General features: G+C 42.8%; 1 protein-coding gene across 1 annotated transcript; it reads right to left on the bottom strand.

The window, feature by feature from the left end:
• Positions 1-30,812: 30,812 nt before the first annotated feature.
• On the bottom strand, positions 30,813-69,490 carry LOC147431996 (uncharacterized). The gene is made up of 8 exons (XM_086491819.1): positions 67,504-69,490; positions 67,353-67,419; positions 67,191-67,253; positions 66,937-67,097; positions 66,786-66,861; positions 66,638-66,694; positions 31,620-31,730; positions 30,813-31,525 (listed from the first exon to the last, which is right to left on the bottom strand). The coding sequence occupies exons 1-8, from the start codon at positions 68,991-68,993 to the stop codon at positions 31,196-31,198; spliced, it is 2,355 nt and encodes a 784-aa protein (XP_086347945.1). The 5' UTR covers positions 68,994-69,490; the 3' UTR covers positions 30,813-31,195.
• Between the last annotated feature and the right edge of the window lie 2,599 nt (positions 69,491-72,089).

Genomic DNA, 72,089 nt, shown 5'->3' with positions numbered 1-72,089 from the left:
CCTAAAGGGTTGTGTAGGTTCATCAATTGGAAGCATCTTGTAGATGTAGCCATCGTCTTCTATGCACTCTCGAACTCCATTGAAATCTATCACAACTTTATGTTAATGAGGAGGGCTATCACATATATTGATATATTCTTTTCCAAACTCATCAACATAGATGATTTTTTAATCCCGAGTTCTACCAACCAATGACAAGTTTGAAGTGAACCCTATCAACGAGTCTATATATGAAGGGGATCGGGGAGCACCACAAACGGAGAGTGAGAGAGAGAGAAGGAGACACACACATAATGTGGGTGGGGAGACTGTGAAGTGGCAGCTCCCCCTATACAGTATACTCACTATAAGTATAGGGTAACAGTGGGCGGGCGCCCATGATCTGGGCGACCGATCAAGGCACATAGGCCTTAACCCCAACAACCTCCCACTTAAAGGCCAATGTGCCTTTAAGCAAGATCTACTAGTGTACAACTAATAGAAGGTGAGATATTCTCTCAACCTATGCCCACTGACTCTCGATGAGCTAGTGCATCCGGCTCTACTGATAGACAAACATACCGCTGCGGAAGCCACACAGAGCTAGCTCCAAGCTCTGCAAATAGTCTACAAGAGCTCATGCACTCCTGCAAGTATCGGTCCAATACCTGCAAACCTCCCCTATGCTCTATGCCAAGATCAGTCATCGAACAACTAATCAACCCTGCTGCAAATGCTCCCACTTCAGCTGCTATGTTGGGCCTCGAGATCAGCATCTCGTACATGAGGACACCGAACGTTGATGCAACCCTGGCAACCTCTGCCACCTCCAACTCAGAGCTCAACTCATGGCAATCCTGTCCCCTATCATAGAGACCATGGCACTCTGACTCCAAGCTCTGGAGTGACTCCTCGTGCCCACCACATATCACATGTGTACCAAGAGTATCCATCTGTCCTGAATCTATATCAAGCTCTGGCATAAGCATATCAAGAAATGACTCCACAATAGCCGACATCTCAGCATCCATGTGAGTCATCTCTGTCATCACCTCTGATGACTCATCCTGCTGTGACTCACTAGAGCTGTCCCGCTCTACCTGTGCATCCGTAGACGCAACCTGCACAACAAGGTCACTACTCTGCACTCCATGCAAAGCATCCTGCAACCCACAAGCAAAAGAGACTCGCCTGCTCTCTCGCTCTCTACCTGGTTGCATGATCACAGAGACAACAACGTCTCTCTCGTGATCCACATGCAATGGGTACTCTGTACCACTCCTGGCACCTCTCGCAATCACTAGCGAACCCAAATGCATCACAAAATCTCGCTCTCGTAGCGAAATCTGACATCCACTATCCCGTAACTGTCTGACTGAGATCAAATCCCGTCTCAAATCTGGCACATAACGCAGGGTAAATCTCATACCACTAGGCAAGCACAAACATACGTCTCCTGCACCCTCAATGTCATACACAGCACCATCAGCCATGTGCACACAACCAAGTCTCCCACTAGAAAACGTGCTAAACCACTCACGATGCGACGTGACATGGAAAGTAGCATCTGAATCTAGTAACCAATGTGAAGACAATGTGCAATCCGATATGCAATCCGTAGACATAAGATCGTCTGAAGACAAGCTAGATGTAAATGTGACATCGCCATCACAAGCATACTCAGTAGCCACTGTACTGATCTCACTAGCATCTGTCGTGCCCAAATTTGCATCACGCATCTGTCGCCTCCGTTGTCTCAAACGCCTGAAACATCGATGCCTAATGTGCCCTCTATGTCCACAATGCCAACATGTCAAGTCTCTATGCCATCGAGACTTGCGTGTGGGACCAATCTCTCCCATGGACATAGAAGTGGGACTAGACTCTCCTGTAGACATGGATGTCGCGTACATAGCATGTAAACTCTGCCATAAAGCATGAGTTGTAGTCTCTCTCGAGACCTGCCAGTCAACAGACTCAACCAGATGCAAACGAATCGTAGACATTGCTAACTCATCAAGATCCTGCCAATTATCATCACGCATAGACTTGGGCTTCGCCGATAAACCACACAAGGGTTTATCCTGCCCCAAATCCGCCAATGCAACAAGCATATGCTCCTTCCAAGCAACAAAATCAGCACCATCAAACTGTGTCAGACCATAACGTTGGAAGTCAAATGAAAAATCAGCCATAATGCTCTCAAAAGAGCAACCAACAATGAGTAGCAAATGTCAACCAAATCAGCCCTAAACTGGCTCGAATCGCATCAACAAAAGTCTGCACCAAAACAGTCCCAAAATTCAGCTCTTAAACAGCTGCATAAACAAGTCACAAACGTGTCCGAGATCAGCCTACAACTGAGCCATACATGGACACCTGCAAAGAGGAAACAATGGCTGAAAATTCAGCACCCAAATAAGCCCTCAAACCTGCCTATAAACTTGTAAACCTATAGCTGAAACCTACTGAAAAACCTCAAGCCATTAGTGCTCGAATCGGCACAAGCATACATCACAATACTCACTCCTGTGAGTGTGCCAAGATAACTGTATGCCTGTCAAACCCGTGAGCTAATCACCAAGCCCACAATGTGCGGTATCGATGCATACACACGCACAAATCTCCCACCTGCAGAGAACACCGCACGCAAATGTTTAGTGCAACCCGCAATCTCTACCTAGATCGCATAAATGATACGCATAAAACTCCTAGGAAAATTTCGCCAGAGTTTTGTCAGTAAAATGGCCACAAAACCAGTAACCAAACTGACTACACGCTCAAAACCATGAGCAACCAAAGCGCATCAAATCACACTCCAAATGCATGCACCAATCTCCACACTTTGCATACATCATTGCAAACACCTGCAAATCTAGTACACAAATATATGATCTACCTGTGACTGCCAAAAAACATGCTCGAGGCATACATTGCCGAGCTCAAAATGTAATCACATTAGTCTCCCTGAGCATCAAACCACATAAGGCATACATCATATCCTCCCACCTGTGAGGAAACTTGCAGCAAATATCACTCTCACATCTGAGAGCAAACCATGTGTGGAATCTTCGACACACAATAAACAACTGCTGCTGCAAAAAATTCAGCGTTCAGAATTTAAAAATTTTGATATGATGAGCGCGTCCGGAGCATGCCAAAACCCCAAGGTAGACTCCTGGATCACATGTATCCGAGTCCGGGTGTGAAAGCTATGCCAAAAACCTCCGTTTCGACCAAAAAACGCAGCATAAACTGTTAAAAGAGGGCTGAAAAATGCAGCTCCTCAACCGTAGCTCGAATGAGGTTTCTGATGGCTCGAATGGCTTCAAAAGGGGGGTAAAATGCCAGGACACATGGTGGAAACGCTCTCGGAAAGCTGAATTTGCCGATGCCAAAGTCGAAACCCTATTTGCACTCTTGAAAGTGCGCACGCGCGAACGCGATTTCGGGAATGAAATTGGCTCTCCGCTGTCGTCGTGACTGTGCACACACGCGCTCCCTCCGCACCTACGCTCTGATACCAATTGAAGGGGATCGGGGAGCACCACAAACGGAGAGTGAGAGAGAGAGAAGGAGACACACACACGATGTGGGTGGGGAGACTGTGAAGTGGCAGCTCCCCCTATACAGTATACTCACTATAAGTATAGGGTAACAGTGGGCGGGCGCCCATGATCTGGGCGACCGATCAAGGCACATAGGCCTTAACCCCAACAATATAGAGGGTAACTTTTGATGATCTTACTTTAACAGTCTTCAAGCCCAATATCATCCACTTTGCTCCTATTTTGGAGTTTGTTGACTTAGTTTGTACTCCACTTGTATTCTTGTTGATGAATGAAATGAAAATATTTTCACAAGATTTTGGAAGTATATTCCTCGTTTAGCCCAATTCACATGGACAATGTGCTTTCTCATCCGTGGCCTTCCAAGAAAAGCTTGATCTGCTAGTTTTCCTACACGCAACACATAAAATTTGTGCAACATAATATAATCATTAACATTGATGAGTGATGAGCATTAGTGATCCAAATACATAAGTGATTTCACCTGAAAAGTCTTGACATTTGGTTTTCTTTGGTTTTACAATTGGTTCTTCCAAAGCTTCCCGTGTCTCAAAGTTAATGAGATTCAATGCACTTCCTCCTTACACATAAGCATTGAAGATGAGCTTCCTTGTACCTAGCCTACTTGAATGTATGGATGTATATTTGGTTCATCATTTGAGTTTTGATCCTCATGATATTTTACCAATGGTGATTAGTTTCATTCATAGTTGCTACCATTAAAGGCATTATGCTATATTCTTCTTCTTAGCTTTTTCGTTTCTTGGGAGTGTCAAAAAAATTGCCCCCTTCATTTCCATTCAACATTTGTGTCCATTTAGTCTCAATTGTTTTTACAAGTGAAATAATCTCAATGGGTATGACTTCATTTTCTTCTTCATTACAAAATTTGGTTTGTGTACATTTGTTGACACATACATTCAGGGTAGAAAATATATCCATATATTCAATAGCTCAAATAAGTGCTCCAAAAATGGTTCAGGATAATCTATCACATCCAAGAATAATCTATCACATCCTTTCAAGAATGAAATCTTCCATCCTAAGCTATTGTGGTCTAAAGAAACATACATCTACATGGGTAAATCATCTTTGAGACATGATGGTAACTTGGTATTACTAGAGGCCAAAAACTCTATATCCAAAACCTCTACCAAATTTCTTTTACGTCCCTATAGGAATGGTCTACTAAAATCACTCTTGTTATAGCCCTAGTTTGCCTAAGATATATAGCAATATAGCCCCAATCTTGAATCATCTACAGCTGTCTCGTGAAAGGTCTCCCCAATATGATTTCATAAGTAGATTTGGTCCCAAAATCTATGTTGGAAAAAGCTCGAGGGCTTCACTTTATATAGACCCTCTATATCACGTGCATGCAAAGCCTATTTCAACATGTCCATCTACAAGTTGCAATTTCATGCGCGTCTTTCTAATTGTTGGCTTTTTCCAAGTTTCCCAAAAAAATATTGATGGCAATTACTATTCTTGCTCCACTGTCCAATATAGCATATGGAGATTCAACTATGGCATACTCAATAAGCAGAGTGGTATTGCCTTCGTCTACTTCATGATATTTTGCCATTTTGATCATGGGAACAGATTTAACTATTGTCCCTAAAGAATTTTCTTGGGTTAGTTGCTTGAGATGTTCTTTTATTAACCTTTTAGCACCCCGCGCCCATATTTTCCAAGCTATCTTTCAAATAAAGGTGTGGTGTAAATTTCAACAAGTATCCCATAGTGATAAGGCACTTGATTGGAGTGGAATGAATAGAATGTAAATTTGTCACATCAAGGGTCTCCTTCATTGTGTGTACCTTGGTGGTTTTGTAAATTATTGATTCTTCTTCATGGTCTCCCAATTATGAGGGCAATATTTTTAGGGTATTATCCTTTAAATCCTTAGAGTATTCTGTGAACAGAGCCAACATAATTTGCTAAAGGCCCAAGCCTAGAAATTGCACATCAAGGATGGATACAAAGTAGTAAAGATTGGAGTTACATATTTTTCCAAAAAAATGGCCAAGTATTGTAAAGTCCCAATTCGTTTCAAGCATTGTAGTAATTAGGATGTGATATCGGCTCAATGAAAATTCCAACAAAGAGATGTCAATTAGTGTGCCTAGGTAACAGATACAACAAACGTGGAGCCCTAAAAGCCTTGGACACTCAGAAATTTCACATTTTAACCCTAGTTATATAAGGTAGTGTGTAAATAAAATTAGGGCTCTAAACCTCATTTATTGAGAGCACCTCTAGTGAGAGTCTCCATCCTCCACCCCAGTTGCTTCTATGAGTATTGACAATAGAGTATGTTAGTGTCGGGTTGCTCTAAATGTTTGTCACGGCGATCTGTTAACATTAAGACCGTTGTCAAGGATTCAATCCTATAATGAATTGAGTGACCTTAAGCGTGTTCACTTTGTCCAAAAATCCACCTTAAAACCATTCCACTTTTCACTAGCAACATAGTGGCAGAATGAGGTTTTTTCACTTAGTAGGACATAGGGGTCAGGGAGACTCTAGCATTTGTCATTTAGTAGCAACGAGTGTTGTAATTGAGTGATTTTAAAGCATTGCAATCTTCAATTTTTTTTGTTGCTTTTGGAGTGTTATACACACCACCACCACTAGCCATATTTTCACATTTTTTTCCTTTTATTATATGTTGTCATTTTCAATTAGCTGGAGTAGGTTAAGTAGTTGAAAATCTATCACTTTGAGTCAAGAAACCATATTTGGGTCAAAAATACCACGACTCTTTAAAATCCAAAGAATTGCTAATAAATAGGGCAAGCAATGCCCATAACCATTTGAAATACAATGAAGCGTTAGAAGATTTTGGAGGTTATTTGGAGGGCCTTCTAAAAAATAAATTTCTCTCTCTAGAAAATTTTCTTAAAATGTTTTTGCACTTAATTAGTACGTCTAAAGGGACAATTGAATACTCTATAAAGTGAACCTAAATTTTTGGTGGTCCTTGAGAATGGTCACCTTTTGATTAAAAGCGAGAGTCGTTTTCATGCAGTAGGCGCCGCTCATTCAATATGGCTTTTGTCATCATTGAAATGAAAAAAAAAATCACAAAATTGTTGACTAGTGTCAAAATTTGAAGATTTTGACACCACCAATGCATCCGATATGTCCAAAAATTTAAAAATCGAATGTCTACTTGCCATGTTCTAACACTTGGAGAGGGAGAAAATACCAAAAATCTCTAAAAAGGGGTTTTTTCCAAATGATGCCTGAGGGGCAATCCATTTTTTTGTGGAATGGCCTATGCGCACCTTTAGGCAAAATTTTTCCTAACGGCATACAAAGGCCATTCCACAACAAATGTACTGTTTCTCACATGCCGTTTGACAAAAACCCATATATACACACATATATATATATATACACACACACATACACTATATCTATATATATATATATATATATATATTAGGTCACTATGACGAACGTCTATAGCATAGCTAGCTGGCACTAACATAATGTCAATACTCAGGGAAGTGACTTGGATGGTGCACGGAGACTCTTTGAGGTTGTTAATCCTCAAGAAGTGAACCTAACAAGAAAACATGACAACTTAGCAAGCCAATCACCACTCAATGGTCAAAAAAATTATATATATATTTAGTGGGTCACTGTGACACGTCTGTAGCATAGCTAGCTGGCACTAACATAATGCCCATACTCAGGGAAGTGACTCGGATGGGGCACAAAGACTCTTTGAGGTTGCCAATCCTCAAGAAGTGCACCTAACAAGCAAAGATGAAAACTCAACAAGCCAATCACCACTCAATGATCGAAAAATATATATATGTCCTTTCTCATCGCTCTACTTCATCATGCCATTTCACTCACTAAACAGACTTGGATCATCATGGAACTTTAAGGGAAGCTTCATTAGGCCTAAAGGGAGTCAAGACAAGTCTATTGGGTCTCATTGCATTCTGACAAGGTACATGAATCGTGATCCATCATGATCCAAGTCATGAAAACTGTGACAAAAATATCCAAACTATCTAGAAAGGTCACCCTATGGTCTAGGAACACTTTCTTAAGGTCAAAACGTCAAAAGATAGTGATTAGAGTACACAAATCTGAAGATTAAGCTCACTAACGTGTAGTTACAAACCACAACAGAACTGAGAATTCTTACAATAGATTGAAAGAGCAAAGAAAGAGGAACATAATGCAAGTTTTGGAATCAAAAATTAATTATCCAATCATTAGTTATATTGATTACAAATCAAAGCTGAGAAGCATCTTGAGCATACATAGAGTAAATCTCTTTCTTCTCCAAGAGATAACCCTCCTTTCACATTAAATTTATTGACTTGTATACATAGGGCTTTCTAAATGGCCAATGGCTGGTTCACATGGGCCTTTACAGATATCATGACATAATTACACCTCAAAGAATTGACTTGCCACTCTAGAATGAAGATTGCACATAGTGTAGCTACACTAGCTCAGAAAATAATAGAATACAAATGTGGTGCCCAGCTAAGTGTCCAATCAAATGGACGCCCGTATACTTTATCCACCAACATTCCCCCCTTTCTATTTCATGTTGTCCCTTGACATGACCATGTGCAATGTGGTCATTAGGATTGTCTTCAGCTTTGTCTTTAAGGTTGGTCTTTAGCTTTGAAACCACTTTGTGGTTGATGATGCTCCCCCCTTCCTTAAGTGACTCATATGTGATGTGTTTTGTTTGATATGGAGATGGGCTTCAATTGTTGATGAAATTTTACAATTTGTTTCATAGTCTTCTTTTTGTTGCTATTGCTGGCCACGAAGATGTCCTTTGATGTGCCAATATCTGTGGGAAATGAGCTTCTATGTCGTTGACTTGATAATGGACTTTGATTTTGGTTCCACTGCAAATTGAGTTGTCTTCAATAGTTTTCCAACTTTGAAGCACTGTGTGAGCTACTTATGATTGTTGTTGAGAGCTCTATTGCTAAACTTGTTATTGTGTGGCCATTGTACTTGTACTCCCATCTTCAGCTTGCCATTGTTTTGATGGAGCATTGTTGTTGCCCTTTAAGGTAAGAGTTGCTCTTGATACGCATGCGGAGACCTGCAATTGTTGCTCTGATTCTAGATGATTGATATGGATAGCCATTTCCTTATTTTATTGATGTTGTAGAAGGAATGTATACAAGAGCCTGGTGTGTTCTAGATTAGGGTCTTAAACCTGGATGACTAAAGGGAAAAAATCTAGTGGAAAAAAATTACCTTTGGTATACTCTCTTATTGGATTTGAGCCATTGAACTTGAAGTACCTTTTCATGCAATGTGATTACTTGGAAAAAACAAAGGAAGAGTGCCTACTTGAAATTATGGGACACTCTATATGCATATGAGAAACTTGCCAAACAAAAGCATGTAGAGTGAAAAATTGAGTTGATGGGTGCTTCAAGGAACAAATGTAGCATATGTGACATCAATGCATGTCACAATAGCTTCCACCTTTCCAAAAAGTGTTTTTGATAAAGAAGCTTCACCAATCATACCTCACTGTGCTCAGTGCGTGAGTATCTTTTGGACTTCTTCTTTCTCTTCACTAGACTTAAAATACATAGACTTTAACTCTTATGATCACCTATACTAGCATGAGTGACACAACGTAATATGCTCAACTCTTCCAGCTTGAGCAGTATCTAGAAAATCTAGGACTCTTAGACCACAAAGAATATTACCATATTTGGAACTAATACCTCGCTCATTTTGTGGCTTAGTTGTCCAACTCTGACTTTTACGCCATGTATTTTTATTGGCAACTTAGACGTACCCGCTCAAGGCCAAAAACCCAATCCCATGCCTCTTTCATTGTTTTGGTCTTTGGATGCCACCAAATTTTTTAGTAGGTTAGCATACTTTGGGTCCTCTTGATTTTTTTGTCATATGTTGATAGTGCTTTGAATAACAGGTTCCACGATTTAAGTAGGGACCGATGGGGCCTCTCTTTATCTCCCATGAGAAGTGGTTTTATATTTTGTGGGTTCTCTATGATTGAGTTTCCAACAACAATTTTGGAACCCACATTGTCTTTGATCCCCCCTGTAGCTGTCTTTTGCATGATCTCTTCTTTGGGGTGGTAAAGCCCAATGTGCCGCACCTAAGTGTTGGGCAGCCGGAGACTAACCAAGCACTAACTCTGACCATTCATTCTACATAAAACAATAAGGACTCATAATCCCAACACTATTGTGTTTGGAGTCCACCAAAACCTGTGTCTGGCATCTCTTCTTCTCTCTTCTCCATTGCTACACACACACACACACGCACTCTCTTGCACGTGCACTTCAGCTGGTATAAGAGCTCAGGGATTGGGAGCACCATTAGAGCTCAACGGGGAAGCATACAAAGAAGAAGCAAAAACTACCGCACATTTTTGTAGATCTGTTTTGACATATCAAAACATCTTCATTCAAGCCAATTCACGAGACTCTTGACCAATTTTTTGTCCTCTTCAATTTTTCAAAAGAAAATCTTCACCAATTTTGAGATACGTCACTCAGGCTACCTATAGGTCGTGAAGTACAAGCTGTAGATTTTTATAGATCTATTTTGACCTGTAAAAACGGCTCATTTCATGTCCATCCCCAATATTCCCAACTGTTTTCACGTGGTCTACAACTTTGCAGAAGGAACTGGAATTGGAGCTGATCTCTTTAGATAGCTGATTCCAGTGTTAGAATTTACAGCTACTGGTGATTCATTAGTTCAATCAGTAGAAGAGAAGGAGAAGATAGAAACTGAACTGGAACAGTTACATGAACCAAAATACATCTGTTGAGGAGAGAGACAAATTGAATGACTGGAATTAGTGTTCAGATTCAGATTCAGATTCAGTGGTTACAAAGTATATCTGACTGAAGTACACTCGACTACTGTATTAGGGATTACAGAGTAAGATTACAAGTGAGGATAATGTATCTCGGGAACAGCTTCAGAACTACAACCACACAGCTAAGAGTAAGGAGTCAAAAGATAAATAGCCCAAAAGTACAACCAACACAATTACAATGTAATGGGTCCTATTTATAGCCCCTTGAAGTTACTGCAGTAACCACCATGGTAATTACTGACTGGTACGTTGTTCGGCTTTCAGGAGTCGGTTCCCACCTAGTGAGACTGCCTCCGCCATCTACATCCTTCCCTCCTTTCTTGAATTTTGGTAAGACTCCAAAATTTTTGAAAAAATCCACCGTCTTATCCTTTTGGAAATATAGCTTTATGCCATATTTCATGCTTGTTGAGTGCTTGACACCCCTATGATTGTAATTCCAAGGGTGTCTAGCCAAAGAGATACCAAAACCTGATTGAGAAAATCCACCGTCTGATTTTGAGAACGGGTGGAAATTCCTCCATCGAATTCTGAGATGGAACTACCCAGTATCCTTCCACTCAAGCCGCTTCCTTTTGCTCTTAGGTCTTGATGGTGTCTCAAAAGTCCCGGTGCCAATATTGTCCTTCTGAATGAGTCTGTAAATGGCCTCCTGCTCAAGATGATCCTGCCTCTCTGTGGTCATTTCAACTTCATAAGGCGTGAGGGGATGATAAGTTTTGGTGTCAGGAGCATAGACGTGCGTCTGCCTTTTGTTAGACAAGTCCTGGCCAATTTGTGACAATGAGAAGCGGTATGGATCCATCCTTCTAGAAGAGGCTGATTTGTTTTGATCCTAGCTTCAAAGAGAATCTCAACCATCTCTTTGTACTGTGGTCCTAGGCCTGGTTTAGTCGTAATGTCCTTTTCAGGAACTTTAGACTCAATAGTGAGTTGCAGCAGCTCGTTTGTGATCTTAGTGAGGCCTCTAATCTGGATTTTCCATTGTCCCATACACAGCTTGATCCTCTACACCTCATCTCTTAATTCTTGGAAATCGTTTAATTGAAGAGCATCATTGAATAGTGTTTTCCAGGTTTTCCAGTTGATCGCTACCAATCCTGAAGATCATCAGTAATCTTAAAGTATGTGAGCTGATCCATTGGTTCTGTATGTTGAGGATATAGTGCTGGAAAAAACCTCGGCATCTCCGCTTCTCTTGCTGGTAAAGCATACAGGAGAACTGAGGAATCAGGTACAAACTCTAGAAAATTAAGGACAGCCTAGTTCTCCTACTACATCATCTTTCAAGTAACTTTAACCAGCTGAAATAATCTCTAAAGAGCAGTTTCCTATTCTCCTACTGTCATTTGAGTTTGAGGTCCCTTGTTGGTGGTAGTCTGGTCTTCAAGAATAGCTTGCACCCTCTGATCCAGAACTCCCCTATCAATCTGCATTTGCACTAAGACCTCTTTTAACTGACTTCTGACATCTTTCATACATTTATATGTCGACTTATTCCCCAACAGGAGCTTTAATTCCATGGCTAGGGAATGACAATCTGCAGTAGAATGCCACTGCCAATGTTGATTAACTACTTTCTCATCAGCAGTTAGTATCCATTCAGGCACTCTCTCTAGCATTTGTATTGTACTAGGATGCTCAGTCGATTGGTACACCTCTTGATCATGGAAAGCAGCTGATTTCCAATGTTGAACCATTTCCCTAGCACCAACATATAGTCGTGGAAATCGCTCCAGATAAGTGATAAGATCATCATCCTCCATATACATCCTGGTTATGGGAGCCTGCTTATACTTCTGCCAAACTTCTTTGGGTCTCAGTTCCTTTCTCCAACTTCTAGTGTTATTCGTCTGAATCTAGATTCTGCCACCCACTGGCCCCTTGTATTGTCAGAGTCTGATTAGCATAGTCGTGTACAGCCTGTGCCATTCACAGCCATGGGCGTCCCAGTAGCATCCCATACGCTCCTTGCACATCCAGTACTAGGAAACTACCTTTGAACTTTTATTTTCCCACTCTTATCTGCATACTCTCTATCATTCCAGTTGCCTGCACCACTTGATGATCCGCCATTCGAACTTTGAAAGGTGCTGGTTTCAGGTTAGTAATTCCCATCCTTTGTTGAAGATGTGCTCCCAGAACATTTACCCCTGCTCCTCCATCTAGTATGACACACGATAGTGGTTCCCACTGTTTCCAAACTTTTTAATCCACCTGAATCATCGACACTTCATCATCTCTGACAGCTGTCAAGTCGACTGATCTGGCCTCCACCTCAGCCTTCATTCGTTGTCTGATGAATTTTGCTGCTTCAGGAAAAGTTCTTCTAATATCCTCTAACTCCATAGTCAGTTTCTAAATTCTGTCACAAATCTTGACATGAATTTCCTCTTTCTCATGATCAGAGTTGTTTTCAGAACTTGAAGAACTGGTAGTATCTTCACAATACCGTTCCTTTATTTTAGTGCTTTAAGCTCCTTCATCAGCTCCCAACTATTCCATCAACCCTTGTACTGCAACCAACATGGTCTCAGGTATCTCAGGCTTTGACTGATTTGGTTGTGATGTCTCAGAAAACTGGGTAGGTATCTTATGAATGACCCGGGCGTCAGAACTCTTTGGCTGCTATGGCAGCTTCTTGGCTAAATCCTTTGTGATTTTCGCCGCTAGTTCTCTCTGCTCCTGCCATTCATCAACCACCTTTTCTTTACCCTTGGCCTTCCATACCTCTCTCTGCTGAGCCCATTTACTACCTTCAGGAGTGACTGGTTTTGCTGGATTTTTTGGAATGTCCTCAATCATTACCCCTTTACTTCGTGTAACTGCTCGTACAAGAACTGGTTCTGGAACCTTTGCCTCAATATTCACAGTCACAGGTGTTTCTGGACATTGAGCTATGAAATGCCCATACTTACCACAAGTATAGCAATTCAGGCTTAGATTCTGAAAATTACCACAACCTTGGTCCCGCCTAGTACCCGCTTGTTATCTACCGCGCCCTGTACTAGTACCACTGATACTTGTTTTCTCTTCTTGAGAAGCACTGGTAGTTTCCACTCTTACTGGTTCAGCATTGGTAAATGCCACCACTGATAAATCTTTTCCCTTATTGAAATAATGAATTCGAAAACAGAGTTGTTCCATAGATGGACATAGGCTTTGCAATAAGTACACTGAGGGAATTCGTTTGAAACATGGTCCTTAGATTCACACTTTGAACACCAGGTTTCCATTCTTATTACTGCTTGTCTGGTCTGGATAATTTCAGAAATTTACCGGGCCATCTCTTCAATCTTCCTAGACCAAGATCCCTTCTTAATCTTGTCTTTGGTCCTTTCAGAACTACTAGAGGCTCTATTGGACACAGAATTTTTAGTAGAAGTACTGCTACTATTGGACCTCCTCTTCTTATGACTCTTTTCCTTCTTAGCTTGTTGTTCTAGCTTCAAGGCTCGCTGCACCAAATCATTGAATTTCTTTGTTGGTGCTGGCACCTCCTATTCCCTAAGCTTCTTACTGCGAAAACCATTCAAAAACCATGCTTGCAGCCACTTTTCCGATGGTGGCTCCTATAGTTGTCTAGTCAGTTCCTTGATTTTCTCAACATAACTTCTGACTGACAATTTCTTTGCTTTATCTTATCCAGCTCACAGAGTATATCCTCATCCCCTCTATTTTCTGAATATTCCAATCGAAAATATTTAGGCAGTTTATTATATGATCTGAGTTGACAAGCCGGGTAATGGTAGTACCATTTCCTTGCTACCTCCTTTAATGTTTGCGGAAAGTATTCACCCCAGTCATCTTCATCAATATTTTTTAACTCAGCATACTGCTCAAAGGCTTGGATATGAACATCCGGGTCATCCTTATTTCCCCCTTTGAGCACGGGAAAAGAAATTTTCAATGAGGATGTGTAATCATGTCTATCAGCATCATTTCTTCCTCTTCTCACCTTGGGATCCTGGCTCCTTTTTTAAGCTTTCTTATAATGGTCTGTGTCTGCATCCCAATTAATTTCTACCTCCGTCTCAGTTGTTGTTTCCTCCCTGGCTTTTCTATTGGAACTATGGCAACTTTCTTTACTGTCTTTGGCTCCTTCCGCCCCTTGTGTGATCCGAGGACTCTTGGCCTTGCATTCTTCCTTTCAGCCCTTCTTCTTCTAGACTGACTAGAATGCTGAGGGTCCTTTGCCTCATCAGCATGACTGTGCTCCTCCTGAGCCTCAGTGTTAGTTACTTGTTCATCCTTGGAATCAGAATCTCTTTCTGACTCCTCAGGGATAGGGTCAACGTAGTAGGATGGTTTTCGGCCACAGCTGGGTTTGGGTGCCATCACTGCATCTGAAAACTCAAACTGGGAGGGGAGTTTTTTGGTCAACAAGCAATAGCTCTAGCCACCGTGATCGCCAAAATGGAATTGGAGCTGATCTCTTAGATAGCTGATTCCAGTGTTAGAATTTACAGTTACTGGTGATTCATTAGTTCAATCAGTAGAACTGAAGGAGAAGATAGAAACTGAACTGGAACAATTACATGAACTAAAATACATCTGCTGAGGAGAGAGACAAACTGAATGATTGGAATTAGTGTTCATATTTAGATTCAAAGTTTAGAAAGAATGGATACAAAGTATATCTGACTAAAGTACACTCGACTACTGTATTAGGGATTATAGAGTAAGATTACAAGTGAGGATAATGTAGCTCGGGAACAGCTTTAGGACTACAACCACACAACTAAGAGTAAGAAGTCAAAAGATAAACAACCCAAAAGTACAGCCGACCCGATTACAATGTAATGAGTCCTATTTATAGCCCCTTGAAGTTATTGTGGTAACCACCATGGTAATTACGGATTGGTCCGATGTTCAGCTTTCAGGAGCCAGTTCCCACCTAGTGAGACTGCCCCTGCCAGTGAGACTGCCTCCACCATCTACAGGAAGTTTCTGCAAATTTTGCACAGTTTGAGAGATATTTAGTTCAGACAGCGGGGTGCTCTACCTTCATTGGTTCTTTTGCATATAGGTTTTTGTTGCAAACTCTTTCTGCAATCTCTGTCACATGCATATTTGATGCAAGATCTTGAGGGTCTGTTGAATCAAACAAACCTCCACAGCGGTTACAGAAAAGGGTTTCTGCGGTTGATGTAAGATCTTATGTGGTTTATGTATTGTGATGGAAATATGCAAAGCCTATTGTTGAGGGTTGTGGTAAGGTTTTATTGAACTGGGGATTCTCAAATGTGGAGATCCTTTCAGTGATACACGCTTTGGAGCGAGCCCCCGACATCCCCATAGTTTTGGCATCGACATAGGATGTATGTTTATGCGGTTAGTGCAATATTGGTGTGCATCTACTGACCCATCATTCTTGGCATTTCTATCATCTTTATGCGTATATGTTTGATAGTGTTCAGTTGGTCAGAGACACTCTTCTAGAGTTGGAGATACTGACAGTGAGAGTTCTTTGAGATTTTATCTTGCCAATTTAGCCACTTTGATCAGCGTTTTAGTCATTGTACACATTTGTTTTGGGTTCAAAAGTCAGTTTTGCAGGGGAGACTATGCCAAAAAAAAATTATGTTTTCTATCATCTTCTTTAGTGAAGCAAATCTATCACTTTTGTTCCTTGTCAAGTGATGGCTTCATCATCGGAGAACTCTTTGTTCAACATTGAGAAGTTAGATGGCACTAACTTTCCATTTTGGAAGGAACAAATTTACAATGTCTTAGTACAGAAGAAGCAGATCCCCAAGTGTTTCTTTGCCGCATCGCCGATTAGGACATATGTCTCAAAAGGGAAGGAAAATCTTGTTTCGTTTTGGTTATGTTCCTGGCTTCAATTTCTCAGACTTTTTAGTTTGTGAGCATTGTTTTTTTGGTAAACATACACAGTCAACACACAAAAGGGGAAGCACTCAAAAAAGTGAGCCAATAGAGTTAGTGCATAGTGATGTGTGTGGACCTATGCTTAATGTATCCATGGGAGGTTCATTGTACGTTGTTACATTCATTGATAACTTCTCAAGGAAAGTGTGTGGGTATATCCTCTCAGGAAGAAGGATGGAGTTCTTTCAAAATTTTGGAATTTTGTGGCATTAGTGGACAATCAATCTGGCAAAAAAGTCAAGTGCTTAAGGTGACTCAGACAATGGTGGTGACTATGTCACTAAAGCATTTGAGAATTTTTGTGATTCCAAAGGCATCAAAAGAGAGTTGACTGCTCCATACAACCCTCCACAAAATGGTTTTGCTGAGAGGATGAATCGTACCATACAAGAGAAGTTATGTAGCATGTTGTTTAATGCAGAGTTTCCTAATGGAATTTGGACGGAAGCATTAGCAACTACTATCCATATTATTAATAGATCTCCTAACAAGGCTTTAGATGAGAAGGTACCTGAAGAGCTTTGGTCTGGGAAGCCACCTTCTTACAAGCATCTTAGAGTCTTTGGATGTGAAGCGTATTTCCATGTTCCAAAGGAATTTCGAAGGAAGTTGGATCCTAAGTCAAAGGAATGCATATTTCTTAGTTATGGCAATTCTGGCCAGATGGCATTTTGGTTATGGGATCCTAAAGCTAAAAAGATAGTTCGCAGCAATGACGTATACTTCAATGAAGAAAAGATGCATAAGAAGCCTGTGCATACAGTGGAGGTCAGGAGAGTTATCTTCCAAGAAGATGGAGTCGTCCACAATAGGGCTAAAGTGCCTAATGTCAGACAATAAGGATAGAATCCTCCTATACTACAAGATGTTGCTGAGAGACAACCGGTTCAAGCAGTTATTAGAAGGTCTACAAGAGTTTCAAGGCCTCCCGATAGATTTACTCCCTCATTGGACTACATTATGTTGACAGATTGCGGAGAGCCTTCGTGCTATAAGGAAGCCATGTCAATGGATGCCAAGGCAAAGTGGGAGAAAGCTATGCAATCAGAAATGGACTTGTCGCATAAGAATCAAACTTGGAAGTGGGTTCAGTTGCTTAAAGGTAAAAAGGCATTACCATGCAAATGGGTGTATAAGCAAACATTACACCTCATGATAATAAGCCCAAGTACAAGACACGACTTGTTGCTAAAGGATTCAAGAAGCCAGCAGGGTATTGACTTTGATGAGATCTTTTCTCCGGTTGTCAAGATGACTACTTTGCGGTGTGTACTTGTGTGGTTGCTAAAGACGACATGGAACTTGACCAGATGGATGTCAAGACGGAGTTCTTGCATAGTGATCTTCAAGAAGAAGTTTATATGCAATGTCGAAAAGGTTTTCTTGAGAAGGGCAATGAAGACTTGGTGTGTCAATTAGAAAAGACTCTTTATGGTCTAAAACAGTCATCAAGGGAGTGGTATCATAAATTCTACCTGTTCATGCTCTCTCAAGGCTACAAATGTAGCGATGTGGACCATTGCCTCTACACTAAGTGAGCTAAAGATGGTAGTTTGCTGATTTTGGTCCTTTCAGTGATGATATGTTAATTGTCGGGAAATGGAGGGATGAGATTTCAGCCTTGAAGTCAGATTTACATGCAAACTTTGAAATGAAAGACATGGGTGAAGCAAGCCATATCCTTGGCAGGCGCATTAGGGGAGACAGATGCAAGAAATTGGTCTATTTGTTTCAATCTGAGTACATTGTTAAAGTGCTCAAGCGTTTCAATATGGAGAGGGGGAAGGCATTGAGTACTCCATTGCCTCCATATGTGAAACTTTCTAAACGTGATTGCCCTAGTTTGAAGAGGAAAAGGCTGAAATGGCACAAGTGCCTTATTCATTTGCAGTTGGGAGTTTGATATATGTTATGATTGCTACACGTCCTGATATTGCTTTTGCAGACTGCACCTACCCAGTCGCAAAGCATATCATCATGGTTTCAATCCTTAACCTTTTAGAACACCTTTAACCATAGATAATACTGACCTGACCCATTCAAATACGTACAAGATTAGTGACATGCCCAAGTTCCTTCACACAGTGGCATCCTCTTTGCCTATACTACTTCCCCACAGATTGTCAATCCAACATGAAATGACCCCACCAATCGATTCCAGGACTTCTAGAGAACGGGTGTGAATAATCCGGAGAAAGAGGTGGGGATGACAAAAAAAACACTTTGGCAACCATTAATATCATTATCGGGTGTATAACGATGATATTCCAAGCCGTCTCTTCCACTTCTTGCTTTTAGTACGCCCTTAGGCACTCGCGACTACTTCTTCTCCATGTCCATGTGGCATCTAGCTCAATATACCTTCTCTCTCCCTTTATGCAGCCTCGGCTTCACATGAACTACTCCCTTCCATTCCTGGCCTTTCAACTCCCACCTGCCGGGCCTTTGTGCCCTCCAGTCCCTTCTCCACTTGCAGCTCTTGATGCTCTCTAGCAGCTCACAGGCAACCCCGCATTCTCTCTCTCTCTCTCTCTCTCTCTCTCTCTCTCTCTCTCTCTCTCTCTCTCTCTCTCTCTCTCTCTCTCTCTCTCTCTCTAGCGCTGGTGACCATCAACCTTCACATGCAAACTGCAGCTCTCCCGTAGTGCCTTCTTCTTCTGTAGCTTTAAAGCCCCCTTTTTCAAGAAAATCTCTTCATTTTATTTTTTTGAAGACTTGAACTTTACCACACACACAAAAAAACTTCAACTTGGTCTCCTTTCACATGTATGGTAATGTCCATATTCTTTGCTTGTAGAAAAACCTCGTTTTTTGTTCCTCTTCCATCTTCACCTCCTATACACCAAGGCATGGCTTGACTCCAAAGCTCCACCACTTTAAAAAAACTGACATGCTTAGCTTCCTTTAATGCTGCAATGAAATGACCATTGCAACCCCATCCGATGCTAGCATGCCTAGTCGCCTCGTTTAGCTTGATGAAAATTCCATGAAAAGCATCACTTTGCCAACCACTTGCAACCGATTTTGCATGTCATAGCAACATCAAAACATTCTTACATATGTGCCAAGACCCCGCATCTACCTGTGGACATAGCATTGCTTCATACAAGTGAAAACCTCCCCACAAGGATAGCATGACTACCATGAGCGCCAACAAATTTGAGCCACTACTACTTGCAATAGCCCGGATATTTGCTCGATATGTGCAAGGCTTTATGAAAAAGATATGAGAGAAGTCAAGCAGGTTCCATCATTTAATGAATCTCCACTCATAAGAAGCGATGAAGCATAGAGTGGCCAAAAGTAGGCACACTTTTAGTTTTTTTTGGAATGAGGATCCTTTTTTTCTTGTTGTTGTTGAACAATAAGTAAATGCTCCTTGTGGTTGAGGAGAAAGTAAAGTATAGTAAGGATGAAGTTTTTGGGTATACCAATATCATCTTGATAACTATGGAGAAGAGGGATAACCACAAACAAGTGTTTTCCATGTGGTTTGATCTAGGGTTCACCAAAAACATCTCTTTTTAACCAAAGAAAAAAAGGATATGCCCATTTCTCCTCTAGCTTCTTAGAAGGATTTTTTGGTATTTACACTAAAATAGATACAATTTTAGCCGTTTTCTTCAAAAATAGCTTAGATTTAGCTAGGATTTTTGAAAAAAAATTATTAAAATAGATACAATTTTAGCCGTTTTCTTCAAAAATAACTCAGATTCTAGCCAAGATTTTGCAATTTTTTCTAGTTAAAAATACAAAGATTGTGGATATTATGCTACTAATGAGGAGGCAGTCTACATGAGCTCTAACCACCCACAAGCCTACTGTGAATAGCTATAGAAGAAACATTTGGGAGTCCTTGAAATTAGGATGTTATTGGTGCCCAAATTCTGTTGTCAATTAGGACTAAAGATGAAAGGGAACCTATTGCTGCTTATTATGTTGCCAAGTATAGGGTATAACGGGTTCAAAGTGAGAGTAAAGATGGCAAGGACCTATTGTCACTTACTATATTATGGATAGTTCTGGCCTCATTGAAATGTGGAATAAGCTCATGGTTGTTTGTAATTGATGCAAATAGTGCATTTCTCTCAAGCTATATAACAAAAGTTCTCTATGAGCTTCGTGTTTAGTATGTCGTCTCTTGGAATGCACCAAGGGAAAGGCTAGGAAACTCAAGGTTGTTTCATTGGATGCAGAGGAAGGATTTCTCTCAAGCTGTGCGCAAAAGGTTCTAATGAGCTTCATGTCCAAGATGTGATTTCTTGAACACGGTTATTGTCATATATGATGATGTCTAGCATTAAAAGGACCACAAAGCTCATCATATGTGAGAAACTTCCGAACAAGTTTGACAAGATTTGAACCAGCACGACATCTGATCACCGACCTTTGCAAATTAACGGGTTTATTTGGTAACACTTGGCACACCTGATGGTTTCAAAAGGCATTCTAAAGACTCGAACCCACCATCTGCTAGGCGCAAAAGACATTGGCAGAAAAACTTTAACCTTCAAAATTATTAACGACACTTTAAAAAACTCATCTGCTACACGACTTCAAATTTGTAACGAGAGTTGGTTTGCAATATCTTTTTCATTACTTCCCAATATTGCTTTCTTACAATATCCTGAATTCTGGCTAAAGATTATTGAGTGTTCCCATCCGGCTTTTTCTACAACAAAAATTACAAGCCTTGAAAATGACAATGGGAATATGTAAACTGGTGACTTGCCACTACACTATTACATGGCTTTTATGAGTTATCCAACTTCTCAGGATCTTCAAATTCCTTCCATAAATTTTTCAATGGAAGCGGTAGTGGTGGTGTCAATGGAGGAGGGACAGGTGGTGGTTGTAGTCTCCTAGCGATGGTGTCAATAGAGGAGGGAGATGCGGTGGTTATAGATTCACTCTTACTGTTTAATCTTGTAGAGCACAAAATGCTAAATGTGGTGGCAATGTGTGGTTCTCTAGAAATAGCCATATTCTATTCTAGTCTCTCAGTTCTAGATTGCCTACATTGTGTACTAGAATAGCTTGACACACTTCTTTTATATATTGTATTTTTGATATAAAGAGTTACCTCTACCTCTACAAGTCACTTGATAGTGCATCATTATCTACCGCATAAGCTTGTAGTTCCATTTTTAGTACTTCTCTACATTCTCTTTACTCTTTGTCAAAATGTTTATTTATGTTTGTAGTGCATCACTTATCATTCAGTCATTATCTTTGATATCTTGGTCAAATTTGTTCGTTATTTTTTTCCTGGAAGTAGCACTATGGACGTCATCATCTGGTTCTATAACCACGATTCTTCAATTAATGCTCTTTCATCTCCTTTGTCATTTCATTATTCTTTTCTTTCTATCCCACGATCATTTTTGCCTACTCTTTTAGCATCAATTTTTATCTTAGCAAATGAAATCACAGCAATGTTGTTGAGCTTGAGCGTGCAGTTCTAGAGCATTCTATACCAAGGCTTGTAACTCTATTGCATGTTCTTGCAAGTCCTATAATAGCTTCCTTGACACGTGCTTCATTTTGATAAGAAAGGGAGGCGAGGGTGATGGAAATCATCATTTTTCTTATAGCATTAACATTGACATCAATCCATTTCTTTTCGATCTGAGTCACTATGGTCAATCTCATGGACGGATGATGCATATATTTGGCCCTTGTATCATCATCAATGCCTTTTTGCTCTAGAAATCTCTGGTTTTTGGCAAGTTATCCTGCTTAGTTTGAGCAATAGACATAGATGGGACTATGGCCTAGGGATGACATCATGTTGTTACATAACATCATTATCCTAATCTTCATCATCATCATTGAGCTTTTGTAGGATCTTGTACATGGGTGGCTGCCAAAAAATTACTAAATTTCTTCATTTCTTCTTTGATATCATAAGCTTGACATGTTCTAAATCGTTTGCAATTTTTTTAGGTCGATTAAATTGTATCATATGTTTCATTGGCAATGACACTTGATTTAAGTGTATAGCATGCTACTTCAAGAATGCTCACTTTATAAGTTACTATTTGGGAAAATTAAATGTGCCACTCATTGGTTTGTTGTTCTCCCTTGGCAAGGTGTACCGCTATTGGTTTTGCCTCCTCAGCTTCCTTCTTGGTTTGGGCCAACTCCTCTAATAATTGTCTCCTTTATTTGGCATATGAGGAACTCTCAGCTTGCTATCCCCACAAAAAGATGGAAATGCAAGATTTGGTTGCCCTCCAATTGTTTGTGCATCATGAAAATTTGTCGGCTCTCTAAAGCTTCTAGACATTCAGCTGATTCCCATGTGTACTTGTATAGTGTAAAGGGATCAACATTCAAATACCTATTATATGTTGTTTGTATGGCTTGAATTCCTCGAGAAACAATGACCCACATCAAGATCCATTATTATTTATTTCATTGCTTGGCACTTTTGGTTGACACCATTGGTATGGTTGAAGCAGAAATTACCTATGACTTGATTGGCATCTCCTTGGGCTTTTTGGATGCTTTTTCAAAATTGGTTCTCTAGTCAAAATGACTCGTAATATCTTTCTCTATCTCCTCCATCTCTCTCTCTCTCTCTCTCTCTCTCTCTCTCTCTCTCTCTCTCTCTCTCTCTCTCTCTCTCTCTCTCTCTCTCTCTCTCTCTCTCTCTCTCTCTCTCTCTCTCTCTCTCTCTGTGTGTGTGTGTGTGTGTGTGTGTGTGTGTGTGTGTGTGTGTGTGTGTGTGTGTGTGTGTGTGTGTGTGTGTGTGTGTGTGTGTGTGTGTGTGTGTGTGTGTGTGTGTGTGTGTGTGTGTGTGTGTGTGTGTGTGTGTGTGTGTGTGTGTGTGTGTGTGTGTGTGTGTGTGTGTGCATTGCCCAATCAGGTTGTGCTTCTGGAACACCTCTAAGCAAGTCACAACATTGATGAAGGTTCATATGTTGAAGAGGATTAAGACAAGGAGAATGATACTACAAAGCCGGATCTTACTCTAATCAAAGGTCAAATGATGATTATGATGATGATACGGGCGCTCCATATCAGAGGCGAGCAACTAGTCAGGCTAAGCACCAGACCAATCCTAGTAGCAACATGATCAAATAACTAGCTTGATCAGACTCCAAGTAACCAGCTTGATCAAATGCCAAATACCCAACAAACTGGAGGTACGCAAGATTTGTTCTTCTGGCACACGGCTCAACAAAGTCAAAGCAATTCTAATAGAAAACGACTCGGACAACCATTCTAACTCTCTAATATCAAATCATTTTTATAGTTTTGAATAAATAGCTAGGACGAGAAAAGGCGGTCCACATCCAAAATAACTTGAAGGATAATGATGTCTACTCGAATCTGGAGAGGTTCAAACTGTTGTATGTGTTAGTAAGAATAATGCTCAAAAAGTGGAAGATTTAGAAGCATGATGCTAAAGAATGTCAGTTTTTTGAACACCCCAATGTCATTCAGGTTCTGACGAGGTCCCCAAATGCATGATACCACAAGTAAACATCGATGGGAATCCTCAAATCATAAAAATGACTATAATGAATACTTAGAGTTTAGGGATTCAACTGGAGATGCTATTGCAAAATCATCTTGCATAAAATTGCATGAAGACTATTAGGGATGAAATGAAGTCCTTGCTTCAAAAGTTGCAAATAGCAAGGAAGAAACTAGACCAAAGAGTGCATATGCTGTTGAAAAACAATGTAGCTACTAGTAGAGGGAAAGTCACACTGATGACTGTGAGGTGTTGGAAACACATGCAGCTAGCAATAGAGGCAAAGTCACATTGATTACTATGAGGGAACAAGAACAATCCCTCAAACGTCTATTTCACTTGGTCAAAAATCTTCAAAAAATGATGCATGCTAAAAATGAAATGGTGATGCACTATATAGAAGCTGTACCAAATTCACTTGTACTAATGTATGCCTTACCTATGCATGAGTCTCGACTACCCAAGTTCTATATGTAGATAAGAGGACATATGTTTAGATAGTAGACCAGCTTTGAAACTAGAATGAATGTTCCAGTGCTCTATGGGTAGCTTGGAAATCAGTGCTAAGTGACACTCAGAAGAAGGACAGAGTTTTAGCGTTGAAGTATGACTTGGCCAACTTCAGAGCAATGATGACTCAATGGAAGGACCAACTAGGAAAGTTGTTGAAGTACACAAATTACCTCCTTCAGTTGTCTTTTCAAGCATCAAAGAGATTCCAAACAAGGATCTACCCAACAGGGCCAGTCATGAATCATAATTTAGAGAAATGCCTTTAAAAAAATTCAAGGCCAAAATCAATGTCAATCAACCTGATCTAGCCAGATGAATGACAACTACCTCTATCTATCACAAGCTAGCCCAAACAAAGTTTTCGAAGGGCAAGAAAACTCTTTATGGTCAAGATACAAAGCAATGGCACTAGCTTGTGATAGATAGAGGTAGTTGTCATCCATCTGACTGGATGAGGCTGATTGACATTGATTTTGGCCTTGAAATAGAAGTAGAGATGTTGACTAAAACAAAGGGACGACGAGTAGAAACCTGTCAGCAAAGTTGTGGGCCACCAACTCTATTTTCTCAAAAGCCACCTAATGTAGTTCAAAGACCTACAACAAAGAAGTCACTAGACAAAAGGAAGGGAAAATGCAAAAGATGAAGTCTGTACATCTTGAACTTTGATATGACAAAGTTCAAGAAAGGGAAGGAGGATGTACTTGGTGGGAACAATTTCTTATCTCTAGAAAGTTACCTTGAGGTTTTCCAAAGTTACCACCAACATCGAGTGCTACGTGGAGCCACAAGGTAGTAGTTTTATATTGTACAATTGTATCGACCAGCCAGAACTTAGTTTTGATACTTATAAATAGAATCCATTCATCTCATTTTGGGGCTTCTTGACTCTTGAGATCTTATCTTTGTAATGCTTACATTTTGAGAGCCTACGAGAGCTTAGGAGCCCTCAATGTTGGTCTTTATATCATTCATATTTTCCAATCAATTATTCTTGAGTTCTCAATCTAAACCAATTGCTCTATCTCTAATCTAAATTTGAACCATAAGCTAAGTTTCTTTTATTCAATGTCTCATAATCTAAACCATCTATTTCATTTCCGTCTTGTCATTTATCTGAAGTCTAATGTCAAGTAATATCAACTCTTTTTGTGGTTGAATACAAAAACACACCTTGAGCATAAAAAAAGAGTAGCCTACGAAAAGAGGATTGTATTTTGGAAAGAGATGTGGCTGATGAAGCATACCCTTCCCTCAACACCTATTTGAGCAATTTGAATGGAATCATATTTTGGCAACAATGGATGTGTGTGTTAATGAATCGTCTCCTACCAAATTCTATTAATGACGAAGTTTCTGACATCATCCCTATATAAATGATGTCTATGAACAATTAGGAAGATAACCAGGTTGTTAATGATATTCAAGGACAACGCATAAAATGGAAGATAACTAGGTTGTTAATGATATTCAAGAAAAACGCATAAAATGAGGAGATATTTGTATTGAAGATACAAACTAAAATCTCTATATGTGAGTTAATACACCGAAAAACTTCATAAGCTACCTATGATGCTATGGGTAAATTCAAAGAGAATCTACTCACAATAAGCAAGCCTAGCATTTAAAAAGCTACCCATGATGCTATGGATGAGCTCAAAGAGAATCTACTCACAACAAGTGAGCCTCACAATAAAAAAGAATTAATTGAGCATGAATGCTAGCTAAGGATGGAGAAGAGACATCATTTGAATTCTTTAACAAAGACTAAATAGAGAGAGATACATTACTAACATAGAGGGGATATGGAACAACTAATGAAGATACTTATGCTAGCAGTGAGATGAAAACACAATATCTACAGATGGTGAATGTGCAAGTCTGTATAAAGGACAAAAAACCTATTTTTATTTGTTTCACAGGTCACGGAAACCAAACCCAAGAAGAAACAATTTAATAGGTGACCAGAACATAAAAGTAAAACATTTCAACAAGAGATGGAGCTGAACAAAATGGAACATAAAGCTCAATATCGGGAGCTGTAGAGAACGCTTGAAGTATGGACAATTGAAATATAGATTGATGAAGAGAAACAAAGAGATACGATAAGTATTTCAACACATCACAAAAAATATATCATACAAGATTGTAAGATCATTGTATGATAGCCAATGAGAGAGTTATGAGAACCAAAAAAATCTTACAATGGACCAAAGGATGCAAAACAAATTGACTTAGCCAACCTTGAGAAGGAATCAGAACCGGTTTGCATGGCCACTAACATCTGCCAAGGGGGACAAGATTTTGATTAAAACTCTAAAGGAGTACCTGTAGATATTTGCTTAGTCTTACAAAGACCTCTAAGGAGTGGATCTAGATCTCTTCCAACATACGATTCCTATGCAAGATGATACTAATCCTAGTCATTAAATGCCATATACTTATAGTGAAACCTTTGCAAGAAAAAATAAGGTTTTGTTGTGGTTTTGGAGCTAGAGGTTTCATTCCATTATTTGCAATGATATACACAAAAATTACCTATGGAGGCGCATAATATGGTGGTTCTACCATAGGTACTTTCATGTACCATCATTCCTCCGTATCATGGTTGAACTATTATCATTGTAAGGGGTAACTAGAGCTATTGCTTGTTCCTCTATTTGTATAGTAGGCTATACCCACTTAACAGAGATTTCATTTCCACTAGCTAAGGGAGGTTTCTGTCTAAAGACAGGCGCCTTATTGCACGCATAAGCTTTGGCATTGGATTCATGTTTGGCGAATACCTATGTGTCAATTGTCCTTGAGGCCTAACGGGAACATATTGTACATTCCCTCATACTTTGGCCTATAATAACACTCATGTGTCTCACGGTTAGTCCAATTACCCTCAATGGCGTACCATTTAAGTTGTTTTTGTTGAACTATTGGTTATCCCTGCAAAGGTCCTAAACCTATAACTCTCAATGGCATTTTTCTCTAGAGGCTAGCTATCATCAAATTCTTTTTCTTAAGCAATGTCTCATATTCTATCACAAAAAATGTTATTGCATGACTCTCTTGGGTAGATATAGCCGCAACCATCCTATCACTTTTAGCATCCAAATCCTGGTCATCCTCTTTGTCGATCGCATCAAGGATACACGTTTTTAATGTGGCGTGCTTCGTATTGCATCTAGTTTCTCATTCAAGAGTCAGACAAGTTTCTCCTTTTTTGAAATTTCCCGTTGAGGACACCTCGTCACATATTGTCTCATTAGACTTGCATAGTCCCTTATTGTTTCAAGTTGTTTATGTTTAAAGCTATGGAATTGTGCTATCATATTATGTTTAATCTCACTCTTTGAGAATGATGCTGAAAATCTTTTACGTGAGAGTTTCAAGACCTACAATAGTCCATGTTCCTAGAGTTTGAAACCAAGTTAGAGCCTTTCCTTCTAGAGTCATTTCAAAATCTTCTTTTTGAGTATGGAAGTCGTATACTCGTTTAGTCCGCATACTTGTAAAGTAGCCCAATGATCATATGGATCCCCAATCCCAGTGTACTTCTACCCATTTTCAGAAATCTGACGGTCTAGCTCTCCATGTATGGTCCACTCCCACTCTTTGAGGAACATTTCCAATTCCCACGTCCTGGAAAAATGTGTTATCACAATGTGATTCCCTTGACCTTCTATTAGCCGGGCAACCACCTTGTCTAATCTGAGGAGAGTTTTTATTTCCTCTCTTTATCCAATTCTTTGGTATAAGATCCCCACTCTCATCCGATATCGTTTGATTTTTTGTAGATCCCTTTTCATTGTCAGACTGCCAAATGATGAGTTTGTTGTTTGCTTGTTCAACATCTAATGTTTTACAGAGTACCTCGAATAAGTAGTTTTATCAATGTCTACCTTGGTCATCATGAGGAAGGTATTTTTTTATTTGTTTTGGGACTTACAGTGTGGCAACATAGGAGACTCCTCCTATCTAAAACCATAGATGATCTTGTTTTCATGAAGGGTATTGAATTTGTGATTTTTTGTCCACAATATATTGCTCAATTGCATCTCCATGCTCCCAATAATATACACCTATGTTTCATAGTCTGACTTGACACTCCACATGATTCGTGATTTGCCAAGATTTATCTATCAAGTCTCAAAGGATGGGGTTGCTCAATTACATCCTCCACTAGAACCTCTGGTGCTACTACTTATCCCCATTTCTCCACAATATAAGAATCATTGATCTTAAGGTATCTTGTACCTCCCTGATCCATAAAAATATACCCTACTCTACTAGTAAAGATGGAAGCTGTAAATTAGTATGTCATGGTCATCAATTCTAACATAGAGTTGTTCCCATGGGTGAACATAGAATTGTGCCTCGTGCTCATTTTTCATGTGGTGAGTGAGTAGGATCTTTTTGTCAAAGTAGTGCCCAACCTACCTTAGATTGAGAAGACCTTGAGGTCATTTCAAAGCTAGAGTTAGAGTAAATATCTTCTTGGTGCCCAATGTCCCAAGAAGCTATTCAACTTAATTGATTGAAGGAAAGCAACAAGTTTGAGCCAAAGGTAACATTGCAATTACCTCTTAACCTGTTTGCAATGTAACAAGGCATAGCCAAAAGTAAACTTGCAGTTACCTCTAACCTTTACTTCTAACCAATGTAGCTTCTAGTCTTTCTAGAGCCTTCAACCTGAGTTTCAGCAGTTGAACAACTTTTGGTGATCGCACAAGTTCACCAGAGGTCTCTTCTATACTAGGGTGAGGAGTGGTATAAATCTCAAGTTAATTTGAAAGAATCACGATCCATGCAAAACAACCAATTCCATTTTGACAATGCCAACTTGTGGCCTCAAGTGTACAAAAAGTCCCCACCAATTTCCAATGAACTTGAAGTTGATTTCACTGGTCAAAAATCCAAGTTTCCAAGCTTGTATTTGCACATATTGTATAATCTATGAAAGCAATGAAATATGTAGCACCACCTAGTGACTTTGTAGACAGAGACCCACACACATCCAAATGCACTAGATTTAATTTCCCAAGCTTCTTCTTGTTTGACAAACAATAAGAGATTGATCTAGCATGCTTTCCATACACCCAATGCTCACACAGTTCAAAGTTTGAAAAGTTGAAAACATGCAAACAACTCAGATGAGATAGAGCTTTCATTCCATTCTAGCTCAAATGGCTTAACCAGCTATGCCACAAGAAGATATTTTGTTGCTCGATTATATTTACACCATTATCTTGGATTATAAACACATATAAAGGTTAAAGAGAACCACACTTGAACCCTCTATCCAAGACCAAAGATCCTTTCTGAATCTTCCACTTTCCATCACCAAAGCATATATGATAACCACAACCATTTAAGTGCCCATCAAAAAACACACTCTTAATGACTAGGCACGTCTCACATTCTTAAGCACTAGTCAAGAACAATCAGTAAGCCTCACAGTGTCACCTGCACCAACGATATCACAAGCAAAATCACTGCCCAAATGTACACGTCCATGTCTACCAATGTCATACCTAGAAAACCACTCTCCATGTCTTACCCCAAGCCTTAATGCAACGTCCCAACTCGCGAGTTACATACCTTATTTCTTTGTTTTATTGAGACAATCCCATATAATTGAGCATGTACCCAACCTAAGCACCCACGAGCGAACATCCATATCAAGATTCTAGATTACAAGAAGAAGATAAAAGTTTTAATGTCGTGAGAATAATCCCAAGAGATAGAGGGCAAGAGCAACTGATTAAGCAAGTACTTCAAGGAGTAACACTTTACACCCATTTACATATAAAGCACATAACTCAATTAAACTAACGTTTGGGGAGATACAATCACAACCATGCAATTACATGACCCCATTTAAAACAATTTAGAAGGAAAGAATATTTTTTGGTCTCATATCAGCTATTATCTCGTTGAGGATAAAAGAACCTTTGGGGTGCCTAAACCATGCCATTTTCCACTCTCTTTTGTTGGTTCTTTTTCTTTAGGAAACGAGGGCCCCTTTCTTAATAGTAACAAGGATGCCACTATTCCACGTGGGCCAAATTTTACATGCCTAACAAGTACTGTGAGAAAACGATCATTCACCATTCCACTCCTTATGGGCCCCAAACGGTAACATCATTCAGGTAGGGATGCATCTGTTTGACTATTGCAACAGCTGCCTTGTTTTAAAAAAAATCTACATGGCAGTAGATTCTTAATCAGGTTTTGCAGTTTCTTTTCAACTTACGACTACCCAATTTGCTCGTGAAAGTGACCAAGGGAACATGATTAGTCAACGCTTTAATCCCCAGTGTATGTTTCATGCTTATCACTCTTCTCTAGAAAGAAGCCAACTACACATCTTCCTAGAAATTGCAGCAAAATGACATGACCTTTACTCCAATCTAAGCTTAAACAAAAAATGGTCACCCCCTTCACCTTTCTAGCACTAGGTGCCCCTCCAAAAGGAACTATAGCTTCCAGATTACTAAAGTCGATCAAAAAATAAGGGATAATCAAGTCAATGTCCATGAAGTTCTTTTCTACAAGAGCAGAGAACCGCTCCTCTTATCCCTCTCTTCATTTTCTGAAAATGAATAAAAAATTTCTATTACACATTGCACGCACGCATTGGGTAGTGTTTTGTACAGCCAATAGGATTCCCTGGCTCCAAATCAAGCTAATAAATAGACACTCTTCCATATATACATTAGGATAGGAAGATCGTTGATGGAAAGTTCCATAAAATCTACATCTGGAATCTCATCCTGGCATCTTAGATATTTGCCAACAAGAAATACATGTTTGGTACTTCACCTGGCTCAAAACAGCAATGGCTACGCACACTCGTGCAGATAAGCAGAGATTTGAACCTCCTCAACAGAAAGCTCACCTGCCATGAACAATTGTTTGGGCTCTCGAATAACCTGCCGTGACTTGGTTAGGAGATAAAGGGTGACAATTCCCACAGGCCCAGGTCTTGTTATTCATTTCCAACGTAGGAGGCCACATTATCGGTGATATGGGTGAAGGCGGCGGTGACCGATGTTCGGGGGTCACTGCATTCAACACAAAAGGATGTTGTAGCAGCTCTGATGCTGTGGGCCGATCCTTTGGAACCATATTAAGGCAACGCTGGATAAAGTCTTTGCCTTCTGGGCTTAAATGCTGGGGTAATGGAGGCAACTCTCCACTCTTAACCTTGAATAGAAACCCAAACTGTGCATGAAACAAGGAAGCAGTGTCTTAAAAATGTAGCTTCACAAGAATAAACATTGAATTCACAGAACTCCACAACAGAATGAGTACATACCCCCCCTAAATTACTCCATGGAGGCTTCCCATCTGCCATTTCAAGAACTGTACACCCCAAGCTCCAAATATCAGCTGGGAAACTATAGCAATCTTCATTTGGAGTCAGCACCTGCATTCCAACACAGTTTCCAGCTCTCTCTCTCTCTCTCTCTCTCTCTCTCTCTCTCTCTCTCTAACCGGCCTGTAGACTCGCTAAAGGTCAGCAGACTTTATATACCTATATGAATCCAGGATAAGCCCAGATTCACCCTTTAAGGAAAGTGCAAGAGGTTGTAATTTTCTGTTTTGGATCGTTTGAGTGGAGCGAACACATCTACGCGTGTCTCAAGTCCTCCCGCACGCAATGGGACAGTTCCCCTTTGAATTGGACGAGTTTTCACACGAGAAAACTCTCCGTTTTTGCAATCCTTTGCGATGGGATTGTGTGTACCTGTGGGGGATAAGCAATTAGCTAATCCGGTTCCTCTATAGAAGGCTCTTGCCTTGGCCAACATGCATAAAACCCCCAGAACTGTACATGGTTATCTGAGAAGCCCTACTAGTGGGGCATTACCATATGTCCAAAGGGAAGAGAGAGATGCGTGAGAGCAAATCATCGTGCTACATGAGACAAGGAAGTAGGCAAGCTTTCCATTAAAGCTGTGATCACCTACACCCACTACTCACACGCACACATTGTAGTCATTTCTAAGCTCCAAAAATCAGCCCCCTCTCAAAAATGGGCGCCCCCTCTTGGATGAGATTTTTAGAGAGTGTGCGTGTTGCTCTCCTACTGCCATGTGTCCAGTTTGCCCCTTTTGAGTTAATTTCTAAGTACCCACCAACTTTTAGTGTCGTGTGGGGCCTACATGACTTTGAATTGAACCTAGCCAACCTTTTACTCCTCGGACTCCAGTGCCGATTGGCCCCGACCAACTCGTGGCGACTTGGCCTTCACTACCGCGAGTGAAACTCTCGGCCGCCAGCCGTTTGACACTGGCCATACAATGTCCGACCATTTGTAAATTCAAAAAGAGGGTCCCAAAAATTAAATAAAAATCAATGGAAACAAACCAACAACTAAGGTTGATGGATGTCACAGCCTCGTGACTTGAAATTGCAAACGTCCTCAATTCCATGCCAGATATACATGCCATAGATGATTTAGTGTGGTTAGCACTCTTTTATCATTACATGTATCCGCAAGAAAGGTCATGGAAGATAGATACAAATGATTTGATATAGCCTTCATACTTTTGTCATTTCCATCTATCATAGAAGTGAACATTGTACCTTTTACACTTGTTCAGTGATGTACACTTCTAATGCACTGATGTGCTAGCTCCATCATTACCCCTCTTTTGAGCACGTTGAGTTGGGGCATATGTAGGTTGTAACCCAAAGGCCTCAAGGTAAAGCTACAATATATTTGGTGACTCCAAAAGTTCATTCTCTTCCATCCACTCTGCATCCATAGGTGGATAGTTCCTGAACTTCACCAAATAACATCTTGCAACTTGTCCCTAAACTTTTCCTTCCTTATGTGCCAAAATCTGCTCAGGTACCAAGATCTCATCAAGTTCCTCAAGTTCTGGTTGATCTTCATCTGGCATATCTTCTAGCACATCACCCACAAAGGGTCTTGACTCACGTGAAACGCATTGTGAATCTTCCTAGTGTCATGCAATTTCAGCCTATAAGCAACATCATTGATCTTGTCAAGTACTTGAAAAGGCCCATAGTAACGCACGCTGAGCTTCGGAAACAACCGTTCCTTGCCCTTCATCTTCTTTAACCTTGACTTAGCAAACCGCAAAAGAACCCAATCACCAGGTGAAAACAAGAGTTCACGACGGTGTCGATCAGCAGCCTTTTTCCTACTTTGCCGGAGTCTTCTCCAAGGCAAGCTTGATTTTCTTATACATTTCGTCCATGTTCTCTACATATTGATCTCCTTCAAAAATCTTATCCTTTGTGTGCAAAATGGAGGGGACCTTTTTGCCACCCTCAACAATTTCAAAAGATGCCTTGCCTGTTGACGTATGCACTGTATTGTTGTATGCATATTCAAGCATGGGTAAATATTGTTCCCACTTGCCCTTATTAGCTAACACATAGCATTTCAACAGATCTAAGACGGTAGAATTAGCCTCTTCTGACTGTCCATCAATTTGTGGATGAAATGAGGAGGAAAACTTGAGCATAGTGCCCATGTTTTCAAACAAGCCTCTCCAAAATAGGCTCGTCATACGAGAATCACAATCACTGACAATAGACTGTGGCATGCCATGGTACTTAAACACATTGACATGAACGATCGTGCCATCTGATCAAATTTTATTTTCTTCTTGATAGGAATAAAATGGGCCTGTTTGCCAAACCTGCAAATAATCAAAGATAAATTCCCCAGCTATATCAACGTCTATGCTCCTCTTTATTCTTTGAATAGACTATCATGTCATCAAAGAATGTGCCAACAAACTTTCGATGCGGGTGGAAGATCCAATCCATCATCCTATTGAACATAGCAGGGGCATTTGTAAGACCAAATGGCATCACTAAGAATGCTTACAGACCAAATGTCGTCCTAAACACAGTCTTGTGTACATCCTCAGGCTTGATACAAATCTGATGGTATCCACTCTTAAGGTCTATCCTGCTAAAAATTGCAGCACCCTCTAAACAATCAAGAATATCATCAATCCTTGGAATAGAAAACATGTTCTTGATGGTATTCTTATTCAACGCATGGTAATTAATACACATGCGCCAAGACCCATCCCTCTTCTGCACTAGAAGCATTGGGAAGCAAAAGGGTGAACTAGGTTGAATCAGCCCTTTTTCTAAGAGCTCCTGTACTTGGCTCATAATCTCTTTTTGTTCGACCGCACTAACACTGTAGGGAGGTCTATTTCGTGGGCTACAACCTGGCACCAAATCTATCGCATGATCCTCAAGCTCTCCAGTGGCAACTGAGACGGTAATAAATCAAAAAACAGTCACCAAAATCTCGCAAAAATGCTGACCTTTCTTTTAACACAAATAATTTGACTGAAAATAATTTGACTGAAAATTATCTGAAACATCACGTGTAAAAATCAAGTTTGCAAAAAGATGATTCTTAATTATGAAAGTGATAGCCGAAGCTAATACAATAGGACAGACTCTTCTTTAAGCTTTACATCAAGGATGTGAGTTTTGCCCCTTTGCTACAGGGTGACCTTTTCGTTGAAGACATCCAACACTCCATGTACACGGAACATCCATGGGATTCCCGACGACGCATCGCATCCTTCCAATGGCATGATATAAAATTATTTTGTGTCCACATACGATTGAATATGCAGACGCAGCTTTCCAATGATTGAGTAATACACTCTGAATAACCAAGACATGCGAAACCTACCTCTACTGTGTTCCCCATCTCTTTCGCTTTGATGCCCAATTTAATAGCCAACTCTGGTGAGATAAAATTTTCCTTAGAATCTGGATCAAAGAAAATAAGTGTTGTCTGATCCCTAACTTTACCCCACGCTCTGTATAACTCACTGGCATCGGAGTTCAGTCTATCACCCACCATGTCTAGCACTAAACTTGTCGTGGGTTTGGGTTTCTTTCTTTTCTTGTCCGCAGCAAAATGACCAGGCTGCTCACAAATGAAGCATTTATTCTCAGCCATCAAAGCCTTCTTCTCTTCGAATGACTTTCGCACAAAAGGCTTCCTTTTCTGTTTCTTTGTCTATCCAACAGACATCTCAGCTAAGTCCTTAGCTTTCTCTACCTTTTTTGACCCCTGAGACGCTCAAGAGTCGCTTTCACAAAGGGCTTCTTTGCTAAATTTTTCTTTGGTTGGCCCTTTTTACGTTTAGGTGTAACAAACTTGGACACCCCAAGTCAAGATTCTACCCCCACCCAACAGAGATTCACTTTAAAATAGTTCATAAAAGACCACAGGGCCCGGCGTAATTCCGTGCCCAGAGGCATTGCCCCAAAGACTGACGCCCCTTTCGGCATTTCTTTTTATATTAACCTTGGTGCAAAGTACAAGGGAGTCTGCTTGGACTCACACTCAAACTGCATCCAGATGCTCTGAGTAATGAGGGCCCAACAGACATATTTATTGTTACAAGGGATGCCCAAAAGCAGAGCCCCAAAATCTCAAACTCAAAAGCTCTTAAACTTAAAAGCAACTGTAATCCAAAAGCTTCTCAAAAATCAAAGTATAGTGCCCAAAAGTTGGCCATCGTAATTTCCGGGAATTCAGTACAGCCTGTCAATGCAAAAAGCGGAGCGTCCGTACTGATGTCCGTACAGCCTGCCACGTCAACATGTCAGCGCGCTTTGTGACAGATTTTCCGTTGGCTGCCACGCCAGCCTATCGACACATTTCAGGCAGCAGGGTATGTGAGTGTACGTCCGGGGGCCAGCCACGTCACCAGTTTGTGACATATCCTCCTCTCAAAAGAATTGTAATCGCCCTCAATTACGCCTGCAAAACAGACAGAGGCCATAAACTGTCTTAGTAGACACTGACTGTTAGTACCGATGCACTAGACACGACACATCTAGCACATGTACCAAATCGACAATCACATCACATGACAAATCACATTCAAATTCATTCCAAATCTCAAACTATGATTAATCAGCAACGTATTTAGTAATCGCATCTAGATCCAGTCGGGACCTCACAGATGCCCCATTAACTAATCCGTCATTTCGTCTTTCAGTTCTTGCACTCAAACAAGTCAAGTACAAATCAATCAGTAGCATTTTCGGAAATTCCAATTCATAAAGTCATACGGCAGAATACAGTCAGCCCAGCAGTATCCCTGAAACCCAAAGGGACATCAATGACTATATCAAAATAGGGGTAATCCGTTGACAAAGGAGCGGAGTGACTCCCCTCTTATGCAAGCCCGTTGCACTAGATTCACCCATGCTGAGATCGGGATTCTATCGGAGTAGACTATGCTAAACCGAATGCTTCAAGGTAAAGTTCCAAAATCTGAGGAGTATCTACTAGGTCCTCCTCCATCCACTTCGCACCCAATGCAGGATAGTTCTTGAATTTAACCAAAAACCGCCTAATAGCTTTATCTTTAATCTTTCTATCCTTGTGTGCCAATATTTTTCTAGAACGAGTATCTCCTCGCTTTTCTCCACTTCAGGTTGCTCATCTGGTTCCCCATCATAGGGCACATCGCCTTGAAAAAGGCTTCAAGAGACTCACATGAAAAGCATTGTAAATCTTCCAAGTATCGGGTAGCTTCAATCTAAAGGACATCATTTATCTTTCTTTTATCTGGAAAGGGCCATAATACCTCATGCCAAGCTTTGGGAAAAGCCGCTCCTTTCCTTTTCGTTTTCTTAGGCGTGCCTTCTCAAAACATAAGAGTACTTAATCGTTCTCCTTTAATCTCTTATGTCTTTCTTAAGATTACCTTGACAAAAGCGGTGTCCTCGTCCCGCATGTATTGGTCGGTTTCAAAAATCTTATCCTGGGTCTCCGGAATGTTCTGATCTACCAATTGATTCCCTTTTTCCTTTCTTTCCTTGTGCCATGGGATCTGCAGGTAGCATCTTTTGCTTCCCTGTCTATTGCCATGTCAGAGTCAATCATCGAAACCCTAAGACGCACTACTTCTGATTCCTCTTTCTCTGGAATCCTTTGATGAACTTGCATCTGGTTTCCTTAGTTCGTCGGAACCCTCTGATTCGCCAGAATTCTGTGATGAGCTATCATCTGGTTCCCTTGATTCATTCTCTTCACTGGAAGACTCTTGCCTTTTTTATACTATCATGCCCATCGCATAATTCAATGAGCCGGCATGCATTCCAAATCGTTGCTTAGTCATGTCCCATGGAGTCAGACTTCTCGTTTAAAGCATAGTCCTAAATCTCCTTAGCAAATCATAGCAAAACCGCTCAATCTGGTCTTTCAAAAGAATCTACGACAAGTATCCCAGTATCTCTGGCAGTAGTCATCCAATGTACCTTTCTAAGTCATTTTCAAGTGATGCCAGGGCATGATAACATCTTTGCATATTCATCGTTCTTTTCAAGTAAGATGCCGCCTTTCGCTCCCTGGAGTGTTCTGAGAACCACGCTCCAGAGAAGGCGACGTCAAACAGGTGTTCAACTCAAGGGCTCGATGGGTGTCCTGGCCTGACTCCCTTCCTTGAACTCCTTGGTTTTCTTGTTGATCTGATCATTGTCAAAAGAGGACCACCTCTTGTCACAAGACGAGCACCACATGCCAATAGAAAAGAACAGACTGAACAGACTTTTAACACTTCAATAACAACTGAACTGAGAGAGAGAGAGAGAGAGAGACGACACGCGACACGGAGTGGTGTAATTCTACCCCAAAGAGTATTGGCCCCAAACCTTGGCGCCCCTTTCGGTATTTCTTTATATTGCATCAATACAGTACAAGCCGGTACTCCATACTCTGCACCTTCTCCAAGAAGCATGCCAAAGAATGAGCCCTTAGCACATATTTAAAGGCTCTTGGCCTATGAAAAGCAATTTACATGAAAAGCCTTCAAACTCAAAAGCTTCTGGTCCAAAAGCAATGCCAAAAAGCTGCCCGCCTAAATCACGGAATTCCGTACAGCAATCAACGCAAAACGCGGAAATCCGTAAAGCCTGCCACGTCATCATATCAACGCAATTTTTGAAATTTCCATACAACTGCTACGTCATCAGCTACTACGCACGACTTTCAGTGTGTGTGGGTCCTGCTTTATTTTAATCCTTTATGTCACTTGGGGGCCCATCAGACGGGGTTCCCATAAGTTGGTAGGACTTCTTCTTCTGTTACTTGTTCTTCTTAGGGTTTAGGCTCATCTCCCCCTCTTGAAAGAGAGTAATCGTCCACAATTACAGCTTATCTACAAAAGAACCCAAGTTAGCTCAAAAATTTCCGAGGGACATTCCAAGGAACATTCAGTTTGCTCTTTTTGTTAAGGACTTAGCTTCTCCTTTCGGCTCTTTTGATGAAGGAGTTAGCTTCTCCTTTCAGCTCTTTTGATCAAGGAGTTAGCTTCTCCTTTCGTCCAGATCGGAACTCTTGATATTCCGGTGTAGTAAAATTAGCCATCACACCCAAACCGTACAGATCTTCCACGGGTGTCTTGATGCACTAACAATACATACCCAGGCAATCTCATGCAAGTAGGAATATTCACTCGCTGGCACATCACAATGCAACACAAATGCTCACATATGCATGTTACAAGACATAGAATCATAAAGCCGCCGATGAACACTCCCCCCGCAAATAACCTTCCAGGTCCGGGCCATGAGCTGTTCAACGACTTCCTCATCACTCCTCCCACAAATAACCTAAAAAGGTCCAGGCCATGAGATATAGAGGCCTTTTACAACCAAACGCCCCCCAGACCACAGCCTGCGTCGTTTGGAGGTGCTGAGAGTAACCACTGCTCAGACATCTTAATACTCCCCCCGTAAATAACCATGCAAGTCCAAGCCATGAGTAACAACAACAATACTCTCCCCGAAAATAACCACAAGGGTCCGGGCCATGAGTAAAAACAACACTTTTCGATCATTCAATACTCCCCCCGCAAATAACCACAAGGGTCCGGGCCATGAGTATGAACAAGCATTCTCAAACATCTTTTTTCTCACCCTCCACCCGGGAGTATAATCACCAATCGTTGAAACCAATATTAAAACCAAAGTCAAAACATTTCAAATCGGCACCAAGACAGGTTCACAACGGATACCATCCATTTTAAACAAATTTCAAACAAAGCTTCAAACAATACTTTCTCAAACAAAGTTCAAAAGTATCTAACTATAGAACAACTAGAGAGTTCATTCAGGGTTTTGTTCGGACAACCGAACTTTGAGGACGACTGGCTTGCCCTTCTCCATCATGGTGATGGTTCGGTTCCAAACTTGGAGAGTCGCATCATTCTTGTCATGCCAAGGCATGCCTAATAGAACATCAAAGTTGCCCAACTTCATAACGTGGGAATCTGCTTTTCCATGATAATCTTGGATAGTCACTGAAAGAGCACCAATGAGTGGTACCACTTTTTGAGTTTGCCCTATGGCTAGCTCAGCTTCAATTTCTCCACCCTCTGCATCATAATCAAAGTCCAAAGTCCATCTGCTTCAAGAATTGTGGATCGATGAAGTTCTCTGTAGCTCCTGGGTCAAAGAAAATTAGGGCTTTCAAACCATTGACTTTGCCATATGCTCGACACAATTCATTTGTTCTTTCAAGGCGTATGCCATAGATGTCAGGTACTAATCCAATGGCCGGTTTAGCTCGTTTGGCTGGAGATGGTCCTGGGTTTCTGTCGACCGTCGACGGGGGAGTCGGCTCTGCAGGTCTGTCAGTGCGTTGGGGACAACCAAAATAGTTATGTCCTATTTGAAAGCATCCAAAACATCGGCCTTCTTGTAGTAAGGTGTCTCGTTGTTGAGGTGTCAAACGAAGCCTTTGTGGTTGACTTTCACGAGACTCTCGAGAATTTGTTCCTTGTTGCCGAGAGTTGTGGTTAGTGGCCGGAGATTCTTCTGTGGTAAACTCTAGCTTTCCCTTCATCAGTTTGTAGCCAACTGCGGCATGGTCCATAAGTTCTTGCATGGTGGAGACTTGCTTGGATAGACAATAATCCTACAATGGTGATGGTAGTCCGATGGTGTATCGCTCACATTGGGCCTCCAAGGGAACAAACCTAAAGAAAGACACCGGAAGGTACACGTCAAGAAACCTTTGGTTATATTCGTCCATGGTTTCTGTGGCAAGCATTTTCAAGTTGCCCCATTCTACCAAAATCCGTACTTCAAACATAGAAGTTATGTAACTACGTGCAAAAACTGTCTTGAAAGCTTGCCAGGTCCTTGGAGCATGCGGTTGTGTCGCGATTGAACTCCATCATTGCATAGCATTATCTTTAAGAAATCCCGCCGCTCGAGAAATCTTGGATTCTTCTGTATAGTTCCCTAAAGCATAGATGTTGTCAAATTGCTGTAGGAACTGCAATGCTTTCTTGCGATCTCTCACCCCGGAAAAAGTGAAAAATTTGATTGTCGTGCCGCCATCTTTGAAATCTTTGGGTTGGTTAGGCACATATCCCGGGTATGGATAATAAGGGTATCCATATGGGCTCCGACCATAGTAGCCTGGTGGCAGTGGTGGTGGTGGAGGTGGGGGCAATGGCGGTGGCAAAGGCGGTTGCACTAGATCAGGGTCAGATGGCTGCACCATATTCCTGAAGACTCCCCCGATTGGAACAGACAACTGAGAAGGTTGCCGGTTGGAAGCTCTCATACTTTCTGGTGCCGGAGGAGGAGGTACCACCTAGGGCATCAAAGGGGATAACATGTAACTCAAAAATTGTTGAAAACTTTGCAGCATCGGAAGATTCTGCTGAGGATGCCGCAAAAGAATGTCGTGAAGTTCGTTGAGCAGAAACTGCAAATATTCTGTTGAATCCATGAATTCCAAGTCTTGGGTTCTTTATCGCTTATGCCCTGTAAGACACAGCGATGGATACGGGAGCGCGCCCGATGCGCGATGAAGTAAGGGTGGGAGTGGCTAATAAGTCCAAGGTCGGAGGGCGGAGATACCTCAAACAAAATTCCAATAGCTCTGTCTGCTCTTTTGTAGGACCGGTATGCTTTCAGAAAAGCACATGCCTGATGCTTTGATACCACTGTCACAAGACGAGCACCACGTGCCAATAGAAAAGAACAAATTGAACAGACTTTTAACACTTCAATAACAATTGAACTGAGAGAGAGAGAGAGAGAGAGAGAAAGAGAGAGACGACACGTGACACGAAGTGGCGAAATTCCACCCCAGAGAGTATTGGCCCCAAACCTTGGCACCCCTTTCGGTATTTCTTTATATTGCATCAATGTAGTACAAGCCGGTACTCCAGACTCTGCACCTTCTCCAAGAAGCATGCCAGAGAATGTCACGTGCGCACTTCACTTGAAACCGGCCTGTTCAATCCAAAAAGGGCGGTAGACTTTAGACTTAAACCTTATTTGCTTTCACCCATTTAATTTGTCGCCCACTTTACTTGTACTTTCAAGACACAACAAAGGGGAAAGGGATACAGGCTGCTAGAATGCACCTGTATGAGAAGACCGACACCAGATTGGCCCCTAACTTAGGCGCCCCTTTCGGTATTTCTTTATTGTTTAAAAGAGGGAATAAACGCTGTGGTTCCCTACAAGCTGCCCCGCACAAACTTGGCTGAATTTCAACTGTTCCGGCCCGATTTCGGCAACATAACTGTACTAGGACCCTTCACAGTCAATATTCCCACGCATTGAATGACTTTCCCGACGCATACGAGCACTTTGCAAAACCTGGCGAGAATCTGCAGCACGCTGAATTCTCTGTTTTCAGCCCCGAAAATGCGCTAGATCACCTGTACAGCAGTCCCCTCGCGTCCCCGAACCTCTTGGGGGTATTAGGGACCATTTAGGGCCAAAACCCTAAACCTGCAAAAATACACAGCAGGCTGTAATTTACTGTTTCGGGCTCCATTTCGCGTGCCGGTCGCATCCGTAGCAAGTCCTCGAGCTCCCGCACCTGTAAGGCTACTTGCCCTTTGAATCGGACGAGATTTATGGCGTGAAACCTCTCCGAATTCACATGTACCTGCGGGGGATTAGCCGCTAGCTAATCCAGTACCTGTGCAAGAGGCTCTTGCCTCGGCAATCGCGCATGAACCCACACAACTGTACATTGGTCAATTGAAAGCCCACTAGAGGGGCATAACATACTGCCATACGGGAGAGAGAGGGCAGTGCGTAGCGTGCAGGGCATCACTCATGGCACCGCACTGTACATAGGAGGGAAAGGAAGCACTCCATAGCTCTTAACCTGTGTGACAGGAAACTTGAAAATGAGCTCACAGCTGAAAATCACGTTTTTGCCTTCTCTATAAGTAGTAAACTGGCCTCAGAGTGCCAAGTGTCACTCATTTGTGCATTTTCCCGCTTTAGACCCTCGGGTCTAAAAATATCTCACCTGCAGCCTCTGTTGACTTGGCCACAGAGTAACAAAATGATCCCCATGTCAAACTGCACGTAATGACGCGAAGACATTTTCAGGTCCCAAAATAGCAATTCCCTAAATTTTAGGAGATGCTGGCATTGTATCTTTCTAGGTCATCCGACCCTCTCTTTGTACACTTCAGCCACACCCAGAACTGAAATGTAGCCTCTGTAACAAAGGATTCCAGTTTGGCTAGTCAATGACCCCACTTGGCTAACCATAGTCCTTGTCCAACCTTAGTGCTCTCTTGCCCTTAGGCCTGGACTCCCTCTGAACAGTTCCACACTAGCTATGCAATGCAGGGCAGTTAGATTTCCCGAGGGGTGTTTCCAAAAAGTGAAAGTAAATAAATAATAAGAAAGAAATCAACAAAATGGATAGATAATAGTCACACGCTGGTGACATACCCCCCTCTTGAAATCTCAAACGTCCTCGTTTGCATCTATGTCGTACATGCTCACAATCAACATTGATGTATTCCACACCTGTCGACACATGTACGATACATACATGCTCATTGTCAACCCTGGTGTATTCAACACCTCGTCGACACATGTATTGCCTGCGTGTGAACCCTGTCCCAATGACATAGTGGTAGCTTCGCACTCTGCCATTGCTTTGAGTCACTAACTTTCCAATGACAAAATGGTAGCCATACATTTTGCCATTGTCTTATAGTACACGTTGGGCCCAGTAACACTTTTGAGCATACCCAAACCAACAGTTTAAGAATGCAATTACACATGTACCCTTTAATAGAAGCAATTACTGTATCCTTGACAAACTGACAAGAAATACTCAGTTCTATAGCACTAACCAAACCTTTGGACATTCCATAAGAGCAATTGCCAAACTGACAATCTGTACAGCTCTAACATTCAAGTAACAGGTATTTCATTTGAGCTCACTTTAAATACCATGTACATCATTTGTTTCAGAAGCCATTGTCACACTGACAATCCATGTAGCTTTGAAACTCAAGGGGTCAAGGTAGGTTGCAAATTGAAGGCTTCAAGGTAAAGTGATAACACAGTTGGTGACTCTGCAAGTTCACCTTCTTCCATCCACTTAGCATCCATTGGTGGATAGTTTCTAAACTTTACCAAGTAACGCCTAGCTACCTTGCCTTTCACTTTTCTTTCCTTATGTGCCAAAATCTGTTCGGGGACCAAGATCTCGTCAAGTTCCTCGACTTCCGGCTGATCTTCAACTGGCATATCTTTTGGTACATCGCCCACATAGGGTCTGAGAAGACTCACATGAAACGCATTGTGAATCTTCCAACTGTCAGGCAATTTCAGCCTATATGCAACATCACTGATTATGTCGCACACTTGAAAAGGCCCATAGTAATGCATACTGAGCTTTGGAAACAGTCTTTCCTTGCCCTTCATTTTCTTTAACCTTGCCTTTTCAAAGCGTAGAAGCACCCAATCACCAAGTGAAAATACCACTTCAAGACGGTGACGATCAGCTGCTTTCTTTTGCTTTGCCTGAGTCTTTTCCAAGGCCACTTTGACCTTCTTGTACATTTCATCCATGTCCTGAACATACTTATCTGCTTCAAATATCTTGTCCTTTGTATGCAATATGGGAGGAACTTTCTTGCCACCTTCAACTATCTCAAAAGGTGCCTTGCCAGTTAATGAATGCAATGTATTATTGTATGCATACTCCACCAATGGCAAATACTGCTCCCACTTTCCTTTATGCTCTGACACATAGCACTTCAACAGATCTAGGACAGTAGAATTTGCCTCTTCTGACTGCCCATCTGTTTGAGGATGAAAAGACGAAGAGAATTTGAGCGTTGTGCCCATATTCTCAAACAAGCCTCTCCAGAACAAACTTGTCATGCGTGGATCACGGTCGCTAACAATCGACTGTGACATGCCATGATACTTGAAACTATTGCTCATAAAGAAGCGTGCCATCTGATCTAGCTTTATCTTCTTCCTGACAGGAATAAAATGAGCCTGCTTGCTAAATCTGCAAATGATGGTCCAAATACCATCGTTTCCTGTCTGCGTTCTCGGAAGATCAAAGATAAAATCCATAGCAATACTTTCCCATGGTTTATCTAGAATAGGTAGTGGTTGCAATAACCCTGGTGCCTTTTGCCTGTCAAACTTGACCTTCTGGCATATTAGGCATTCTCGCACAAAGGCAGCAACATCTCTTCTCAATGTAGGCCAATAGAAGAATGTCTCAACCGCTTTAACTGTAGCGTCGATACCACGATGCCCTGCATACGGTGGGACATGACTCTCTTCCATAACTTTGCGTCGCAATGGCTTTGTGACACAATCTGCCATGCATCATCATGAACCCGTCTTTAAGAAGATAGTGTACATGACGTTGTCCATCCATTAGCTGCTCGAAGACCCTTGCAAAATCTTCATCATTTGCATACTGTTCTCTCATATCATCAAGTTCATGATGATAAGGAATTGACACAGCTGAAATCTGTGGCTTCCTTGACAAGGCATCAGCCACAACGTTCTTCTTGCCTTCCACATGCACAATCTGAAAATGGAACATGGACAAGATATTTGCCCATCACATATGCTTCTCAGATAACTTTGTATGTGTCAAGAAGTATCGCAAGGTCTGATGGTCCGTTTGGACAACGAAATCTGCACCTGGCAGGTAGTGTTTCCAACTTAAGAGCGCATGAATCACAGCCAGTAACTCTTTCTAATAGACCTGCATGGTCATCTCTGGCCCTTGCAAAATTTTGCTCTCATAGGCTACTACCCTGCCATCTTGCATTAGCACTGCACCAATGCTACTACCACAGGCGTCACACTGGACCACAAATGACTTCCTAAGATCTGGCAACACAAATGACTGGATCTGAAGTCATCTTTTCCTTTAAGAGATTAAAAGCTGAAATCTCTTTCTGTGTCCATCTAAAGGTGACTGCTGTCACGAGGACGTGGCAATTGCTAACCTTAGTTGTTGGTTTCTTCCAATGATTTTTGTTTTATTTTTGAGACCCTCTTTTTGAAGTTGCAAATGGTCGGACATTGTATGGCCAATGTGAACGGTAGTTTCACCCGCAAACGGGAAGTTGGTCGGCACTGGAATTCGTACAGTAAGAGGATGTCTAGGCTCATAGCAAGATCATACAGGTCCCCCCCGTCGCACTTAGCAAGTTGGTGGATACTAGGAAGTGAACTCAATAAAGGCATAAAGTCAAGGTGGGATCACCAACAGAAAGTATCCGACAGTTGGGCCACATTGCACTTTTGGATGCGGTCCCAATGAGGATAGATGGTCAGAAGACCAGCGGGAGCCCGACGGAAGCATCTCCTAAAAATTAGGGAACTGCTATTCTGGGCCGTGAAATGTGTTCGCGTCATTACCTTCTGTATGACCAAGGGAACATTTTAGTACTCTGCTGCAAAGTCAACTGATGCACAAGTTGAGAGACTTTTAAGCAGGAAACCCAATGCGGGGAAATTGCATGCATGAGTGCCAAGTGGCACTTTTTGGTCAATTTACCAAGTTTGGGAGAAGAGAACTCGTAACTGACTTTCTGGAGCAGTTTTGGAGGCTGTTAACTTGGATTTTCAGCCATTTCTCTCCATTTTTGAGCTTCCCATGACTTTGCCTAGGTCCAAGGAGCTCATTTTCAGCATTGGAAGGCATCAGATGCCTGTTTACAGGGCTGTTTTGCCGCGTTTTCAGCGATACGCAGGTTTTGGCAGCCATGGAAATCTTCCCCTTTTTGCATCTATTTGTTCATAGATGCATTACAGGTCAAGGGCAGCAGAGGGGGCGCTCGATTTATGCTGGGAGGATGCTTCATTGAGAGCCTGTCACAGGTTAAGAGCTATGGAGTGCTTCCTTTCCCTCTCATGTACAGTGTGGTGCTAGGAGTGATGCCTTGCACACTACACACTGCTCTCTCTCTCCCCTACGTGCAGTTATGTGATGCCCCACAAGAGGGCTACTCATTTGACTGATGTACAGTTGTGTGGGTTCATGCTTTTGTGCTGAGGCAAGAGCCTCCTTGAGCAGGAACAGGGGTAGCTAACTGCTGCTCCAAAGCAGGCACTGGTGAGGGTCATAACCTCACCGTACAGGTGCAAAATCAGCGCTGTGTATGCGCTGTAAATTCACTGTTTTTCAGCCATACGGACGCCAGGACCATTGGGAATCGTGCCCCACTGGCAGAGGACAGTTAGAGGACTGTTTGGGGCTGAAAACAGGGCAAAAACCAGTAAATACAGCGTGCTGAATTTACTGTTTTTGGACAGGAATCAAAGGGTATACGACAGTGCAAGCGAGTTCCAGCAGGGGAATTGGTTTCGCGCAAGTTTTGGGGCTATTATGCTGCCGAAATTTGGCCAAATCAAATGGTATCTAGGTGGATACACGTGAAGGATTCCCAGGACCTTACCTTGTAATTTACCCTCCTAAAGAATAAAGAAATACCGAAAGGGGCGCCAATTTTGGGGCCTACAGGTTGTCGGCGTCTGCTCGGAGCATTCTAGCTTCCGAGCCGTGTGTGAGTTGAAGTGTTAACTCCCATCGCAGATTCTCTTTGCAAAGTGCTCTGTGTGTGTGTTTAAAGTAAAGAATTTCGGGTGAAAGCCAACGCCTACCGCCCTACGGGTCGGTTTCAACTGCCTTCTTTTGAAGAGCATGTAAAGGTGAAGCAATCTCAGCGAAATTTCGAATAAACCTTCTGTAATAGGAGCATAGTCCCAAGAAACTTCGGACATCGTGCACCGTCTTCAAATCTGGCCATGACTTGATCGCTTCAACTTTAGCAGGATCCATTCTGACACCATCCTTTGAGACAATGTGTCCCAGAAAGTGGATCTCTTCCAGAAAAAATTCACTTTTCTTTGCATTGATGAGCAACCTATGACTGCATAGCTCTTCGAACACAATGGCCAAGTGATGCCTATGCTCCTCTTCATTCTTTGAGTAGACTATCATGTCATCGAAGAATGTACCAACAAACTGTTGGTGTGGACGGAAAATTTTGTCCATCATCCTATTGAACATAGCAGGAGCATTTGTGAGACCAAAGGGCATCACTAAAAATTCGTAAAGGCCAAACGTTGTTCTAAACGCAGTCTTGTGCACATGCTCTGATCTAATGCGGATCTGATGGTACCCACTCTTTAGATCTATCCTGCTAAACATAGCTGCTCCTTCTAATTTGTCCAGAATGTCATCAATTCTAGGTATAGGGAACCTATTCTTGATGGTATTCTTGTTCAGTGCACGGTAGTCGATGCACATACGCCATGAGCCATCCTTTTTCTGCACCAACAACACTGGAGAACAGAATGGAGATGAACTGGGCTGAATCAGCCCCTTTTCTAACAACTCATGTACTTGGCCCATTATCTCTTTCTGCTGAGCCGCACTAACCCTGTACGGAGGCTTATTTGGTGGGCTACTGCCTGGCACCAAATCTATCGCATGGTCCTCGGGTCTCTCTAGCGGTAATTGAGACGGTAATGAATCAGAAAAACAGTCACTATACTATTGTAAAAACATTGACCTTTCTTTATCTAGCACAGATAAATTTGATTCATCACAATCTGACACTTCACGTGCAAAAACCAAGTACGCTGAAAGATGCTTTTTCATTACAGAAGTAATAGCAGAAGCTGATACAGTGGGAATAGACTCCCCTTTAAGCTTTACATCCAAAATGTGAGTCTTTCCCCTGCTCTGTACAGTGATCTTTTTGTTGTAGGCATCCATGATTCCCTGTACACGAAACAACCAAGGAATACCTAGCAACACATCACATCCGTCCAGTGGCATGATGTAAAATTCTTCAGCATCTACATAGGACTGGATATGTAGGCGCAACTTTCCAATGATGGGTGTCACGGCCTCTGTATAGCCACGACATGCAAAACCTGCCTCTGCTGTATACCCCATCTCTTCAGGTCTGATTCCCAACTTTGAAGCCAATTCTGGGGAAATGAAATTGGCTTTGGCACCTGGATCAAAGAAGATAAGCACTGTTTGATCCCTGACCTTTCCCCATGCTCTGCAAAGCTCACTTGCATCTGAATTTGGCTTGTCGCCCACCATATCTGGCACTAGACCAGCCATGGGCTTCTTTCCTTTCTTGTCTTCCTTGTCTTCAGAATCAACTGGCCTTTTCTTTGTAGGACAATTGTAAGCAATGTGGCCAGGCTGCTCACAGATAAAGCATTTGTTCTCTGACCTCAGGACCTTCTTTTGCTCTTCCGACTTGCGAGGAAAACGTCTTTTCCATTTCTTCGCTGGTCCCTTTTCTGATTCAGCCGTAGCTTTGTCTTTCCCTGCGTTGGCCGGCTCCTAAGTCACTTTAGGAACCTCCTTGGGAACATACTTCTTCGTTGAATTTTTCTTGGCTGATCCTTCCTTGACGCCAGTATTAAATTCACAATCTTCTCCCTTGAGCAAACCATTGCCAGTGTTTGCTACCTCGATGAGCTGCGTCAAAGTAGTGACTTTGGTCTTCGTGCAGTACTTTCTCAATCCTTTGGGTAGGCCACAACAGTATTTTTCAATCTGTTCTGTCAATGGCACAAACCTATACGAAGTTACTGGAAGTAGAGCTTTCCAAAACTTCCGATTGTAGTCATCCAGATTCTTGCAAGTAGCAGCATTAAGCTGGTGCCATTCTGTCATGACATCTGCTTCAAAGTCATCAGATAACCATGTTGCTGCAAAAATCTGCTTGAAGTAAATCCATGTGGACGGAGCTTGCCCTTGAAGCAATAAAGTTGTCCACCATTGTCCCGCATTCCCTGTCAAGAAAGTGGCTGCCTTGTGGACCTTTGAAGCCTCTGTAAAGTTTCCCCTTGCATAGGCCTTGTCAAACTGCTGGAGGAATGAGAGAGCCTTCTTCCTGTCATCAAACCCTGTAAAGGTCGTGAAAGTCGTACCTTTGCCACCTTCTTTGTACGGAGTTGGCCTCTCCAGCGGCGTTAAGTTGTCATATGGAAGTGACTGAAACATGGGAACACTGTTAGGGTTCATTTGTGTTCCCTGACCGCAATTAAGTTGACCTCGAAATGCCATATTTGGCTGCTGATTTGTAATTCCAGCCATACCAAAATTTGCCTGTGGCATCCCAAATTGGCCTTGAGTGCTTTGAAACCCTGGAGCATGCCCGTGACACCATACATGGGGTTAGGCATCATCGTTTGAGCACCCCCAAACACTGTTCCTGGCGTGTAAAATTGATTTCCAGGTGCATGACCAGCCATGCTTTGGAATACCGATCCACCTCCAAAATAGCTAGGGTGTATTGAAGGTGGTGGGAAGACTTGTTGCATAGCCTGTAGGTTGCTTCCCTACCCATTAGAACCAGCTATAGGCTGCTGAAAGGTGGTGGGCTGAACTGGTACAGCTTGAAAGACTGGCATCTCAACCACCTGTTCTTGCACCTTAGGCACAGGTTGTGGAGACTGCATGTTCTCCGTCAAGTGTACAAGTGTTTCCATTGACTGTGGAGTATGAATCACATGTGCTCGAGCCTTAACAAGCTTTTGAATATGATCAAGTGACCCAACTTGCCGAGACGGAAGAGGAGGTTGCAGAAAGGCTAAAAACCTCGGGTTCTGCATTATATGTGTAAACATAGCCACAGCAGTAGCCAACTAAGTCCTCAATATATCATCATCCGTCTGTGGTGGTCTTGAAGACTCACCCACTTCATGTGTCTGTTGACCCTGTGAAGAGGAAACCTCTTCAATCACATCATATGGTCTATCAGTCATAATTGCAATTTCCTGTGTCTGGTCTATGATCCCCTGTGTCTTCAAGCCCAAACTGACCAAGGCTCACTTCTATGGGAAAAAGTGATTTAATCCCGGGGATGGAACCATGAAACCGGCCTGTTCAATCCAAAAAGGGCGGTAGACTTTAGACTTAAACCTTATTTGCTTTCACCCATTTAATTTGTCGCCCACTTTACCTGTACTTTCAAGACACAACAAAGGGGAAAGGGATACAGGCTGCTAGAATGCACCTGTATGAGAAGACCGACACCAGATTGGCCCCTAACTTAGGCGCCCCTTTCGGTATTTCTTTATTGTTTAAACGAGGGAATAAACGTTGTGGTTCCCTACAAGCTGCCCCGCACAAACTTGGCTGAATTTCAACTGTTCCGGCCCGATTTCGGCAACATAACTGTACTAGGACCCTTCACAGTCAATATTCCCACGCATTGAATGACTTTCCCGACGCATACGGGCACTTTGCAAAACCTGGCGAGAATCTGCAGCACGCTGAATTCTCTGTTTTCAGCCCCGAAAATGCGCCAGATCACCTGTACAGCAGTCCCCTCGCGTCCCCGAACCTCTTGGGGGTATTAGGGACCGTTTAGGGCCAAAACCCTAAACCTGCAAAAATACACAGCAGGCTGTAATTTACTGTTTCGGGCTCCATTTCGCGTGCCGGTCGCATCCGTAGCAAGTCCTCGAGCTCCAGCACCTGTAAGGCTACTTGCCCTTTGAATCGGACGAGATTTCTGGCGTGAAACCTCTCCGAATTCACATGTACCTGCGGGGGATTAGCCGCTAGCTAATCCAGTACCTGTGCAAGAGGCTCTTGCCTCGGCAATCGCGCATGAACCCACACAACTGTACATTGGTCAATTGAAAGCCCACTAGAGGGGCATAACATACTGCCATACGGGAGAGAGAGGGCAGTGCGTAGCGTGCAGGGCATCACTCATGGCACCGCACTGTACATAGGAGGGAAAGGAAGCACTCCATAGCTCTTAACCTGTGTGACAGGAAACTTGAAAATGAGCTCACAGCTGAAAATCACGTGTTTGCCTTCTCTCTAAGTAGTAAACTGGCCTCAGAGTGCCAAGTGTCACTCATTTGTGCATTTTCCCGCTTTAGACCCTCGGGTCTAAAAATATCTCACCTGCAGCCTCTGTTGACTTGGCCACAGAGTAACAAAATGATCCCCATGTCAAATTGCACGTAATGACACGAAGACATTTTCAGGTCCCAAAATAGCAGTTCCCTAAATTTTAGGAGATGCTGGCATTGTATCTTTCTAAGTCATCCGACCCTCTTTGTACACTTCAGCCACACCCAGAACTGAAATGTAGCCTCTGTAACAAAGGATTCCAGTTTGGCTAGTCAATGACCCCACTTGGCTAACCATAGTCCTTGTCCAACCTTAGTGCTCTCTTGCCCTCAGGCCTGGACTCCCTCTGAACAGTTCCACACTAGCTATGCAATGCAGGGCAGTTAGATTTCCCGAGGGGTGTTTCCAAAAAGTGAAAGTAAATAAATAATAAGAAAGAAATCAACAAAATGGATAGATAATAGTCACACGCTGGTGACATCACTTGCGCCACGTGGACACGCTTCTGCCATAGTCTAGCATGAGTCCTAGCTTAGGACTTAGCCTGGCACCTTCGTGAGCCTCTAGTAGGACGTGCATGTCTAGGCCAGTCACACTTGCATACCCTCTCTTGCACAAGAACAGTCATTTCATCATGCAGGTATTTTACCGCGCGAACCACCTCTTATAAGTCATTTAAGTCATTTTATTAAAAGTGACTTTTGGAATTCTTTTTGTAAGTTTGTTGGAAAAGTAGGTAGGGCAAATTGCTAAAGATCTATAAAAGAAACCCATTGGGCACTCAGTAGAAGCAGAAGAAGCAGGGACATAAGGAGGCAGGCACCCAGCAGTCAGGTAGCACCTCAGCAGGAGCCCTAGCCTTTTCTCAAGAAGAAGAAGGCCCAGATCAACCTGGCATTTTCAGTTTTTAGCAGACAGCCCACCGTTTTTAGTTTTCAGCCTTGACGCCGTCCTCGTCGACACCATCGTCGTCGTCGACATAGTCATTGTCTTCGCAATCCCTATCTTGACGACAACACCTTCGTCATCGTCATCACAGATCCCTATCTTGACGACGACCTTCGTCATCGTCATTGCAGTCCCGGTCTTGACAACGACACCATCGTCGTCATCGTCACAGTCACCATCGTCGTCGTCGACATCATCGTCATCCACATAGACCAGCAGTACCCGTCGTCGACATCATCGTCTTCGACATAGACCCCGTCTTCGACATCACCGTCTTCGACACAAAACCGTCGTCGACTTCACCGTCTTCGACACAGTACCGTCGTTGACTTCATCATCATCGACAAAGACCCTTAGTACCTCGTCGTCGACTTCATCATCTTCGACATAGACCTCGTCGTCGACCTCCCTGTCTTCGACATAGAACCCGATGTACCCGTCGTTGGCATCGTCGTCTTTGACATAGAATCTCAATATCCCTTCAATACCCAATACCACAGCATCAATACCCCTTTAGCATCAGCATCCAGTCATTGTAGTAGCATTTGTGCAAGAATAAAGAAAGTACTTGATCTGGCAACAGAGCAAGGGGGCCCTTGAGGGTTGGGAACCGACATCCTTGTGTCGTCTCTTTTCTCTCTCTCGTCATCTCTCTTTCGTTTAGTTTAGTTCAGTTCTTTCAAGTGAAGTAAAGTGTCCTTGTGTTTGTCTGCGGAGTACTAGATCCGAGCACAATCCTTATTCTCTTCCGTTGCACCTGACATTGGTATCAGAGCTCTGTGCGTGCTTCGGCTTCGCGAACTCAAGGGAGGAACCATCAAGAACCTAAAGAAGAACCTCAAGAACCAAGAACCCCAAGGAACCCAAGAAGAACCATCGAGCCCAAGAACCTAAGGAACCTCTCCCAAATTCTTTTGCCTGAAGAATCTTTGAGTCCCGACCATGGATTTACCAGATTCCATCTTCATAGCCATGTCTTTGAAAGAAGATCGACATCGGATACACGAGAACCCAGATCTTGAGTATCAAGATCTCCTAGCTTTGTATGAGGATATGGAAGGAGTTGGAGACAAGATCCCTAACCTCTTCTCCATTCGCATTCGCATGTAGCCTCCATCCATTTTCCTCGTCATTGAACCTTTGGAAAGGACTCCGGAACCACACCTCAGTCCATCAGCACCGGTAATGTTTTCACCACAATCAGTGTTCAGGGAACAGCTCTTGCTACAGTAGGCACAGTCAGCACTATCTGGTATAGAGCCCAGGCTGATATTCGGCAATCGTAGTAAGGCTGGGCAGTGACCCTTACACGGTGTTTGCATCGCCAACAACACCCACAGCACCATCGGACCCTGGTTTCGGATAAATTTGCATTGGTTTGTGCATCCACGGCATCAGAAGCATTCATCACTCAGAATCAGAAGTACAGAAAGAAGTTCAACAGCTGTGCCTCACTTTTAACAGGGGGGGATGTCACGTGCGCACTTCACTTACGCCACGTGGACACGCTTCTGCCATACTCTAGCATGAGTCTTAGCTTAGGACTGAGCCTCGCACTTTTGTGAGCCTCTAGTAGGACGTGCATGTCCAGGCCAGTCACACTTGCATACCCTCTCTTGCACAAGAAGTCATCTCATCATGCAGGCATTTTACCGTGCGAACCACCTCTTATAAGTCATTTTATTAAAAGTGACTTTTGGAATTCTTTTTGTAAGTTTGTTGGAAAAGTAGGTAGGGCAAATTGCTAAAGAAAAGCACTCAGTAGAAGCAAAAGAAGCAGGGACATAAGGAGGCAGGCACCCAGCAGTCAAGCAGCACCTCAGCAGAAGCCCTAGCCTTTTCTCAAGAAGAAGAAGGCCTAGATCAGCCTGGCATTTTCAGTTTTCAGCAGACAGCCCAGCGTTTTTAGTTTTCAGCCTTGACGCCGTCCTCGTCGACACCATCGTCGTCATCGACATCGTCATTGTCATCACAGTCCCTATCTTGACGACGACACCTTCGTCATCGTCATCACAGATCCCTATCTTGACGACGACACCTTCGTCATCGTCATCGCAGTCCCGGCCTTGAAGACGACACCATCATCGTCATCGTCACAATCACCATCGTCGTCGTCGTCGTCGACATACACCAGCAAAACCCGTCATCGACATCATCGTCTTCGACATAGACCCCGTCGTCGACATCATCGTCTTCGACACAGTACCGTCGTCCACTTCATCGTCATCGACAAAGACCCCTAGTACCTCGTCGTCGACTTCATCATCTTCGACATAGACCTCGTCGTCGACCTCTGTAATAGACTTGGACACTCCAAGTCAAGAATCAACCACGACAACACCAAATAACCACTTCAAAACAGTTCACAATTCACAAAAGACTGGCACCCTTTTCTGTATTTCTTTTTGCATTGATCTGAGTTCAAAGTATAAGAGTGGTTGGGTCTCACTCTCAGACTCTGCGTCCAGATGCTCTGCAGAGTGGGAGCCCAATCCACTTATTTATTTACAAGGGTTGCCAAAAGCAGAGCCCCAAAAGCTTAAAATCAAAAGCCTGAAAATAAAGCAAAGGCTCTTTTCTCTCACAAGCTCTCTTGAGCTTATCAAATTAAAGCAAAGACTCTTTCTCTCTCTCTCTCTCTCTGAAACTGCGTAGAAAAAGCCCTGCCGTAAATTGCGCCGCAAAAAGCGGCATTCCGTACAGCTGGCAGTTTCCGCGTTTTTCGGGCTGCCATGTCAGCATTTCCAGCCTGCCCAAGGTTAGGGTTAGGTTTCAACAGATTAGGGTTTGCAGGTTTTAGGGTTAGGGTTTCCAGAATTAGGGTTTGCAGGTTTTCGAGTTAGGGTTTCCAGAATTAGGGTTTTTGCACTCTTCAAGATTTCTGCATACGGGTAGCCACGTAATCACTTTGTGGCATACCCCCCTCTTGAAAGCATTGTAATCGCCCTGGATTACGTCTGCAAAACAGACAGAGGCCATAAACCGTCTTAGCAGACATTGACTGTTAGCACCTACGTACTAGGACCAATCGACAGTCACATCACAGGACATCACATGACATTCAACATTCATTTGGATCTTAGACCATGATTTATCGGCAATGTAGCTAGCAATCGCATCTAGATCCATCCAGGACCTCATCGATGTCCGATTGACTAACCCCTATTGCAACCATGTCTATTCGAGATCAAGTAGACCAAAATGCTGCAGTCATTTCGTCTATCAGTTCCTGCACTTAAAAAGAAGTCAAGAACAAATCAGTATCATATTCAGGAATTCCATTTCATAAAGTCATACAGCAGAATACTGTCAGCTCTCAGTGTCCCTAAAGCTCAAAGAGACATCAGTGACTCTAGTATCAAAATCGAGGCATCTGTTGACAAAGGAGCGGAGGAACTCCCCCCTTGTGCATCCCACTGCACCAGATCTCCGGCCAAGCTGAATTTTGGGTTCCATTTGGAGTAGACTATGCTAAACCAAAAGCCTCGAGGTAAAGTTTCACAATCTGAGGAGTATCTGCTAGGTCCTCCTCCTCCATCCACTTCGCATCCAATGCAGGATAGTTCTTGAACTTAACCAAGAACCGCCTTCGGACTTTACCTTCATTCTTCGTATCCTTATGTGCCAAAATCTGTTCAGGAACAAGGATCTCCTCGTTTTCTTCCACTTCGGGTTGCTCATTAGGCTCCCCATCATCAGGCACATCACCTTTGAAAGGTTTCAAGAGACTCACATGAAATGCATTGTGAATCCTCCAAGTGTCAGGCAGTTTCAGTCAGAAGGAGACATCATTTATCTTTTCGGACATCTAGAAAGGTCCGTAGTATCGCATACTAAGCTTTGGAAAAAGCCTCTCCTTTCCTTTTTTCTTTCCCAGGCATGCCTTCTCAAAACGTAAGAGCACCCAATCATCCTCCTTAAATTTCAAATCGGACCGATGGCGATCCGCTACCTTTTCTGTCGTTCTTGAGATTTATGCAAAGCCTCGCGAACCTTGGCAAAAGCCGTACTAAGTCTCGCGTATATTCATATGCTTCAAAAATCTTATCTTTCGTGCTTAGGAAGGGTGGAACCTTCGCAACACCTTCAACAATCTTAAATGGCGCCTTCCCCGTCGAAGAGTCTATCGTGTTATTGTAGGCAAAGGTAGGTACTTCTCCAATTGAGTATTCTGATCCGAGATATAAGACTTCAATAAATCTAGAACCACTGCATTGGCAATCTCACATTGCCCGTCAGTCTGCGGGTGGAACGATGACGAGAACTGCAACCGCGTGCCAACGTTCTCCCAAATTGCCTTTCACAACAAACTCATAAATCTGGAGTCCCTGTCGAAGACAATCGTCTCAGGCATGCCATGTAATCTGAAGATCTGGGCCACAAACAGTCTCGCTAAGTGATCCGGCTTGACTGTTTTCTTCACTGGAATGAAATGAGACTGTTTGCTAAATATGTCAATAACAGTCCAGACACCATCGTGACCACTCTGTGTTCTCGGGAGATCAAAAATGAAATCCATTGCAATACTTTCCCAGTGGCGGGTGGGTATGGGTAAAGGCTGTAACAATCCCTGTGCTTTATGCCTGTCAAACTTGACCTTCTGGCATACTAAGCAACTGCGCACAAACTCTTCCACATCCTTCTTGAGTCTCGACCAAAAGAAGTATCTCTCTACCCCTTTCATGGTGATAGCAATGCCGCGATGACCCGTAAAAGGTGGACAGTGGCATTCAGTCATAACCTTTTCCCTCAACGGCTGTGTAACGCACATGGTTTTTCTCATCAAGTAGCCATCCCGAATGGAATATCCCGCTACTGTCTCCCCATCCCATATCCGTTTACAAACGTCTGCAAAATTTGTATCTGTGGCATACTGGTCAACCATATCCTCAAAGCTCCTATGATATATCGCGGAAATAGCCAGAACCAACGGCTTCCGAGACAAAGCATCTGCCACCACGTTCTTCTGTCCTGCACATGGACAATCTAGAAGTGAAACTATGACAAGATGTTCGCCCACCGCATTTGCTTTTCCGAAAGGTGCTTCTGTGACAAGAAGTACCGCAAACTCTGATGGTCTGTAAAGACAGTAAAATCCGCTCCGAGTAGGTAATGCCGACACTGAGTAAGAGCATGGATAACCGCCAAAAGCTCTTTCTCATAAATCTGTGTTGTCATTTCTGGCCTTGAGAACAATCGGCTCTCGTAAGCAATGACATGGCCTTCTTGCATTAAGACCGCACCCAGACTACGACCACAAGCATCACAATATACTTCAAATGACTTGCAAGTCCGGCAAAGTCAAAACTGGTCCCGTAGTCAATTTTTCTTTCAATGTCTGAAAGGCAATCACCTCCGTGGGTCCCCACGAGAAAGGCACTCCTTTCTGTGTCAAGATATGCAAAGGGAAGCAACCTCTGCAAACTTTCGAATGAACTGCCTGTAGTACGAACACAGTCCCAAGAAGCTTCTAACTTCATGGACATTCCTCAAATCGGGCCAATCACGGATAGTCTCTATCTTGGCCGGATCCATTTGCACTCTTGCTGCTGAGACAATGTGTCCCAAAAAGTGTATCTCTGTAGGAAAAATTCACTTTTTTTTGCATTAATCACTAACTTGTGATCTCGTAATGCCTGAAAGACGTGAAGCAGATGATCTATGTGTTCTGCCTCATTCTTGGAGAAAACAATGATATTGTCAAAGAAAGTGCCAACAAATAGCCTATACTCTCGAAAAATCATGTCTATCATCCGGTTAAATGTCGTAGGAGCATTGGTTAAGCCAAAAGGTATCACCAAAAACTCAAATAACCCAAAAGTCGTCTGAAAAGCTGTCTTGTAGACGTCTCCCGGCGCGATTCTGATCTGATGATATCCACTCTTCAAATCAATCCTGCTAAAGCACGAGGATCCCTATAATCTGTCGAGTATATCATCGATCCTAGGAATCGGAAATCTGTTCTTGATGGGAGAGCTCTATAATCGATGCACATTCTCCAAGATCCGTCTTTCTTCAAAACAAACAACACTGGAGAGCAATACGGTGAAGTACTAGGCTAGACAAGATTCTTTTCCAAGAGGTCTTTCACTTGGTTCATAATCTCTTCATTCTGTGCTCGGCTCACGCGGTAAGGTGGCCGGTTCGGTGGTGTGCTTCCAAGTATCCGATCCATGGTATGATCTTCAAGACGAGCAGGTGGTAACTCGCCTGGTAGGCCCTTTCAGAAACAATCGGCGTGAGAGTGGAGAAAAGCTTGGCGTTCTTTATCAAGTTTAGACATATTTGTCATATCCTTATCACTCAATTCTTTCATAAAGATCGAGTAAACAACTAGACTGGATTTCATTAATTTTGAAATGGTCGAAGCCGATACAATAGGGACAGACTCGCCCTTCAATTTAATGTCAAGTACAATGATTCTGCCCTTCTCTGTAGTCAATGTCGCTTTCCTCGCCCGATAATCGACCACGGCGTTGTTCTTGTGGTACCAAGGAATTCCCAAGAGAACATCACAACCTTCCAAAGGCATTATGTAAAAGTCCTCATGCCCCAAATACCCCTGACAATGCAACCGAAGTTTGCCAATGACAGGTGTAATGGCTACGTCCCTACCGGGTGCCGCTAGAACAGCCTCCGCAAGTGGTCCCATCCGATCGGGAGTGATCTCGAGCCGCGCCGCCAATTCCAGTGAAATGAAGTTGGCCTTGGCTCCTCCATCAAAGAAGATCAAGGCCTCTTGGTCTTTCACTTTGCCCCAAGCTCGACAAAGTTCTGTACTCTCATCCATTGTGTTGGGATTGGTACCCACACAATCTGGAAACAGTCCTGTTTTCATCTTGCCTTTTCTTCCACGTTCCTCAGCTGCTCTCCAACTCTCGAGCCTTTCGTCGTCCTTGTCATTCTGTTCTTTCTGTGCCTTTTTAGGGCACTTCGCGGAGATATGTCCATGCTCCCCGAATTCAAAGCACTTCCCCTCCCTAATGAAGCGAGCTCTCTCCTGAGGAGTAAGCTTGGGTCGTGCATCCTTCTTTTTTGGATTGCTCTTTCTCTTTCTACTTTCATTCGCTGAAGTCTGTTCGGCTCGTTGTGTCATGACCTCATCGGTAAGGTAGGTCAGACTGCCAGAGTGAATGGCAAAGCCCCGTTTCGCATGACTCATCAACTCCTGAATAGAAGCTCACTTCTGTTCCAAGCAGTGATCTCGGATCTCTGTAGGTAGACCCAAGGTAAACCACTCAATCTGTTCTCTATATGAAATCTTCTTGAATGAAGAGGCGGGTAGAAAAAGAGCTCCAGAATCTCTCGCAATAAGCATCCACGGTATCTTTCTTGGTCATCCGAAGATGGCTACAAGCAACTCGTATATCGCGTTCATACTCTTGAGTTAGCCAAGAAGAAATAAAAAGTTTCTTAAATTTCATCCATTTAACTGGCGTAGTCTTGTTTAAAAGAAGCATGGACCACCAAGTTCGAGCATTCCCCTTCAAAATTAGAGGCAGCTCTCCGAATCTTGGAGTGCTCTGAGTAGCGTCCTCCCGCGAAAGGGCTGTCAAACTGCTGTATAAAAGACAAAGCCTTCGAAGCATCCTTATATCCTGAAAACGTATCAAATTTAATTGACTGTCCACCTTCCTTAAACTCTCGGACTTTCTTGCTTTTATCTTCTAGAAAGTCATACTGGTTGGCTTTATAAAAATTCTTCTTGTTCGCATAAGTGTTGCCGTCGTCAGAGTCTGAACTGTCTGTAGACGAGTCCTCTGTAGAACTGTCACTCTCACTGGGCGAGATTTAGACTTCTTTGCCTTTTTCTTGCCCTTTCCGAAGCGTTGTTTCTTACTTCGCTTTTTGCCTTTTTTGTCTTCTTCGCTCGAGTCAGAAGAGCTAGAAGAACTGAAGAAGAAGAAGAAGAATTGGGTACTCCTTCAAATCAAACACGCTTCTTCTGTTTCTTCGCCTTATCAAATGTCGATTGACGACCCAAATAACCCGGGAAGTCAGTGACTTTCTTCTGCTTTTTGCCGTGCTTTTTAGCTTTGTTCTGCGCGTCAAAAAGCTGAGCAATCCATGCATCAACCACCTCTTCTAATTCCTTCTCTGAATATTTCTTGTGAGCAGAAGGTTTCTTGAGAGCGGGTTTCCGGGGTGGTGTTGTGGTTTTCTGCCACTGCTCGTGCACTTCCTGAAAAGAAGTTTCGCTCATATATTTTGCACATTTTGGGTCCTTCGCAAAATTGAGCATCATCTTTGTTGCATCGCCGATCAATTGACGACGCTCCATCTCTCCTCGCTCCGCCTGAGTAGGCCGAGGCGGGCCATACTCTCTGCCGGAATCTTCGTTGTGATCCCTTCCCGCATCTCCGAATGCAGAGGGAGTCGATTGATCCTTGCATGAAGCCATAAGTGCCACGGAAAAAAAAAATTGGGATCGGATTTCCCGTAGAAGAGAAATCGGCCGTGATTTGATACCACTATGACAGACTTGGACACTCCAAGTCAAGAATCAACCGCGACAGCACCAAATAACCACTTCAAAATAGTTCACAGTTCACAATAGATTTTACACTGACCCGGCGGAGTTCCATGCCTAGAGATATTGGCCCCGAAGATTGGCGCCCCTTTCGGTATTTCTTTTTGTATTAATCTGAGTTCAAAGTACAAGAGTGGTTGGGTCTCACTCTCAGACTCTGCGTCTAGATGCTCTGCAGAGTGGGAGCCCAATCCACTTATTTATTTACAAGGGTTGCCAAAAGCAGAGCCCCAAAAGCTTAAAATCAAAAGCCTGAAAATAAAGCAAAAGCTCTTTTCCCTCACAAGCTCTCTTGAGCTTATCAAATTAAAGCAAAGACTCTTTCTCTCTCTCTCTGAAATTGCGTAGAAAAAGCACTGCCATAAATTGCGCCGCAAAAAGCGGCATTCCGTACAGCTGGCAGTTTCCGCGTTTTCCGGGCTGCAAGGTCAACATTTCCAGCCTGCCCAAGGTTAGGGTTAGGTTTCAATAGATTAGGGTTTGCAGGTTTTAGGGTTAGGGTTTCCAAAATTAGGGTTTGCAAGTTTTAGGGTTAGGGTTTCCAAAATTAGGGTTTCTGCAGACTTTAGGATTTCTACATACAGGTAGCCACGTCATCACTTTGTGACAACCTCCCCGTCTTCGACATAGAACCCGCAGTACCCGTCGTTGGCATCATTGTCTTTGACATAAAACCTCAGTATCCCTTCGGTACCTCAGTACCCAGTACCACAGCATCAGTACCCCTTAGCCTCAGCATCTCAGCATCCAGTCATTGTAGCAGCATTTGTGCAAGAATAAAGAAAGTACTTGCTCTGGCAACAAAGCAAGGGGACCCTTGAGGGTTGGGACCCGACATCCTTGTGTTGTCTCTTTTCTCTCTCTCGTCATCTCTCTTTCGTTCAGTTCTTTCAAGTGAAGTAAAGTGTCCTTGTGTTTGTTTGCGGAGTACTAGATCCGAGAAAAATCCTTATTCTCTTCCGCTGCACCTGACAGAAAAGCACACGCCTGATGCTCTGATACCACTGTCACAAGACGGGCACCACGTGCCAATAGAAAAGAACAAATTGAACAGACTTTTAACATTTCGATAACAACTGAACTGAGAGAGAGAGAGAGAGAGAGAGAGAGAAAGAGAGACGACACGCGACACAAAGTGGCGGAATTCCACCCCAGAGAGTATTGGCCCCAAACCTTGGCGCCCCTTTCGGTATTTCTTTATATTGCATCAATATAGTACAAGCCGGCACTCCTGACTCCAAGAAGCATGCAAGAGAATGAGCCCTTAGCACATATTTAAAGGCCCTTGGCCTATGAAAAGCAGTTTACATGAAAAGCCTTCAAACTCAAAAGCTTCTGGTCCAAAAGCAATGCCAAAAAGCTGCCAACGTAAATCACAGAATTCCGTACAACAGTCAGCACAAAACGCGGAAATTCGTACAGCCTACGACGTCATAATGTCAGCGCAATTTCCGAAATTTCCGTATAGCTGCTACGCACGACTTTCAGTGTGTGTCACGTGACACATCCAACCCTATGTGTCCGTGGACAAGCTACAGCATGATCAGGGTTCAGTCAATCCAGTCAGTCTAGATTTAGAAGTGATTTGGCACTTTTGTGAGTCTATTCGTAGACCGTGCATGCCCAGTCACTTAGTATAGATGCATATCCTCTGGTTGCACACAGCATGATCATCAGTATTCCCACCAGATTCCATCAGGGGAATTTTCCAGTGATTTTAGCCTATTTTACCTATTTTTGGCATTTTTCACTTATTAATTCAAGTGACTTTCCAACAAAAGTAGGTAGGGCAATTTGGGTAAGAAAATATATAAGCAAACCAAAGCTAGCACTATTTGGCAGAAGAGGCAACAGGAGCCAAGCTCAGCAGGCAACTTCTCAGCAGAACCTTGGTGGATTCCCTCCAAGCAAGATCCCAAGCCTTGGCGTTTTCTCCAAGCAGCAGATTCCTATCCCTAGCGTTTTCAACAGCCTTCATCGCCAGCAAGCCCAACCCTTGGCGTTTTTGCATCAGGTCGTCGCCAGCAAGACCATCACATGCCCGGCATTTTTGGAGATGCAAGATTAGCTAGCGTTTTTGGTCAACCTCAGTCTCTAGCGTTTTGGATTTCAGCAATAGAAGACTTGCAGATTCAGCCCACAAGAAGTAGCAGATTCAGCCCCGTAAAGATCATCAGTTTTCAGCCATGAAGAACCTCACTTTTCAGCCCTAAACCTGCAGATTTTCAGCGTCAAAGAACCACAGAAACAGCCCCCCAAATCAGCGTTTTTGGACTAGTTGCAGATTCAGCCCATAGCGTTTTTGGACAGCAGATAAAAGATCACAGATTTCAACCCTTAGGTCGACTTCGTCATCACCGTCGTCATCGTCGACATAGCCTAGACTTGCATCAGTCTCATGCATACCATTTGTACCAGATTGTGCAATCATAAGTAGACCACTCTCGCCGACGAGAGTGGGGCCTTCGGAGGAGGGTTTTACAACGTCTCTGGTGTCATATCTCTCTTCTCTCTCTATCTCTCAGTCTCATACACTTGCACGCACAGTGTCCACTCACTTTGTTCGTGATCAAAGCACTTCCATTAAGAACAGAAGGCTCTACCTTCCATAAGAACAAAAGGAACCTTGAGCACAGTTCAGAGCACTCATCTTGAGCAAAGCGCAAACATTCATTCCGCTGCACCTAACAGTGTGTGGGTCCTGCCTTATTTTAATCCTTTATGTCACTTGGGGGCCCATCGGACGGGGTTCCCATAAGTTGGTAGGACTTCTTCTTCTGTTACTTGTTCTTCTTAGGGTTTAGGTCCCTCGGCCGGCATTTGCAAGTTGGCTCCATTCTTCAAGGCTTTGACACGTTAGCAGTTTGTGACACCTCTCCTCCTTTAAACAGCTAGATGGCCTTCCATGCCTTCTAGACTTTGTTTCAAAAATCATCTTCAAAGAATCTTGTCTTAGGTGCTTAGAAATTTAAGAAGCTTCTTAGCACCCTTGAACACTTCAAATGGCGTCTTTCCTGTGTGTCGTTGTAGGCAAACTTCACCAAGGGCAAAAACTTTTTTCATTTAGTCTTCTGACTCAAAGAAGAAGACTCCAACAAATTCAAAACCATTGAATTCGTTATTTCCAAATTGCCCATCTGTCTGCAGGTGGAACGAGGACGAGAACTGCAACCACGTGCCAATGTTCTCCCAGATTGCCGTCCAAAACAACTAGTAGATCGGTGATCTTTCTTCGGAACAATGGACTCACACATGCCATATATTTGAAGAGTTTTGCCAAAGGATCAGGCTTAATTGTCTTCTTTACTGCAAAGCAGTGAGCCTGCTTAATGAATCTGTTGATGACTGTCCAAAGGCCATCATGCCCACTCTGTGTCTTCGGGAGATCAAAAATGAAATCCATAGCAATACTTTCCGAGGGGCGGGTGGGAATGGGTAAAGGCTGTAACAATCCTTGTGCTTTATGCTTATCAAACTTGACCTTCTGGCATACCAAGCAACTGCATACAAAGTCGCCCACATCCGTCTTGAGTCTCGGCCAAAAGAAGTAACGTTCCACACCTTTCAAGGTGGTGTCCATGCCGCGGTGACCCGTAAAAGGTGGACAATGGCACTCAGTCAGAACCTTTTCCCTCAACGGTTGTGCACAACATCGTTTTCTTCATCAAGTAGCCATCCCGTATGGAATATCCCGCTACTACCTCCACATTCTGTATTCAAGTGAATACATCCGAAAAAAATCTGGATATATGGCGTATCGATCAACCATGTCCTCGAAGTTTCTATGATGAATAGCGGAAATAGCCAAGACTAGCAGCTTCCGGGACAAAGCATCTGCCACCAAATTCTTCTATCCCTGAACATGGACAATCTAGAAGTGAAACTGTGACAAGATGTTAGCCCACCACATCTGCTTTTCCGAAAACTGCTTACGTGACAAGAAGTAGCGTAAACTATGATGATCAGTGAAGACCATGAAATCGGCTCCAAGTAGGTAATGTCGCCACTGAGTAAGAGCATGGAGCACTGCCAAAGCTCTTTCTCATAAATCTATGCTGTCAATTTTGGCCTTGAAAACAATCGGCTTTCATAGGCAATCACATGGCCTTCTTGCATTAAGACAGTTCCCAGACTACGACCACAAGCATCACAATATACTTTGAATGGCTTTTGCAAGTCCGGCAAAGCCAACATTGGTCCAGTAGTCAATTTCTCTTTCGGTGTCTAAAAGGCTGCGTACCCCCAAAGACTGTTCCCAGCATGTACTGCTTGTTTCCAGGCGCATAACCCCTGTCTCTACCTATTGTTGATGTGAATGCTCAACAAGTTCAAGGAATTATGACTGGGCAACTAGACAAGGATGCGTTCATGACACAGTTGGTTGCTGCTGTGAATGTGTTTTCTCAGTTGGTGCAGAATCCCAAGTTTATGGAATTTATGCAAGCTCCACCAGAGTCACAGCAAACAAGGCAACTTTCTCAGCCAGTAAAGCCCGTTGTGGATCAAGCCCGGGTCCCTGATGTGTCCCATTCGGGCAAGGAGCATTCGCATGTTGCGGAGTCAGCTGGGGCTCCAAGGCAACTTGTATCTTTCCATAAACAGGTGGCTAGGAGGACAATTCCACACGCTATACCAGCTCAGCCAGCCACCTTCTAGAGTTTAAATGTTGGATTAAATGGACAGGAAACTAATTTCCATGCATCAGGTTTTTCCACCACCCAGAGTATATCCTGGGTATTTTGGGGGTGGATCTGTGTTTCACAGCATGGTTGGTGGCCGTGAACTCTCGTCAACCTCAAACACTGGAGGAACTTCTACATCATGCTGTGCAAGAGGATTGAACCAATTGTTCAGTGGTTTTTGTTGGCGAGGTTTCATTTTGTGCGCGTTTGCCAAACAAAAGTTCCTGAAGCACGGATGCCCTGTCTTTAATGGTTGGTTTCGATCGGAAGAATAAGACACTAGATTTTCCATGAATGACCTCAAAGGAAGACAAGAGCGTACACTATTGTTATGCGCAAACTCCGCAAGAGGTAAGTACCTCCCCAATCAGTCTGTCTTTCCAAAACATACGATCTTAGAAAATCTAATATTGTGGAAACATCAATCTCACCTTTCGCGTTTGTAGCAGGGTAATAGGGTGAAGAAAAATACAACCTTAATCCATAGATTCTCGAATAAAGATTGCAAAACAGGCTAATCATGTGAGGATTTTTGTTGCTGCTTGAGGATCCCATTATGCTTGAAAATCTGAGGGAAAAAATTAAAGCCGTTTGATCTACTTCACTCATCTTTGTGACCAGTATGAAAGAAGCTTGCTTACTGAACCTGCCCACTATGGTCCGCATAGCATCTTAAGTCTTAGCAAAATCAGGGAAAAATAGTATATGACAACAGGAAAGAGACCCCATTCCCCTCCCATGCCCCACACCCATGACCTATTTCAGTCAAGATTTGAAAATTGGACATGGACAATAAATAAACTCGTACAGACGGTTGTGAACAACAGACAGGACTCGTAACCCCTCCCTCCACCTATAATCACCCTCCCTTCAGACCTACATCCAAACCCCACATGTACAACTTTATGAATCAGGTTGTTTGGTTTCGGGAAAAAGAAAACACGTGTACAACGCTCTGTACGCACCTCTGGTGCCATGTACAATGGCGTTCCCTTCACTGAAGAAACCAAAGAGTCCCCTACCTGCAAAAGAGACACATGACAGTACAAATGCATAATAATCACCTTAGGTTGAGGGGAAATTGCCAGAAAAGTCAATTTGAAAGTATTTAACCTGCTTTGCAATCCCAAAATCAGAGAGCTTCACTTGTCCATTCACATCTACCAAAATATTTGCACACTTGACGTCCCTTATTGCACATAAATCAAGGTTGTAACCAACTCTCACAGAAATTTCTGCAAATTAAGCCACATAGACAACCTACCGGTGAATTGTTCTCTTTCGATGTAGATATTCCAGACCAAGCAAGATCTGCTTTGTATAATTCCGAATTGTATGATCTTCAAACCGTTTGTACTTCCGTAAAAGAGAATTTAGAGAGCCCATGCTCACAAGCTCCAAAAAGATACATAATCTCCTCTCCACCTGTTCAAAAAGCTCATCACAAGAGGAGAGAAGAGACAGTAAGAAGTGAGAGAATTTCACTCCATCGCAGCACTAGATAAACGGGATACTTACAATTGAAGAGCCCAAATAACGAACAATATTCGGATGATCCAGCTTGCTGAGAACATCCACCTCCTGGGTTGGAAAAATGACCACGCAGAAGAGACACTTCAGCAACTTGGTCAGTAACACGAAGTGTCTGCTGAAAACCGACTCCATTGTAAGCTTACATACCTGCTGAATTTCAGGAGAAATATCCTCTTTGCTGCTCATTTTGACAGCAAAAAAGCTCCCATCTTCCCTGTATGCGTACTCACAACCATAAATTTGCTGAATAACCAGATGACCCATTCCAGAACCAAATTTGGAGGCATAAGAGACTTACAAATTCCGACCTTCATGAACAGTACCGAAGGTACCTTGTCCAAGTAATGCACCCTTGACCCATTTGCGAGGAAACAGAAATCTTGGCAAAGGTGAGCATGGTGGTGAATGCACAAAGTGTGCCTGTTCAGATGGGAAAAGGACCGATGATTGGCTCTGCAGGTGATGTGTTACCCTTGGTGACTGTCTGTTAGGTGATAAAGGAAGCTGCATCTTCGGTGTTTTGTTGGCCAATACTTGTGGATGCAGCTGCAGGTGCGGTGTAGATGGAGGAGTGCTCTGAGGTGTCGGAAGACGCTGTGCACCCTGGGTAGTTGGTACAGCTTCCTGTGGCATACGGAGGGCCTGAGCACGAGGTGTTCTTGGGGGGGTGTTTTGTGGAGTGCCATGAGCATGTGGGCTTGGTGTCATTGGTGGAGTACTTTGCGGTGTCCAATGGCCCTGTTGACGTGGTGTGGTTGGTGGAGTGTTTTGTGGCGTTTGATAGCCCTGCGATTGCAGTATCATGAAAGGCGTGGTCGGTGGAACTTGCTGCAGCACTGAAAAGCTCCTTCCAGATAAAGGCTGTAATGCTTTTAGCCTTTGCATCACTTGCCTGGGGGGATCACATGAAACAGCTTTCACTATTGTGTCATACTCTTTGGCAGTGAGTTGTGGTTTGACAGGAGGTTCACATGATGCAGCCCTCACAATTGAAGGGTGTCCTTTGTCTTCAAGAGCTCTTGCTATCAAAGGAGGTTGTGGTAGAGGATGGGCTATAAAAGAAATTTCTTCTGCTGTGTGTGGCCGTGGAGTTGGAAGGTAGTGCTTTTCAAAGGGAGGTGGTAAGGGAAAGCTTTTCATGCAGCTTGCAAATTTCTTGCCACCAGTCCTGATAGGATGAGGAGCTGCAATTCGCTCTGATGGGAAGTCTCTGTTAATGAGAGATGCGACTTTATCCTTGCTAACGCACGAAAGTTTGGCTGGCCTAGCTTGCCGGAATGTCTTTGCAGGTCCCTGTACAGAATCTGCCTTGGCAGACTTGTCAATAAAAGAAGACTTTTGTGTAACATGCTCCTCGCCATGTTTGATAGCAGAGGACTTGCACGAGGAACGGGGTGAATGTTGAGCAAGTTTATGAGATGTCAGCTCGACACACACATTCCCAATAGGGAGAATTGTGACATTGGCAGGGTTCGCTTGCAGTTTGCCCCCATCACACACACCACCCTCAATCTGTAGGTCAATTTCCTCAGTAATACCACTTTCTAGTGAATCAGCGTCTTCATCTGAAATAGGATCTATCCAGCATGCTTGGTTGAGCAGTTCATCAACTTCCTGACATTCTCGAGGTGTGACAATTCCCAGAAGTTCCTTAATTTTGGCCCGCTTGACTGAATACAGATCTCCGCCATTGCTGTTAGCCGGATGCACGGAGCTTCTGGAGTTTGGGGCACTCGAACGACCTGGAATCTGCTTCTTCCTGTCGAAAATTCCAAAAATGCGCATCATCCACAACGAAATTTTGGCAAATCCTCTCTTTCGTTCCAAGAAACCTGCTACCGTATAAGAATCGACCTCTCCTTCGAAACTTCCCAGTAAGCTCGTATGAAGAGCGCACAGCTGCAAGACTAGCCGCTGCCGTTCATCTTTTGTAAAAGGGCGCAAATCAAGACAGCCATTTTCAAACGTTGTCACTGTCGAAGAAGACGCGTCCTCCAATGCGCACACCTCTGCCTGAGACCCCTATGCGTGCTTACGAGAAAAGGGGGATCGCAGGTGATGAAAGCCCTTCCGTCAAGGAGAGTGGATATTGCCAGCGCAACAAGCTTTCATGGTTCGATCAGCAAAGGTAAAGAGACGGAGGAAGTAGGACGATGGAGGAGAGGTGGAGGGGCCAGAAGATTGCTATGCGCATGTGTGCCCATTAGCGCGCGCGCGTGCGGGGGACTCGGGGAGGGAGAGAGGCAGAACTTCGAGAGCTGTAACGCGGTGATGACCGAAGCTCCCAGCCTCCTACGGTCTAGCAGTGGGCCAGTGCCAGTCACCCGGTCACACTACCTAGTAACTACACGTTTTGTCATTGATAACAAACTCTTGGAAGTTGGCACTTGCATATTAAGAACATGATTAGCCACCCTCGTAAATAGCATCTTCAAGAAGACATGACATTTTTCGCTCCTTTGGGAAATTACCAAAATACCCCTCTAATTTGTGGAAATTCCCAATATACCTTCAAAAATTCCTAAAATACCCTTGCATATTTTTTTGTTGGGTCTTCAAGATTTTCTAATCTTTATTCTTGTTTAACAATTGAGATCGGTTTTTGAATGCTTAGTACGTAATTTTTTGCAAATTACCTCGCAAAAAAAGGCAATCATATCTAAAAATAATGAAGGAATCCATCTCCAAAGCCTACATAACCAACTTAAATTTCAGTTTTAGCATCCTGTATGGTAGACAATCACTCTTCTTATGAAAAGCTACTAATTTTTTTGTTTTTGGAGAAATTTACTCTCACAACCAGGGGTATTTTGGAAAATTTGGAAAATTTGAAGGGCATTTTGGAAATTTATGACAAATGATGGGGGTACTTTGGGAATTTTTGAAATTTGAGGGGTATTTTGGGAATTTCCACAAATTAGAGGGGTATTTTGGTAATTTTCCCTTTATTATATAACATCGATACAATATAGCAGGAGATATGCAAATTAACATTTAATATCGCGCACTAGAGGAAACAGGAGCATGAGTAATTTGGCAACGGCGGCACTGTGTGGAAGAGATATACATTTGAAGAAGATTGGCAGGTCAAGATGTAAGGCAAAGCGGCGGAAAGAAGGAAACATCGTGCTTGGATCAAGCTGGAGCTTCTGCATTATCCACCATGGATAAGCAATTCGAATCAGACATAGAAAGCAGAAAGCAGCTCTGGTCATCCTTTGAGCTTCTTTATTGGGAGAAAAGATGTCCCATAGCATTAGATACTGAGGAGGCCTTTTTATCAATTGATGCAGAGACATAGGCTCCTCTGTGGTGTTCAACACGGTTCTCACCAAGGTCACCAAGTATGTCTGTAGTGGGTCTGCTGCCCATCTTCAGTCAGTGACCTCTCTTTATCTCTCAAAGAGTGGTCAGAGACAAGACATACCTGAAGAATTTCGAACTGCCTTTGTGAACCTGAGAACTTGCGAACCGCCTTTGCGAACCTACTTAATTACATGGTAGCTTTTCACGGCGGCTTTTTTTTCACAGCTTTTCATGCTTTTTTTTTTTTAAATTGAAGTATCTGCCACGTGGTGGCTTATGGCCTCAAGGAGGGGAAAAAGAGCCTTTGGCTCACCAAGTAAGCATTCATCCAAGCGGGCATCGAACCAGGCCATTCAGTTTATTGAAGTATCTTGCTTAGCGTACGCCACTCAAACAGATGCTTAAAGCTGCAAGAGGTCCGACCATCACAAATTAGCAAAAATAAACACACCATCCCCCTCGTCACGTGGCACTGCGGCTCTCAATGACCATCGCAGCCTAGCGCTTCTTCCGCCTCCTGCCACTCTGGCTGCTGCCCACGAGCATGAATTGGTCATAGGCAACTATTCCTACCCCATTCGATATGTTCGGCCACACGTAACCAATTGCCTACCCATTCGACTTTTCCTTTTCATCTAAAGAAGGATATCTTCCGAGATACCCCCTAATGAAGGACATATTCAAAATCGTAGGCACATACCTCATACTCAACCTAGTCTATCCTAACCTTCATAATAATAATACCAACTCTTCGTTTGTAGTGCCTATTAGCACCTTTGTAAATATAATTTTGTTGAAGAGGAAGAGTTGGTATTATGTTATAAAGATTAGTATATACTGGACTCAAACAAAATGCCATTGATGTGGCATTTTGCAGAGGAGTCGAAGGATGATGGCAAAATGAAGGGCATATTCAAAATCGTAGGCACATACCTCATACTTAGCTATACTAAGCTTTATCGCCTCTCACCAAGGCCACCAAGTATGTCTGTTGTGGGTTTGTTGCCCATCTTCGGTCAGTGATCTCTCTCTATCTCTCAAAGAGTGGCCAGAGACAAACCTAAATAATTTCGAACTGCCTCTGTGAACCTGAGAACCTGCGAACCACCTTTGCGAACCTACTTAATTACATGGTAGCTTTTCACGTCGGCTTTTTTTCCACAACTTTCCAGGGCTTTTTTTTTTAATTTGAAGTATCTGCCACGTGGTGGCTTGTGTCCTCAAGGAGGGAAAAAAGAGCCTTTGGCTCACCAAGTAAACATTCATCGAAGTGGGCATCGAACCCAGGCCATTCAGCTTATTGAACTATCTTGCTTAGCGTACGCCACTCAAACAGATGCTTAAAGCTGCAAGAGGTCCAACCATCACCAATTAGCAAAAATAAACACACCATTCCCCTCATCGCGTGGCATTGTGGCTCTCAATGACCATCGCAGCCTAGCGCTTCTTCCGCCTCCTGCCACTTTGGCTGCTGCCCACGAGCATGAATTGGTCGTCGGCAACTATTCTTGCCCCATTCGATACGTTCTGCCACACGCAACCAATTGCCTACCCATTCGACTTTTCCTTTTCATCTAA

The sequence above is a fragment of the Adiantum capillus-veneris genome, chromosome 20 (genome assembly GCF_014529385.1).
Source record: "Adiantum capillus-veneris isolate H3 chromosome 20, ASM1452938v2, whole genome shotgun sequence".
Lineage (NCBI taxonomy): Eukaryota > Viridiplantae > Streptophyta > Polypodiopsida > Polypodiales > Pteridaceae > Adiantum > Adiantum capillus-veneris.
This window is presented reverse-complemented; position numbering and strand designations above follow the sequence as displayed.

Coding starts and splice junctions, on each gene's coding strand:
- LOC147431996 (XM_086491819.1), bottom strand. CDS start 68,993: ATGATGCGCATTTTTGGAATTTTCGACAGGAAGAAGCAGATTCCAGGT. Junction 67,098..67,190: donor GTTATTTGGGCTCTTCAATT/GTAAGTATCCCG, acceptor CTTTTTGAACAG/GTGGAGAGGAGATTATGTAT. Junction 31,731..66,637: donor CATTGTACATGGCACCAGAG/GTGCGTACAGAG, acceptor GTTGGAATGCAG/GTGCTGACTCCAAATGAAGA.